Source organism: Coffea eugenioides, chromosome 4 (assembly GCF_003713205.1).
Source record: "Coffea eugenioides isolate CCC68of chromosome 4, Ceug_1.0, whole genome shotgun sequence".
Taxonomy (NCBI): domain Eukaryota; kingdom Viridiplantae; phylum Streptophyta; class Magnoliopsida; order Gentianales; family Rubiaceae; genus Coffea; species Coffea eugenioides.
In genome coordinates, this window is record NC_040038.1 from 42488427 (window position 1) to 42552595 (window position 64169).

Consider the following 64169-nt stretch of genomic DNA (forward strand, 5'->3'; position numbering starts at 1 on the left):
AAATTCAATCAGTAGACTGTTTTCCTCACTAATTTCAGGTGAAGAACTTTAGTCAAATGACCAAAAGTATAATATAATGGCTGGTTCTAGTCTCTTGGATACTCCTTAAGACATGAAATTTACCATTTGAATGGGCATCTTTATATTCATTACTTTCCTTACATTCAGATAATTTTCCAAAATAGTCACATTTTTTTTAAAAAAAAAAATTTAGTTCCTCGCCCTGTAAAGCACTTGCTAGACAAGCCTTTGGCCACCGAAAAAATTCAGTTAATAAATTAAAATCTGTTCTTAATTAAAGGTAAATTGTAGCACAATTTGCACATCCAAAGAAGCTTTGGGTTCGAATCTAACTATTTTTAATATTTTCTCATCATCTACTAACACCAAATCTTCCAATAAACTTTATTTATAATTTAGTAGAATAATAAATTTGGTAAGAAATGAATATCAGTTAAAGCCAAATATGGTAATTGAAAATATATATATATATATATATATATATATATATATATATATATATATATGGTAGCAGCTTAGCTCACAAGATCTTAAAGAAAGTTCAAGAATATTTTTTCAAAGGTTAGTGGAGCTTTTCAATGATGATTCCATCTTAGCTCTTGAATTATGTAAAGAACAATTTTTTTTTTTTTTTTTTTTTTTTTTTTTTTTTTTGCTCAGAGGCAAATATCTCAACACCTGTTACTCTTTCCCATTCTTGTCAATTTCATGAAGGAGCGTTCATATTTTGGTAGTTCTAATATATATTTCAAGAATTTGTACGCGATCATGGTATTTAGATGCCTTCATATGTGTTTTGTCTTACATAAGCTGCATTCATATGTGGGGTTCATGGAACATGATCCTAAATTGTCTTTTCAGTTTAAGGGAGAGCGTGATTGTTAGAAGAGGAAACTGAGGAAGGGGAAAGGTATGAAATTCAAATTAGAAATCTCACCTTCATCTAACTAATATCTGAGTACCTGAACCTTTCTACTTCAAAAAATGGCTGCATGATTTGGGCAATTGATTTCAATTTTAAAGTTTTTCTTGCTGAAGCACTTAGTTACATAGACGCATGCGAGAGACTTACTTATCCTGATTGGAAGGATAAGTGAAACTATATTTGTTATATAGTTTGGTTGAGATCCCAGAATCTAAAGATTTCGAGTTTAAATCTCTTGATGTTTCTTAAATCTCACTCCTTTCTTGTAAAAAAAAAAAAAATGAACGGAGATATATTTATTTTCTTTCATGTGCGAATCCTACTATGGACTTACCTCAGAATAAAGGCATGATACACTTGTAAGACCGAATTCTATTATGAGATACAGTATACTAGATGGTGGTCTATGATAGGAACTCTGAAGTAGGATTCACTTGTGGAGCCAGTTCTATTATGGGACGCTCTCCACACTGAATCATAGTCTGCAACAAAAAAAGGTCTTAAGGCGAAGCCAAATTTTTTATGAATGCGACCTAATATAGAAAGAAAATCTTTTGAAGCCTAAGCGTTACGAATATCATATTCATTGACCATTTTATTGTTTTCACTCCAAGTTTCTTTTAGATACAAATGGCATTTTGCTAATCTGTACCATATTCATTGGCAAAATTTAATGCCGTCTTAAATCATTTTTGATTGATATTTATTTTGGATTGCTGTTATCTGACTCTTACCATTATTTGTGTTAAAATTTGATAACTTTCAATATAGCTATAATCATATGGAAGCTTTATAAATTCAATAGATCATCCAAATACTTGTTTAAAATAATCTGATTTACTAACTTTATTTAATTTTCTTTATTACTAATAAACTACTAATAATTAACGTATTAAGTTTTTATACACCGTTAGTATAGAGGCTTCGTTTGGATTAGCTAGTTTTGGGGTATTTTTAAAATATTTTTATTGTAGCAGTGTATTTGAAACATTTTTACTGTAAATATGTTTTTGGAGGGGTTTTTAGAATATATTTTGGTGTAACTTTTAAAATTAAATTATCTTTATGGTACTTTTTAAAATTAATACTACCACCACCCACCATCACCATCACCCCCTCCCTTCTCCTTTCTTCTCCCCCTCCCTCTTCCTCCTCGCTCTTCTCTTTCTCTCTTTCTATTCTCCTTCCCTTCCCTTCCTCCCACTCCCCTCCCCTCCCTTCTCAATCAGGTCATGGCCAGATCATGACCAGAAAGTTGCAACCTTTTGGTCGCAATTTGGCCGCAACCAGAGGCCTCAATCTGGATCTAGTCTCAACTAGATTGAGGTGGAAGCGGAGGGCCTGAGTGGTGGGAGGAAGGGAGGGGAGGAGGAAGAGGGAAGGGGTGGTGTCGGTGGTGGGTGGTGGTGGTGGTGGGTGATAGTGATATGTGAAAAATGTTATAGAAATTTTTTTAAATTTTTTGTGTATATTTGTGAGTTGCTTTTTATATATTGTATAGATGATGTGTTTTTTGAATTAATTTTGTTTGTGTATTATTGTAATATTATATTTGCACAACTAGTCTTTGAAAAATAGGCCAATCCAAATGGAGCCAAAGTTTTTTATACTACCAGTTATAGATATATGTCATCTGTGTAAAATCTGAATTTCAAATTTGGAATTAGATGGTATGATATATATCCAATACCGCACATGCATGTTTACTTAATTGCCATAAACATGACGTAAAATATTTCTTCTTTCATTTTGTTTGACACTAGCATCCTAAGGCAAATGTCTAGTTTTTTGAGTTTGATTTCCAACTACGCTACTAAGCAAGAATACATTCCTTAGATATTTGATATAGAGATATATAACTTAATAATAATAATAATAATAATAACAATTTTTCAATAACAGAAAAATGCAATAGTTGAATACTAATTTAGCCAAATTAAAAATTGCATACATGTCAATTCTATGTCCCCTTGATTTGCTTCTATTCGGTCCTCAGAACTATTTGTAAACAAAAAGGTATAGTTGTGACTGGTAGTGTGTGTTTTCCTTTTTTTAAGAGTGCATATGAATATATTTTAGGACATTGTCACTTCTTTTGAGTGGACAAATATCATCACATAATCCAATTTTGTAAATAAAAAATATTAAAATTTTTAATTAAATATCTCATTTTAGATAGTAAAAAGAGGGGAAAATGTTATTAAGTAATAGAACTTGAATTATTTATGACTAAAATTCAGTAGATGTTGTTAACTCACAAATAACTTAACATTTGACACATATATAAAAGATAGAGATGCATAGAAGGGTAAACTTGACCCCTGTAATTTAGATGTTTCTTGGATGGAGTGGGAATAGGCTTTCTCTAGATTTTTGTGAGGAATGAGATTCCAAAAAACAGTTGGAATAGACTGTCTAGGAGGGTAAACTTGATGTTCTAGATTGCTTTATTTTTTTTTTCCCTGGATTTTGCATTTTTAAATCAAAAGCCACAAATGACTTGTTTTTTGAAGTTTCATTTTTACACAGTAGATGTAAGCACTATGGTAAATATAGACACTAAGATGCCAACGTGTGTAATACAATAAATTTTGTCACTCATTGAAGGTTGTGTTGCAATCAATTTCATTCGTCTCCAGCTTCAAATCAACTTTATCAATGTCATGATTGTATCTTGCCATTTATCTGTCAATTAGAAAGGGTCATTGTTTTCAAAATCGGACTAGATAGGCCAGTTCAATTGGTGGAACTGGGAATTCGCTCACCTAGACATGCTGTGCATATTTTGCCAAACCAACCCTAACTCGTTTTGCTCTCTCTGTGCTTCTTTACTGTTTACCTTAGCAACAAACCTTACTTAGCCCTTAATGGCCTTCAGAAAACAAGTTAGTTGCAGCTGAGCTGCCTTACTCTGAGAAGTAAAGAAGGGTCATAATCCTCTTTGTCAACCAGTGGGCTACTCAGACCACGATCTACGGGTAGTAACAAGAAAACTAGGGTGCTCATGGTACAGTCGGGCAACGCGCCATTCTTAATTTTTTTTTTTGGGGGTTTTTTAATGCTTTTTTTTTTAATTTTCTTTAATTTTTGTTGATGTGAATTTGATACTCATATATATTCTAGGATTCATTTTTTGCCTTCAAAATAATTTGGATAAGTGTACTTGTTCTTATGATTTTTTTTCTATTACAATCTTAGTTTTTATATTGTCATATAAGTCTTGTTGATTTATATAAACTCACTAAATTTTTATTTAAAATTCAGACATGCGTTAGGATATATAAAATTAAAAGATGGGTTAATCTTTTTCTTAACCTTCCCATCCCTTCCAACATCCTTCCTACCTTTAACTACCAGTTACAGGATTTGAGCTCTGAACTTGATAGTGGAGAAAATTCTAAAAACCATCCCTTGACCACTAAATATAAGTTAATCTTGTATACACTGGCTAGATATCTATATGCCACATATGCCAAAAAAACAATTGATGTTCAAATTTAGTTTAGAATTAGGTAGCACGCATTCATATCTATGAGAATATACATTATTGGTGTATGTAAGATTAATCTTTCATTTAGTTTTTTCAGACCACATCCACAAGTGGATCCAAAAATTTTGACTATACATTCATTAATCCAATTTCAAATCAACTCTATCTTGCCGTGAATTGTATCTTGAAATTGTTAGCTTAAATAAATGGAAAGAGTTTTATCCAATTTAGGACGCATGGTCCAAAGAGCTTTGACCATATTAGCATTTGGTCATTATTAAAATAAACTATTGAAAACAAGATACCATATATAAGCTTTTGGTCATTATTAAACTATTGAAAGTAAGATACCATATATTATACATGTATCACACAGACTAGCACACATTAAGTAAAAAAAAGTCACAAATATTATTTAATCACTTCTGCCATTCCTTATCTCTCCCTCCTTTCCTAGAAATTTCACATAAGAAATAGGAAACTATCCTTTATTTTCTTGTTTCAACTAATGCAAATCCATTTTTCATACAAGTAAAATTTATTAAAGAAATAAATCATAATTCACTGGGGTAAAAAATTTCCCAAACAAAAAGACAAAATTTTGTTTCGTAACAAAATGTTTCACTTATCCTTGGCATTCTTTTCTTTGCAGAAGGAATTCAAAAGCATTTACACCTCTGTCTGTGTGTAATGCCCACCTTCAAGTGCGTGTGATCTCAAGCAAAAGAAGCTGCCTCAAAACTATGACCCGTGTAAGCAAAAAAAGAGCTAAGTGAACACTGATACCGACGCAAAACAGTGACGTGTAAGGAAAAAGAGCTAAGTGAACACTGAAGAGTGAAGAAGCAAAGATAGCATGCAATGCTACTCTTTACTCTCGAGTGCTGATCCATTGATCAAGTGAGCTGATCACCGCCTTTGGTGCTATGAGACAAACTTGTTCAATAGTTGCTGCAACCTCCACCACTATGTAGCTTTGCAAAAACTTCTTCGTTGGCAAAAATACAATCTCACCATCTCTTCATTTTCTCACAATGCTGATGCTGCTTTAGCCCCTTTTCTCTCAAAGCAATTCCAAGAAATTCATTGTACAGTCCGTTTCGATTTCTGCATCTATTTCTGCATGCAAGGCATAAATGATACAATACAATACCGACCATATTTTTTTCCTTTGGTTTCAGGATAATCTGGTGGATCTTGGTTGAATCTGTTCAGGACATTTTGTTTTTCTAGGGAATTTTGTAAGTTTTGGTGCTAATATTTGGTGATCATCCTTAATTTTGGTGTTTTTTAGACTGATTGTTAAGCATTGTGTTTTGTTTTGAGACTACTTTTTAGGGTTGGGAAGCATTCTATGCCAAACTTGTACTAACTCTGTTTTGTACAGATTTTTTTTTTTTTTTGTTTCAGGAATCTGGGCGGCTCTTGATTGAATCTGTTCAGAATCCTTCTGTTTTTCTTGGGAATTTTGTAAGTGTTGGTGCTAATTTGTGGTGATGTTTCTATTTCTTTTGAGTGCATGTTAGGCATTATGGCTTTGTATTGGGACCATCTTTTGGGGGTTGAAGGACCATTCTGTGCTAAAATTGTGCCGTCTCTTTCTTTGTTTTGTTTTGATTCTAAGGTTACTTTGCGGGTCTCACTATTGTTGTCGATTTGGTTATTCATTGGTAAATATTTGTGCAATTTGGGATCCATTTTCAGTTGCTTGCTCTTGATTTTCATAGGTTCAGTGATTTTGGGATACTGATCCATTTCTGTAGTTGATCCAATAGATTAATTGATTGCTGTGTGGTTGGTCTATGATTTAGCATGAATAAGTTTTTGCAGTCTTCTTAGTGTTGGCAGATGTGTAACAGTCTTTTGAAGTTTTCGGATTTTTTGTTATTGTTTTTAATTTTTTCTTTAGGATGGGTAAGCAAGAATTTTAAAATCATCATTATGACGCCATGGCACAATGAAAGAGATTTAAATCTTTAGTATCGTCGAGTGGAGTACATCTTTTTTGGATTTCTTGTTTTTATTTTTACTTTTTTTTGAGATGCAAGTTTCTTTAAGGCACATAAATGAAAATTTCGAAATCGTAGTTATCTAGCCATAGCGCGCACATGAGGATTTTGAAATTTGCGTAATGCCACCATGGTGTGCAAACGAGGATTTCAAAATCACCATTATGGCGCCATGGCATGACAAGAGAAGTTTGGATCTTTACTATCATCGAGTTTGCAATTAGCTCCTTTGCGAGTGAATGGGGTCCACCTTTCTTTCTTTTTTTTTTTTGCCTTTATGACGATATATCTGCCTGTATCGTGAATTATAGGAACATGTTTTTGGAAATGACATGCTATATTGTAGCGGCCAATTTTTTTACTATTGCTTTTAATCCTTTGTCTATCTTTAGTCAATTTCATTGTGCGTGCTGCCTTTATTTATATATTCCCAAAAGTAATATTTTCACAAAAAAATGCATTTATGAATATATTTTTGAAGGAAATCTTTTCATGAAATTGCATTGAAGAGTACATTTTTTGAAGCAAATCTTTTCATGAATGTATCTTCAAAGTCATTGACTTTCCACTTTTGAACACAAAAATATTGTTGACAATGTTGTAATATGTAATTTACATTCCTTCTATTGGCTAATCAGTGTTTTGGTAGCAAAGACTTGCATATTCCCTAGAGCTGAAATTGCATATTGTTAGTTTTTTTTTTTTAAATGGGAGGTTTTCTTTAAGGCCGACAATATTGTTATGGTAGCATTTAATTTTTAATTAATACTAAAATTTGACTGTAGATGATCTCAATTGATGGCAGTTTCAAAAGCCTTCCTTCAATGTAAATATCAAAATAATATGGAACTCTACACTTAGGGTGCATTTAATAAAACTGAAGTCTGAAAACTTAAGTGTGAAATCTGAAGTCTGAATCCAATAAATTATTGAATTATTAAATATTAAATCTAATACATTTAAGTGCATATTACATTCAGTGATAAGTAAATAACTTATCACTTAATTTTGGGAGCAAGTTTTGCTTTGAAAATTCAGTGCCATTTAATTAATTCAGATGTTCAATTTTTGGTTATCAAAAGGTCTGAATATGTTAAGATCTAATTCCATTAAATTTAAGTGTTGAATTGGATTATCAAACAAGACTTTAGTCCTACTAGTAATAACTCATGTGCTTTGTACCTAAATATATTTTCGCAAGGTATAAAACTTTTAATATATTAAATTTCTATGCAAAACTTTGATTATTGGCATAATATAAATTAAGAAACTATATAATGAACAAAATTAAGTAATTGGTAATTGTACAAAATGTTTATTGAGTACAAAATAATTAAAAGTTTATTGTGCATTCTATAGTTAGAAAAACTCTGAAGATGGAATAGTCCATATTTTTACAACTAAGTTGTTGGTATAACAATGACTAAGAAACCATATAATAAACAACATTAAGCAATTGCTAGTTGTACAAAACATTTACTATATACAAAGCAATTAAAAGTTTATTGAACTCTGACCATGGAAGATTATCATATCTAAACTAAATTGTTGCATAGTTTGCTTGGATTGTGACACTAAGAAGAGAAAATTTTCTATGTGGTATCAAACCAGTGTATACAACAAAATCTAAGCTAAATACATACTGATACATTATGATTTGGATACAACAAATTTTTATCAATTTCAATAGTTGTACATCTTTTCTTTTATATTTTTACAATTATCAATATTTTTTTTGAAATTTTCTGAGTCAATATTACATAATATAGTGAATTTAATCATCAATTTAACCGTTTGTTTTCTCATTAACTGCTTATAACCTTTTGCCTTCTTATTTATCATAATTTTCTTCTAAACAATATGTATATAAAATATAGTTAGCTTTAATTATCATGCACAAGAATATAATAATTGGAGATAATTTTAACACATACAATAATAGGATATGAAGAAAATGATTAGTGAATATAGTTGTAAATGGGCAGTTCTTAATTTAATTATCAACATTTTTTAGATGTAATTTATTGGAACTTTTCATTTTTTTTAATTAGTGTCATGATTGAAATGCAATAGGTTTAATTAAAAGATATGAGAGTAATTTAGGTATAACAAAAAATAAGATCAAAATATTCTTACACGTGCCTACATTCTCTACCGCCAAGACTTATCATACTTCTTGTCAAAATTCATCATACTTTCTATGTAGTAATGATAACGAATAACAATAAAGGATTAGGAAAGAGATAAAGATGTTAGTGATGGACAAAAAATATTTTACTAACTGATTGACATAGTTAAGAGTAGTAAAAAGTTCTAACTATTTCGTTCTCTAGTTTTAAAGTTTGCAAAAGTCACTTTGTTGTGGTTATTTTTTTTTCTCAGCTTGACATCTATAATTTACCATTTTTCTCAAATCTGCATCTAAATTATAAAAATCCACCCAATTTGCCATCTGCCCTTCCATTTTTCTCAACTCAGCATCTAGAGTATGAATATCAAGCCATTTTGCAATCTTTATTCATGTTCTGAAACCAATTAATTAGATGACTCCTTCGATAATCCCTCAAGTTAGATTTTAAAGGAGGGCTACCTCTTAGCAGAAGAGTCCGTTGCACTTCCTTCTCTTCCTAGGAAGCAGTGTCGAGTTCCACCAAATCTTCAATTTATTGAATATAACAAATAGGGATTTAGTTAAGGTATGATTATATGGGTGGCTATTGACCAATTAATCAAACCTAGTCAGAACCGGTAGAAAATCGGAAAAAATTGGGCTTCCTTATTTTTTTAATCTATAATGGGTTTTTTTATTACCTTTTTAAGTTTCCTTTAATTTTTGTAGACTTGAATTTGATACTCAAAACTTTTCTAAGATTTATTTTTGACCTTCAAATAATTTGGACAAGTGTACATGTTCTCATGAATTTTTTTTCTAATTTAAATTACAACCTTAATCTTTTTTTTTTTACCCTCCCATCCCTCCCCACACCTTTGTTACCCAAGATTGTAAGGCACAGAATTCGAATATTGAATTTAGCGCTGGGGAAGACTCAATCTAGCAGTGCAGAAGACTCTAAGAGTTCTCTTTTGACTACTCAATATAGGTTAATGTTGTATACAATAATAGTATATACACCAGTTAGATATGTATGTGGCACATATGTTAAAAAAGCTAAGGAAGAGCCAAAAAATATTAAAAAAACTTTGGAATATGTCTGACCAGAAAATAAGCAAATTGTCAATTGTGTAGCGAGTAGTTACCTTATTTATATAAAGTGCTTTCTCAAAAAGATTTATGGCTTTAGAAGGAGAGTAGTTTGAGAAACCAAAATCAACAACTTTTGAATATATCTTAGTAGAAAATAAGCAAATTACCAATTGTGTAGCTAGTAGCTACCTTATTATATGAAGTGTTTTCTCAAAAAGATTTACGGCTTTAAAAAGAAAGTAGCTTGAGAAATTTAAATTTTAAAATTTAAAATTAAAACAAAAAGCAATGGAGATGCGGGGTATCGATCCCCGTACCTCTCGCATGCTAAGCGAGCGCTCTACCATCTGAGCTACATCCCCAAGTGATGGATATCATAATTTAGTAGTGTTTTTAGGCCATTTCTTTTTTATTTATTGTTAAGTTTAATACCAAAAAATAGAAAACAAAGATCACCAAAAAAATTGGATTACATATGAAATTAATTCGTCAAAATATCACTAGTTCGACATTTGGTTATAATAGAAATCTAGAGATATTAGTGGTAGTTTTACACTTTTATTGGTGAAAAATTTTTAAAAAGGAATAAGAAGGAAAAATAATGAAAAATAATTTTAAAACTCATTCTAAGTATAAGCATACCAAATAAGAAAATTTCATTAAAATATTTCAGGGTAAAATTGCCATTTTAAATGACAAGGGAGGTATGTGTAATTTTTCAAATTTCAGGGGAGCTCAGTGAAATTGTTAGAAATCTCAGGGGAGGTTTTTGAAATTATTCCTAAAAGGAAAGTAGTTTGGGAAATTTAAATTTTAAAATTAAAAAAAAAATGGAGCTGCAGGGTATAGAAGAAAAATAAGCAAATTGTCAATTGTGTATTTAGTAGCTGCCTTATTTAAATAAAGTACTTTCTCAAAAAGATTTATGGCTTTAGAAGGAGAGTAGTTTGAGAGACCAAAATCAACAACTTTTCAATATATCTTAGTAGAAAATAAACAAATTACCAATCGTGTAGCTAGTAGCTACCTTATTTATATAAAGTGTTTTCTCAAAAAGATTTACGGCTTTAAAAGGAAAGTAGTTTGAGAAATTTAAATTTTAAATTTTAAACAAAAAGAAATGGAGATGCGGGGTATCGATCCCCGTACCTCTCGCATGCTAAGCGAGCGCTCTACCATCTGAGCTAAATCCCCAAGTGATGGATATCATAATTTAGTAGTGTTTTTGGGCCATTTTTTTATTTAATGTTAATTTTAATACCAAAAATAGAAAACAAAGATCAGCAAAAATATTGGATTACATATAAAATTAACTCGTCAAAAAAATCACTAGTTCGACATTTGGTTATAATAGAAATCTAGAGATATTAGTGGTAGTTTTACACTTTTATTGGCGAAAAATTTAAAAAAAGGAATAAGAATGAAAAAGAATGAAAAAATAATTTTAAAACTCATTCTAAGTATAAAGCATGCCAAATAAGAGAATTTCATTAAAATATTTAAGGGTAAAATTGCCATTTTAAATGACAAGGGAGGTATGTGTAATTTTTCAAATTTCAGGGGAGCTCAGTGAAATTGTTAGAAATCTCAGGGGAGGTTTTTGAAATTATTCCTAAAAGGAAAGTATTTTGAGAAATTTAAATTTTAAAATTAAAAAAAAAAAGCAATGGAGATGCGGGGCATAGAAGAAAAATAAGCAAATTGTCAATTGTGTATTTAGTAGCTGCCTTATTTAAATAAAGTGCTTTCTCAAAAAGATTTATGGCTTTAGAAGGAAAGTAGTTTGAGCGACCAAAATCAACAATTTTTGAATATATCTTAGTAGAAAATGAGCAAATTACCAATCGTGTAGCTAGTAGCTACCTTATTTATATAAAGTGTTTTCTCAAAAAGATTTACGGCTTTAAAAGGAAAGCAGTTTGAGAAATTTAAATTTTAAAATTTAAAATTTAAACAAAAAGAAATGGAGATGCGGGGTATCAATCCCCGTACCTCTCACATGCTAAGCGAGCGCTCTACCATCTGAGCTACATCCCCGAGTGATGGATATCATAATTTAGTAGTGTTTTTAGGCCATTTTTTTATTTAATGTTAATTTTAATACCAAAAATAGAAAACAAAGATCAGCAAAAATATTGGATTACATATAAAATTAACTCGTCAAAAAAATCACTAGTTCGACATTTAGTTGTAATAGAAATCTAGAGATATTAGTGGTAGTTTTACAGTTTTATTTGCGAAAAATTTTAAAAAAGGAATAAGAATGAAAAAATAATTTTAAAACTCATTCTAAGTATAAGCATGCCAAATAAGAGAATTTCATTGAAATATTAAGGGTAAAATTGTCATTTTAAATGACAAGGGAGGTATGTGTAATTTTTCAAATTTCAGGGGAGCTCAGTGAAATTGTTAGAAATCTCAGGGGAGGTTTTTGAAATTATTCCTAAAAGGAAAGTAGTTTGAGAAATTTAAATTTAAAAATTTAAAAAAAAAAAAAGCAATGGAGATGCGGGGTATAGAAGAAAAATAAGCAAATTGTCAATTGTGTATTTAGTAGCTGCCTTATTTAAATAAAGTGCTTTCTCAAAAAGATTTATGACTTTAGAAGGAAAGTAGTTTGAGAGACCAAAATCAATAACTTTTGAATATATCTTAGTAGAAAATAAGCAAATTACTAATTGTGTAGCTAGTAGTTACCTTATTTATATGAAGTGTTTTCTCAAAAAGATTTACGGCTTTAAAAGGAAAGTAGTTTAAGAAATTAAAAATTAAAACAAAAAAAAAACAGTGGAGATGCGGGGTATCGATCCCCGTACCTCTCGCATGCTAAGCGAGCGCTCTACCATCTGAGCTACATCCCCGAATGGTTGCTTTGCAAAACAAATCTTTCATATTTGCTTCTATTTGGGTTTTACCCGTTAGCTCCATCTCAAATTCTCTGCTCCGATGCTTTTCACCTCAACCTCACCACCACCAATTCATGGCAGTTTTATCTCTCCCATGTATATTAAGGTACCAACCCTTCTACTGAATCCTTGTTCATGTCAGTACTAGAATTTTTCCTGCCAACATCATAAGATGATGATGATGAATTGCACTTTATAAGTTTAGACATTTGTTGCTTCCAAAAAGGAAAAAAAAAATCCAAAACTGGAGTGGGTATATCGAGCAAAATGAGAATAACGAAGCAAAAATGGCAAACAAAATGGATCCCAATTTACTGTTCAATATGACATTGGTCTTGACACTACAAAACAGTCCGAAAAATGAGTGTGTGTGTGTGTATATATATATGTGTGTGTGTGTGTGTGTGTTTGTTCTAGTTGAGGTAAAGACATTGATCTGGACAAACGAGAAGCTGGCTTCATATAAGATATAACATTTTAAAATACCATTGGTTGTGGTAATACTGAGTCAAGGAATAAGTTGTGCTTAATGAAACTCATACTAATTATGAGTACATTAGTTAAAGGGCTTATCCTATTGGGAAGTTTCAATGCAACAGAGTATGTTGGATTTCATTATGCAGGTATATGCTTTGATTGTGCTTGTAGCCGTTAGTTGTACAATCCTGTTTAAGTTATCGCCAGCCCTTATTGTTCCTTTTTTTTTTTTTACTGTTGTGGAATTGTTAGATGTGAATCTTGATTTTGATTTCTACAACATTGCTGAGATTTTGGTCTGGAATCTTGGCTTGGTATTGATCATCTTGTCAGTTTCTGGCGATGTAACCAAGTGGGATCAGTCTGTCATTGTTGCTGGCCCCTGTTGCTTTCTTATTGAATATTGGAACTGAAGTGCTGATATTGGGAAGGGGAAGAAGAAAAGAGTTGGCTTAATAACATACAAAAATAGTATCAGTGCCATCATGCGCTTTGTTCATTTTGGACAAGTTATAGTTTCATGTTTTTTGGATCTGTACATCAGCTAATTCAATTTAGATTGATGCATCAGATTAATTGTCCCTTGGTAAATTTTTGTGCACATGAAATGGAGTTATAGTTTTCGAATGAAATTGAATGATTCAAATGCATTTTCTGAGGCTCCGATTGAAAATGATATGCAAATTCACTAAGATTATTCTTACCAGAATGGGATGAATGATACAGTATTACTGAACTGATAACTCAAATCGCAATGATAAATTATACATTCAGCTAGTACTCTCTCTCTCTCTCTCGTACACACACATTCACATCGAGAGGCAGTGGAGAAGGTTCATCCTGAATAGCTTTCATGAGTGGGATACTTGCAGTTCAGATGAGTTAACTCTTATTTGAATCTCCTCTTGATCTCGAGGCCTAGTTGACTGATACTTGTAACGGCTGGCCCAAAAGAGATAATGCAGAAAATTTAACCCACTTAATATGCACATCAACCAGTAAAATCGTTCAAGGTGATAATGGTTCAAGTTACTTCCATAAAGCCATGGCGTGTGCCTAAAGCTGCTCGTAACTTTGTTGACAATTGATACAAGTACCGAGCTGAAATAATAACCTATGGCCAGTGAGGTCCAGGAGAGAGCTGTTGCTAATGACTTCATGCTAAATGGGGCCTCTGTGAAAAAGAAATCCATCATGCCAGCCAAGCTGAAAAGATCAGCTGATCCTAAAAACATATATTGCAATGCCACCCAAAGGAATGTGATTGGAAGAGGTTCTGTTGAATTTATCATGCCGGATTGCATTGCCACCTTCTTTCGCTTCATTTCCACTAATGCTGCAACAGCCATGGCCACAATTGAGAAAACTAAGCCAGTTCCAATTCGCTGTAAATGTGTGATTCCCATTTCTGTCCCAGTAGCCTTCCTAGCAAGTGGGATAATGATGTGATTGTAGATTGGTGCAAGTATCATGATGAAAATTACTGGGAAAACTGGAAGGGAAGCCGGTGGAACTGTGAACGAGCCAATCCTAGTGTCCATGGTTGCTGCTTGTTGGACTGAAAAGGTAGACAGCTGAGCAAGGCAGCAGTTCAGCATCATGGTGAATGCAAAAATCGGCAAAATCTTAAGGACAATCTTCACTTCTTCTACTTCTTTGATGGTGCATTGTAGCAGTTGATGGAAAGGCCTTCCAATTGCCGCTCTATTCAGGAACTTCAGGTCTGCTGATGTTGTGTGAGTCTCTGCTCCATTTTTGTCATTTTTCTCTTCCTGGCCGGTTTCAGTTGTGTAGGTTGAGGTTGTGCTCATGCTCATGATTGCATTCCTGGAAGTTGTTGAAGTGCAACATGTACAAACAGCTCCAGCCAAAACCTGGTGAAATATTAGTATGGATCTTCCTTGTTAGACATTGGCTAATAAATAGTACAGAAAGTGTAATTCTAGAGAAAAGCTATACCTTGAAAATGGTTGTAATAGGGCTTCCAGTTGGCATTTTGATCCTGTAAGTAGAAGAACCAAGTAGGAAGATTGGAATTGTAACAAGTATTATACCAGTTGAGATACCAAAGCCCCACTGCCAACCTTTATTGTCTTCAATCCACACCATAAATGTTACTGCAATTAATCCACCACAGGACAGGCAGAAGACGTAGTAATTGAAGAATGTCGACCTCTGCTTCCTTCCACGTGTGGTATCCTCATCAAACTGCTCAGCTCCATGTGGAGGAAGGGAACCTTTAATTCCTCCAACACCCAAGGCAACCAGATAGAGGCCTGCAAACAATATTGCTGCTTTCCCACCATCAACTTGGTGGCATGAAGTGTTTCTGTTAATTGCTGTGCAAGCGGATGGTGTCAGTGAAGGTATGTGAGCTTGCACTGTGAGCATTAGCAGGCCCTGTTTCCAGGGTTTGCAATCAGTCAAAGCAAGAATACAAGGCCATAACCATGACTCATAGTGTCTATCTATCCTATGGTAAAAGTCTCCCTTAGAAAGATTCCTTTAGTCAAAATGGACTCATGTTAACCCTTATAAAAGAACTGCTATGCAATGAATACCTCTGGGCCATAGTAGTTGTCCGTCGATGCAGTGATTTGAGAATTGAACTCAATGTTTCAAGCATCTTTTTTTTTATTACCCCCCACCCCCAACTCTCAGGCCCGAAATATGTTTCAAGCATCTTTATTTGTTGATACTGAAAGAAAAAAAAAACTTTTATTTTCTTCAAAACTGAAAACTATTATGACTATTGTATTTGTCAATTTACTGCTGAATCTGTCAAATCCATTGCCCCAAGTAGGAGTTTTATTCATAGTTCATACATTTTTCTGCATGGTACGTGCAATTGAGTAGTCATACATATCTTCATGTGTTATTATTGTTACAGAGAAGTGTTTATGTCTCCATTAAGTGAACTCCCTCTGTTTGAGTTCTGTATAACTTTTGTACTATGAGGGGCTTAAAGTTGCTTACATGGACATTTTGAGTTTGCTAGATCCACTCTCTTCAAAATCACTCATTCTTCTAAAGATCAAAAGATACTCCACCAATGAATCTTATTTGCATTTTGCCTATTTGATAACAGGTGCTTCAATGGTAAACCTCACCTCTGCAAGCTGTGAAATTAATGCTAAACCATAGTTCTATTGATTGATCACTATTGAAGTTATTGACCATGAGACGCAAGTCTGACATGCTTGTTTTGGACCATTTATTGGCTAAAGAGCAGTTCATTATTTGATAGATATTCAACTACATTGTGTGTCATGTAAGTCAGTTGACTAAACAAATTTGGAATCTAAGGATAGTTCTTACCAGGAACTCAATTGTTGCGCTTATGAGATAGATGCAATAGGTGGTGAAGAAGGCATCAGATAAAAAGCCTCCAAGAAGAGCAAGGAGAAATGCAGTGCCCATGAAGTTAGTTACCTTGTTCGCTGAATTAGATGGAGAGTAATGCATGAATTTTGACAAGTAAAGCACTAGGTTGCTTGCATTTGCCAGGTATGCGAGATTCTCCAGTATCTCGACAACTAAAATTGCAAGCAGAGAAAATCAAGTAAGTATTTGTTGTGGCATTTCTCTGGTTGTTAAAAGTGAACAAAGGTGCAGAGGGATTATCCTATCAAAAATTCTATCTTCAACTTTTGTGTTGAACTCTCTAGCAATCATCATAGCAGTATATTTACTACTGGTAAATATATACCTTGAAACATAGATATTCAAACTAACCTAAGACAAAGGATGCAGCAACCATGCCACCATGCTTGCCTCTCAGGGCTGGTCTGTTTCGCCAATCTACATAGCCTTCCCATTTGTCTGAATAGTGTCTTTCCTCCTGCATTTGTGGCATGAAAGGATCATGAAACGGGCTCTCAATTTGATGGAGAAGAATCTAAGTTATAATGAGAAACACAAATTAAAGTATCAGAAAAAGTGTGCACCATTGCTGTTGACAGTGTATGCTTATCTGATTGCAGGAGACCTGATCAAACACCTTTACTGTTTTGGTAGGAGTTACTCTGCAATTGCATTTATATACTGCAGGGATTTTGTCTTTTTTGTTTCTGTTGTGTGTGTGTGTGTGTGTGTTGGGGGGGGGGGGGGGTCCAGCCTAAGAAAATTCTGGATTCTTTGCTAGGAAGATTTATTCTTGGATGTTTTGACCAATGTTAGAGTTTGGACGTGGCATAATTAAACCAAACTTCTTAATAGTAGTTGTTTCCTATTTCTAAATTAAAAGAATAGTCAAATTTTAGTGGTTTACTTGTCTAAGGTATAGAATAATTATTTGGTACTTTTCTGTCTTAGTAGTTTCCTATTTACCAAGTACTGTGTGCTATATATGGGGTGTCTGGTTATTTGTTTCAGTTGAGAAGAGTGAGAGGAAAATTAAAGAGAGTTGTGGTTGTTGTAAAGGCAATTATGTTTAGAATTTTTGCCGATCTCTATATGAAAGTCGGATGTGCTTATTATATGTGTGATTGATTGATAATAAACTCCTTTTCTCCCACATATTTTAGTTTGTGTCAAGTATGGTTCCGCGTAACTACACATTTTTAGGTGCTGACATTGGATATCAAGTGGTGTTTGTGTTTTGAGAGTACAGAAGAAAGAGAGGGGTCTAGAGCCATTTTTACTTGTTTATTACAAGATAGGCATGACATTTAATAGGACTAGCAAAATTTAGTGGTTTATGTATCTTTTTTTCATAATTGGCAGATATTACCAGAAAGGGCAGTAGCCATTACTTATCAAAAACCTCACGTATTCTGGAGACTGAAGATCTGAAAAATAACTCTTATCAGGTTGGTGTTTAAACGGGTGGAATCGTATGATGAATGAGTTCACTCTTAGCTGGTTGTCTACATAAGTGCCATGATATGATGCTTGACTACCTGTATCAGCATCAGGTTGGTGTTTAAACAGGTGGAATCGTAGTATAAATGTGTTTACTCTTAGCTGGTTGCCTACATAAGCACCATGATATGATGCTTGACTTACTTGTATAAGCATTTGCTGGTGGACAACATGAGATGACATGAAACATTATGTGCAGCCTGATGATCAACTAAGTTCATGATGCTTATATTCTAGTGCTTCAGTGCTGTTGAATAGCTGCCTTTCCAGATGTAATTGGTTAGTTTTAAAAGCTATATGCATAATGGAGTTCTAAGAATGCTATAACTGCCTTGTTTTTATTTTGTTGAGATTTCTAGGATAATTGTTAGTTGGATATTTTGCTAGTTTGTTTCATGTAATCACTATAAATAGTGAGTTGATGAATGTAGAACAATAAGCTCATTTTCTACCTTCAATACAAGTCTCTTATAAGCTTTTTTTGCAACACTAAGGTGTTGTTTCTTAGTTTATGCCCCAAAAAACCAACAAAGTGGTATCAAGAGCCTATATCTTAAGGGCCTGAGTTTTTTTTAGAGTGATGCATTGGTGAGAATCTTTTATAAGTTCAAAGCCATGACAGGAAAGAACTTTTTGTCAAATATTTCAACTTTTGGTGGTGAAACTTACCAAATTTGGGTCATAAAATTTTGGACTTATTTGGTAGTCAATGATCTACGGGATATGGTGGAGACGAATTTTGTTTCATCAGCATTTGAAGAGCTGATGGATACACAAATTAGAGACCACAGAGTTGCAGTTAGACAGAGATCCAAGGCCAGCATTCACATATCAGTTTTTGATGCCGTTTTCACAAAGAAAATGGCTGATGATTTGATTGAGAATAAATTATTCTCAATTAAAATAGAAAGGAGAAGTTTCACTATGAATTGGTCAGATTTTGACAATTCTAAAGTGGAACATGATGATGAAATCAAGAATCCAGATCCTGAAAAAATTCAGGAGGAGATCATTGATAAGTCAGGAGATATCAGATTGATTCCTGATATTTATCAAGATTATAACATTTCTGTTTTTGGGTCTACAGATTTTGATGGTGATGGCAAAATGAAGAATCATGCAAAATTTCATATTTTCTATATAGGTTCAAACATCGTCAAAAGATGTTCCATTTTAAACCTATGAGAAGGTTATTTGGAAACATTAAAAAAAAATCATCTTTTATGTGGAGTTTGGCATGAGAAGACAAAAGAAGAAGTTCATTGCAAGGCTAATCATCAATTGCAGAATTTCTTACAAAAGTCTCGTCCAAAACAAGATTCAAAGATTTGAGAAGACAATTCAAAATCTGCAGCAAAAGTGGCAAGGAGGAGTGTTGAGATATGCAACTTTTCCTACATATTTTGCTAGATTATGTTTGATATCAAAATAATTTAGTTATTAGAAAAATAAGGATATTTGTTAACAAAAGATCATGTTGGTTTGTTAACAGATATTTTAGATAAGATTTGCTAGTAGAAGGAGATTATATTTTGTTGAGATTTCTAGGATAATTGTTAGTTGGATATTTTGCTAGTTTGTTTCATGTAATCACTATAAATAGTGAGTTGATGAATGTAGAACAATAAGCTCATTTTCTATCTTCAATACAAGTCTCTTATAAGCTTTTTTTGCAACACTAAGGTGTTGTTTCTTAGTTTATGCCCCAAAAAACCAACTTTTCCTACATATTTTGCTAGATTATGTTTGATATCAAAATAATTTAGTTATTAGAAAAATAAGGATATTTGTTAACAAAAGACCATGTTGGTTTGTTAACAGATATTTTAGATAAGATTTGCTAGTAGAAGGAGATTATATTTTGTTGAGATTTCTAGGATAATTGTTAGTTGGATATTTTGCTAGTTTGTTTCATGTAATCACTATAAATAGTGAGTTGATGAATGTAGAACAATAAGCTCATTTTCTACCTTCAATACAAGTCTCTTATAAGCTTTTTTTGCAACACTAAGGTGTTGTTTCTTAGTTTATGCCCCAAAAAACCAACATATTTTCTATGATTGAAAAAAAAATCAATTGTTCTTCAATATCTATCTTGTATATCCTGCTCGACACCCTATTGCTCATGAACACTATTTTCTTCTTTGTTATATAGATGGACCTAATTTTCTCGAATCATCAACTTCATTCATCAGAGGCCATTTTCTCGAATCATCGGAGGGTGATTACAAGTCATTGTCCAGTTCACATGGACTCTCTCCTTCAGCTGGTTACCATAGAGCTCTGAACTACATTCTAGTTGTTTCTTCTTGCTGCTGGAATCGTCTGGTTATGGCTTACTCATCAAGTGGTCTAATTGATTTTATCAGTTCCTATCTGGGCCATCCAGTGTTCTTGTTGCTTCGATAGGTCAGATGTGTGGATATGTTTGCAATAGAATTTTGAAGTGCATGATTTTAGGAAATAGTAATAACTACAACTACAGAAAATGGCTTTGGCATGAAGATTTACTTTCCTTAGGAAATTTGCCCCCACTATTCTACTATCGGGTTCGCGGCAATTCCCTCTAGGAATAACAAAGCCAACCAGAATTTCCACACAATAGTATGCAGAAATTCTCCCAATAACGGTTTAGAGAATATTGTTTTGAACAAAGTAGAAGAAAGTAAAACCAAAAGTAAAAGTGAGTTTTTTGATATCTGGACACTCTTATTTATAATGTTCAGATGCCCTAAAAGAAATGTCATGTCTTTTAGAAACGTATTTCTTCATGAATAGACACTTTTTTAAAATAAATGGATACTTAACTGGTGTATGAGTTGTATCATTAGATACAACACTAAAAGGAAACCGTTTAATTAAGAAGAAATATTAAAATGAAATTAATTTTAATTAAAATTAATTTTGGTTCTTAAGTGCCCAAGTGCCAATCTTTTGAATATTAAATTTATATTTTAATTCAATAGTCAACATGATAAATGTATGTGCAATTTTGAAGTTTTCTTCCAAAATTTCCCACCATCCAAATTGATTTGAATAGGTGTGCACTTGACTATAAACATCTTGTATTCTTCACGCACTTTCAATATGGAATTCATCACTAACTATTTCCAACACATGATCTAATAGATCCTCAAGCTGAGTGATCATGACCCTTCAAAGTATGAAATCATGTTTACAGATTTCTATAGTTTTATTTAAACTTTTGATGCATTTTTTCAAACATCTCTTGATTAGAACCATGGGACAGTTTTTTATTTGCTTTACTAGTGATGATCTGGGTGAGGACAGGGTAAAGTTACCTGTCTTTTTCATGTGATTCAGCAATTAGTAGCGGCTTCATTCGCTTTATGGATACACAAGTACACGTCTCCAAATCAATAGTGGTTTTTGTGCTTATGAAATACATGTTGTTATTGATAACAAGGTAGGTAAAAAGTTGCCTTGGGTCAAACCTTTCTCCTGGGAATGATGCCCAATGCTTTTACTGATGTTTCTGATTATATGACTCGTTTGTTCTTTAAGATTTCTGCACTTTTTATTCCATCTCTGATCAACTAAACTCTATTATTACCGTGGAAGGAGGAATAGAACATTCAATCATTATACTGTAAATATAGATACTCCCTCTAGATTTAAGTGCAATGGTTTTGTGCTGGTATAATCATCACCTTCAATCAAGCTTGTTATGCTGCTGCTTCTCGAACTTTCCGTTTTGGTGCTGTATGACTGCTAATTAAGTGGTACTTGGGAGCTTCCTAAAGTTAAGCAAGGACCTAATCTACTTGATGATCTTTCTTTTTATTTCTAAACCCTGACGTAACTGCTTCTATAAGAAACTTCATTTTTTTCACAGCCTTTGGACGGATGGCCACCATCAAGCCATTAAGGCTTAATGGGGTGGGAGGCGAGGGTTTAAACCTTGTTTCTCACCAATTATCACAGTATGTGGCTCTCCAAAAATCCAGATGGACGTGTAGTGCACCCATTTGATCTGATGGTGGTTCAATCCCCATTAGTCCCCTAAAGGCCCAGTTGGGTCCACCCCTAGAATAGGTTAGAGTAGGAGTAGGAGTAGGAGTAAGCGTAGAGTAGACTATTATCCACTGTCGAAAAAAAAAAAAGAGAAACTTCATTTTTTTTTGTGTCAGTATTACTATGTCATCTTCATAGAGATTATTTACTCCGTAGCTACCAAGTTTAAGCATTTTAATTGGATTTTATGCAGATGCTGATTGTGAAGTCTGATATTAATCTTGGTAACTGTTTTCTTTTCTTCTTCCAGTGCTTTATTTTTTAAAAAAAATTTCTTTGAACGAGACCTGCATATCCTGAAATTCAATTTTTCTTCCAGTACTGTATGTGAGTATATAAATAGATGATATCCTGAAGGCTTAGCATTCTGCTAACATCATGAAAAATTCATAGTTACTGATATAATTTATTCTTCTAATTCATATTGTAAAGACTTGCTCTACTTTGTTGTACTTCGAAGGGATTATCTGCAGAAGAAAGGGCCTCTAGCCTCAGAATATGGACTAAAGCTCTTCCTGTTCCTAAAAGTCATGCACTACTAACTTTACATTTCTGCTACTTCCGCATGCCCATTTCCTGAAGTAATGCATTTCTGGAACAATCAGACGTGTCTGCGTCTGCCAGGTTGGGGGGTTTTCTCCCATGTTTGGTGACCTGTGGATAAAAATCGCATTCCACTTTCACATTTCGGCCATATTCTTGAAGTTATGTAGGCTGGATGTGGATGTGACAGGGTGCAGTTCTTCAACCTTCTACCGACCTCTGGTAGTGGAAATTTCATCAAAGCACTATTTCCGACTCTCATGGTGACCAGTGTCAAGAAAGGCCGCCCTTTCCTGAGAGCACTTCAACCTTGAGATTTCCTGATCTATAGCATGTTTTTGTAAGAAACTCAACCTTGCTAATCATGATTTCTAAGTACTTTATATGTGGAGAGCAGTAGTAATCAGCTTAAATTCTTGCCTGCAAGTTTATAAACTGTACTGTGAACTTGGAAAGTTCTACAATTTTTGTGCTTGATTAGTTTAAAAAAGTACATAATTGCATATAACCATAGTCCACAGACGTAGGGGCATAGTGGATATGGACATAGCATATGCAATCAGGTGCTAGACAAAGGATCTTATACGTACACTCCTTTCACAAATCTGGGACCAGAGGTGACCCTTTACCTCAGGAAAGGGGTAGTAGCGGTGTTGACTGTTTTAACACCTTCGCCGGCCATTGCAACCCTTTTTTAGCCCTTTCTTTTTTCACTACTGTTTAAGAGCCATTGCTTGCCAGGACTTGGGACTGAGTACCCTTGTGAATTTGCTTATGCATTGGTCACTGATGGAATAAGGTCATAATCGACTAGCTAATTGTGTAACACACCAATTTTCTTACAAGATCTGTGGCTAATTTTTCCGACTTTCAAGTGGCCTCAATGATTTCCACATTATGAAAATCTAGTGTTAAAACTAGGGATGGCAACGGATTCGGGGCGGGAGATGTTGCCAAAACACTCGCCCTGTCCCCGACTCCGTTCCTCCTCCCCGCTGTGCCCCGCTTCTCCAGTGGGTGCTCGCGGGTGATAATTTAATTTTTTTTTCTAGAAGTTTTTATTCAATAGATCAAAACTAAATTCAAAGAATAAAATAAAATACGAAGCTGAAAAAAGTGAAAAATGAAAAAAATGAAACAAGAAAAGTGTTGAAACAAAATACCAAGAAATTAAGATACTCAATTGGATTTTATAGATAACATTTAGGAATACTCATAGAACACGTAACATATTTGTACCAAATATCAATTAGGAATTCGGATAGAAATGAGATAAAGGTTATGTTTAGTTGTCAAATATTCTAAATTTATTATTATTAGATTATATAATATATTACATTTACTTATATTAATAAATTGAAGCGGGAGACAGGACGGGGATATCGTCCCCTGCCCCATTTAAAACAGGCGGAGAAAATTTCCTCCCGCCCCCGCCCTGCCTCAGTACTCGTGTTTGCCCACTTTCGTTGCCATCCCTAGTTAAAACTCGTAAAATTGAAATTCTTGGTTGATTTTTGCTTGAGTATCCCCACCCCCCCTCCCGGCGGGCAAAACTTTTGCAATATGAATTGTCCATTAGTAAGGGTTTTTGACGCCATTAATTGGTTTGCACAGACTGTGTTGTCGCAGAAATGAAAGATAGCTAGTGATGCATAAGCCTGAAAGCGTGCTGCTCATTAATACAGATTCTTTATTTGTTGGGACTGAAATTTGATAACTAGCCGACCAAGAAAGCTGATTGGCTTACAATGTGAAGAATGTGTAAAACGGCTGGCACCACAGCCGATGTTCAGCGTGAAAGCTTTGATGAGAAACCAAACCATATCTGATATGTCACAAGCATCATAAATTCTTGAAAATGATTAAATCCCACTCATTGGTCCTATCCAAGAGATATATTATTTGCTCCTTCATTACTCTCGATTCCTTCACACCACGCAATGGTCAAAAAGATCCAATCTAAGTTTAACAACATAATTGTAAGGCAAAAAAAAAAAAGAGTAATTAAAAATTTCAGAGCCAGGATCTTGTAGATGCTTCGGCTTCACTCTGATTCTCTTCAGTTTCTTCTAGTAAATCATTAGATATACTGACAATGCAACTGAGTTTGGCATGTACTGTCAAATATATCTGAAGCACTTGTCAAATAGGCTCTGCCAAAATTTGAACTATCTGGAGAACTTCTGATCTTATTAGAATGAGAACAAACAAACAAGAATAATAATGTTTTCGTTTTGACTGAGACAACTTTCAGCCATGCGAAGGCACATATGGAAGAGTAGAATGGACAGCCACACATCCAATTTAATGGGCGTTTGCCTCAAATCCTTTGATGTTTGCCCACTGAGTAATTCTGCACATGAATGAACGTGTCAATAACCATGCAGAATACTTTGATCTTTGCGGCATTGAGTTTTTCTAGTTATGGGACAAATTATTTACACAAATTTATCTGCTTGCATCATAAGCACATATTTTTCAACCACTTTTTTATTTCTTATACATCATACAAAAAAAGTGATACAGTAATTTTTTTCAAGTTCTTATTCCAAATAATCTCCTATCCAAACACGGCCATATTACTCATTTCATCATATGTGACTTAGTTCAATAGAATGTTAAAGATATCTGGTAGTGTACTGCTACTCCAATGGTTATTCATTCCTTGTAATATTATGATAAAAAAAAAAGTACATATTTTGCATTGTAAATGAATTTTGGAGATTTAATTGGTAATTTTTATCCATCCGCGATAGATATTTTTCTCGACTAGCTATCAAGTTTGCATGTTTTTACCTTGTTATCTCCTTTGCAATTGCTTGCTCTTGTTTGGTCTAGAGGTTCACCCCCAACTCATGTACAAGTCTAGTTGGACTCTCCCTTCCCCATATTATAAAAGTAGAGTAAATTGTTGCCGTTAGACGAAAAAAAAAAATCAAAATACTAGCCAATAAACTAACTCCTTACACCATGAGGGTTATATTTGTAATCATCAATTACAGCGATATATTACACATATATATATATTTTTTAGTAAGAATTGTTATAACTTTACTGATGCATACTTACACATATTGGTTTTCAACAAATTATCTAGGCAAAAAATTCTCTATAACTCAAAATGTAAAAAGAACAATTTTATTTGGTCAGTAGGGGGACAATTATAAATTAATAGGGTACAAATAAAATCTTTTTCAAAAAATTATACGTAAAATTGGAGTACTGACCTGTTAGAAAACTAGAAATTTGGGAAAATTGTGATCTATTTCTCTTCGTCAAAATACAATAAGATGTGCCTATATAGAGGCTTATACACAAAAATACATTGAATCTAGACTAATGAACCTAGACCTAGACTAATGATCCGAGACTAACTTTTACATAAGGAAAGATATATATAATTAATCCTAACTAGGCTTAATTGATACAATAGAATCATATAATTGATACAAGAAACTCGTATGTCGTATTGACATTTTCACTTTAACATGGCCAAAGTTAGCTCCGCCGCTGGCTGGTAGCAATTCTGGTTCAGCTCACGAGGATGCAAATGCAACTTCTTGTGATGCAACAACTATGGTGGCACACAAATATGTGGCAATGTGTGTATATTCATGGTTATTATAAACAGAGAGGATGAAATTTTGACCATGTAGACTAGGCTTTGTTAATTTTCTTCACTTGAATGCGTTTGTGGTGTGCTAGACTACACTGAATTTGTGATCAAGTATTTTTGTGGCTCATGTACTATTCGAGAATGGCAGTATTTGGTTAAGATAGTCATTGCTTTGCAGCTCCCTAGTTTGTTAAACATGTCATTGATCTTTTTGCAATATTTGTTGTAGCACTTTTGTGATATAACATGTGTGGTACAAAATCATGATTAATCTTTTATACACTGATATTGTATATACTATCTCATTATTAGATGAATGATAACTAATCAGATTTTGAATTTAAAATGTAAATTTTGCATATGTATCATGCATCCAATCTAATCGTGATAATTTATATATTATCAGTGCACGTAAGACTAACTATTAACTCATACAACAAAAACATGTTAAAAATTATTCCTCAATTGCCCATATTTTTTTTCCCAAAAACTAATCTTTTCATGAGTATTAATAAAAAAAAGAAGAAAAGAAAATTAGGGGATCCAATGCTTCTCCCCTCCTACTCTAGCAAAGCTAAATTAGTGATTACCAATCACAAGAGACTGAAATGCTGAAAGCTGTGCAAATTAGCAAGGCTAGGCCCTAAGAAAGTTGCTTCCGAACTGGGCCACCTCTATATTCTTTCATGGACCTCGATGTTTAGACAAAGACAAAAATTTCGTCTTTTGTCCACGAAAAGCAAAACCTGGAGTTCAGCGGCCTCGTTGAAAAACCCAACCAAATGAATGAATGATAGAGTACTGGAGCCCAGGGAAATCTTTTATGCCCAAATGCGAAGTCTTCTTTAATTTTTCTTCTTTTTGGTCATCAATTTACAATGGGAAATTTGTCAAATTGGTCCCTAACATTTATCAAAAACACTTTTTTAGTCCCTAACATATAAAATCAGCCAAAATTATCCCTCACATTTAAATTGTGATCCAATTTGGTCCTAATGCTCGTTTTTGCTCATTTCTCCGGCTAAAAATACCACGCCTCTCTCATGTGATCATATTTTTAGGGGCAAAACCGGAAAACATATTTCATTACCGGTTGAAAGTAAAAGGATAGGGGACTACTTGACTTTGTCAGCAGGCAAAGCATCTCCAGCTGCAATACCACCTTCCCGAACACCCACCACCTCCTCCTTCTCCTCCCCCTTGACTAGTTGTTGTTGTTGTTGTTGTTCCAGTTCAGCAGCAGTGGAAAACGGAGGAGGAAGAGGAGGAGCACGAGCACGAGCACGAGCAAGAGCAGCAGCAGCCTGTGATCCTATTAACCTGGCCAGTACGACAAAAGACATCCCTCCAAGGACATTGTTTAAGCACCTCAAAACGACGACGGAGCTTTTGAAAAGAAAAGAGGGAAGGCCCTTGGCAAGCAGAAACTCGATGTCGTTGAGAGCTTGGTATCTAAAGTGCTGCTGACGCCCATGTGGACGGCCCAGGTAAAAGCGTTCAAAGGCGTCGGAGGAGGCTTGTTGGGGGTCTGGAAATTGGGATCCATCTTCTTCCTCATCTTGATCAGGGCATTGGAGATGGCAGTTCCCACGAGTCCGGTGGCGAAGCCCACGGCTACAAAGAGGGTGCCTTTGTACACAAAAGTCCCCATCCGACTGAATACGCCATAAACCCCCGGCTCGAACATGTGGCTGGGACGACAGGCAGCGAAGATGGAGGGAAGGCAGCCAGAAGAAGAAACGCCCCCAGCCCCGGCAGTGCGTGCCAGGAGATACATGAGCAAGAAATTGAGAATGGAGCCGACGACGAGAGTGGAGAAAACGAAATCCAGTTCATTAAGGCCGAAATTAGGACGAGATGCCATGTCCCCAAGCACGCGGGCCGTCACACTCTACAGCTTTGTCTTCGTCATCATTATCACTAACATTTCCAAGTTATGCTTGTTAATTAAGGGATGCAATTTAGGGTTTCTTGAAACTGTAATTTGAGGGGCAAAGGTGAAAAGGGAGTGGTGGACCTCTATCCTTTTACTTTCAACCGGTAATGAAATGTGTTTTTCGGTTTTGCCCCTAAAAATATGATCAAGTGAGAGAGGCGTGCTATTTTTAGCCGGAGAAATGAGCAAAAACGAGCATTAGGACCAAATTGGATCACAATTTAAATGTGAGGGATAATTTTGGCTGATTTTATATGTTAGGGACTAAAAAAGTGTTTTTGGTAAATATTAGGGACCAATTTGACAAATTTTCCATTTAGAATCATGCTCTATACATGTGGATTGGAAAGATGAATTAACATACTCGATACCAGAATTGAGTTTGGCTTGATAAGAGTCTGTTCCGAGTATGAGTTCATCGGTTAATTAATTCAAAGATGAAGAATACAAAACATTAGTTAAATTTTCAAACCCGCACATTCAACAAAAGCATAAAATGTAAAACTTACATGCAACATAAATAAGAAACCGTTTGAACTCGATAGGGGTGTACATCGAATTCGAATTCGGTAATTCGGAAGTTTGAATTCGGAGTTTTTCCGAATTTTGGCATAGGAATTACCGATCGATTTCAATTTCGAATTCACCAATTTCGATTTCGATTTTGATTTCGAATTCAGTAAATTCCAAATTCGGAAACCTTTTTTTTCTTTTTTGTTAGGTGTATTGTTATATAATATAAATTTTATATTGCATATATTATAAGAAATATTATTATATATAAATATATTATAAAAAATATTATTATATATAAATATATATATTAATATACATATTATAAAATGAAATTGAAATAAAAAATATTATAATATATATAAATAAATAAATATTAATATATATATATTATAAAACGAAATTGAAATCGAAAATTCTGATTTCAAAAACTTCATTACCGAATTCGAACCAAATTCACATAATTCGAAATCAAAAATTCCGATTTCAGTGCCAAATTCCGAATTACCGATTTCGAAAATTCCGAATTCAATTCGAATTCGGTCGGTAAATCAAAATTTTTCGATTTTACACACCCCTAGAACTCGACTAACAAATTAAATTAGTAAAATTTGAATACAATTTTATAATCATCGAAACCAACGAATACTTGCATTGCAAAGTATTTGATTCACTTAAACTCATTTAGAATCTTATTTGCGTACATGTCCAAATACATACATTGAAAAATTATGTTTTTCCTTGCTAAAAAAAAGACCAAAAAGAAAGAAAAAAAGATCTACATGCTAATTTAAGCATGCAGACAGATTTCATTGACTATCAATACAATTGTTATGGTTTCGAGAAAAAAAAAGTAGGATTGAAAAGAAAATGTGTGCTTATAACCATCAAGTATACAACCTTTGACTATCAATACAAATCTTATCGTTTCGATGAAAAAAGGTAGGATTGAAAAGAAGCCAATACGTGGCCAAGTCACAATTTTTTGCACGTCCTTTGCTCCACTAATCTCTTCAGTAATCTACCATCATGGAGGAAGCCTGGTTTTACCAATCCAATTTGCTGTCAGAAAAACAATTGAACAGATTTTGCTGTCAAATTTTGAAAGAATCCTCACTGCTAAATGTTTTGATTGCTTTTTCTCGAATAGTGCATCAGCCTTGTTCTCGCTTGCTGTAGACATTGCAAAATTTGACTATGCAAAGTAATTACAAAAAAATAATAATAATTAGCATCAGCAAAAACTAATTTTTAGTTAATTATAAATTTTAATTTTTTAAGTTATTAAAAATCTATAATTTAAACACAGTAATAAAAAAGAACATGATACAAAAATAATTATTCAAAATCAGAATATATAATCAGTTACAATAATCAATCAATCAATCAAGAACAAGTACTACGACTCGTCAATCCTTCTTCTTTTGTTTTTTGGGTGCTGGTCCAAAAATCACAATCATTAAAACTACTACAGTTTCCGAGAAGCTAGCCAAGAAAACAAAATAAACCGCAGCTCAATGCAAATACACAATAGAATTATAGCAAGTATTTCAAGAAATACTACTGAGTCTCTCCTCTTTTTTTTTCTTCTTTTGTTCCTGATTCGCGAATAGAATATTGTATTTTTTTTTTTTGGGGATATTAGCAAATGCAGTGCAGTATAATATCTAAAACTAATCGAATCCTTAGAAATTCCCTCTAAAGAGCCTTCGCGACCAAAACATTCCCATGGCTAATTATCAAAAACCTGACCAAACCACGTAATGGATTTTCTTTCTGCGTGAAGAACAAAGAATAAGATAAGGAGCATTAGTCTTTTGAGACTTTGATCGACTGTACTTTAGCTCCAAAGTAGCTTTTCCGACCAATCTTTTTCGATATGGAACAATTTGCAAGGATGTATTAGATGTATCCAGATCAGTATTAAGTCAGATTCTAGCAATGATTCGGGAACTTGTTCAACTTGATTTTTGCTTACACTTGGAGCTCTAATGTCCTTTTTAAGGAGATAACGATAAAATCGGAACGTACACCTGGAGCTTTTAATGAGCACCATATATTCTGCCTATTAATCATTCATGCACCAACCCAATCCACAATACGACTTTATACGATTAAAAACTTTTTAGGAATTTTACCCTTGAAAAACCATTCACAAGACAATTTGACAAGGACTTCTTTCATATTTCCTTTTCTTTTTCTTTATCTTTTTTGGTAGAATTCTATTTGCCTTTTTTGTTGCATACATCTCGAATATATCTAGCACGGAAATATATATATGTGTGTGTGTGTAAATTCAACGGTTGTGTTGGCTTTATTTAATTTAAGGGTTAATTCCATTTTGCACCCTTCAATAATATCTAAATTCTCACTTTGATTTCTAAACTTTAATAAGGGATGCTTTAATCCTTAAACTATAAAATTTCCCTCACTTAAGTAACACCATTAAGGAAGTGGGCAAAATTTATGCCTAAGTGGCATACTTCAGGGGCTGAATTGGAACAATTTTTATATATTAGGGATTAAAACAGACAAGTTCTATACATTAGAGTTTAAAGTATAACAAATTTTATAATTTAGGAATTAAAGTGTCTTATTTTAAAGTTTAAAAATCAAAGTGAGAATTCGGGTATAATTAAAGGGTACAAAGTAAAATTAACCCTTAATTTAATTTGGCCTAGAAATTTTGTATGAGAGATTGACCAAGGATGAGTGGCGAGTAGGGCTGCAAACGAGCCGAATCGAGTTGAATTTTGAACTTATCGAGGCGAGCTCGACTTAATAACAGGTGGGCTCGAGTTCGAGCTCGAGCTCGACGAGTCAAGAAAAATGAGCTCGAGCTCGACTTGACCAAGGAAAAGGTAGGCTCGAACTCTACTCGACAAGGCTTGCGAGCTGTAGCTCGATTTCTGGCTCGCGAGCAGCTCGAATTGTCAGCTCGTAACGTGGCTCAAATTTCTGACTCGTGAGCAGCTCGTGAGCTCGAGTTTCTGGAAATTAATCTAATAAAAATAACAAATAATTATTTTTCTTAATAAATAATAAAATATTAGGGATATATATGTAATTTTATTATTAAAATAAAAAATAAAAAAATATATATATACTCGAACTCGCGAGCCACCTTAATATTTTGAGCTCGAACTCGAGTGCGAGTTCGATTTCGCCAACTCGAGCTCGACTCGAGTTCAATATTAATCGAACTTAAGTCAAGTTTTGACACAAGCGACTCGCGAGCGGTTCGATTTGTTTGCAGCCCTGGTGGCGGCGAGAAATGGGGGTGGTGTGAGGAGCATCGAGGAGCCATGGTGGGAAGGACAAGGCAAACAGGTGTCGAGTGGCGATAGGCTAATATCACCTAACAGCTGACTTCAATTCATTGATGCACCCAAACCTCGCATTGTTGACCCTTTAATAGTGGAATGGTCATTAGTGGAATCCACCGATTTTGATGATTACACTTGGCTTATTTCTTAATGAATTTAAAACTGTATTCAGACCTCATTTGCGATTGCAGTACTTTTGATAAAAAAAACACTTTTAAGTCTTAAAAGTGTTTTTAAGGTGTTTCGTGAATATCATTCCATATAATTAGAAATAGAACATTTGGTGTGAAAAGTACTTTTAGTAAAAACTCAAATTTGATGCTTTTATAGTAGTTTTTGTGATTTAAAAAATAAAATATTAAATTTAATTATTTTATCCTATATTATAAACTAAATAAAAAGATAAATATTTTTAAAATTTTTAAATTACACAATATCTAATACAATAAACATTTATTGAACTATGTTTCCAAACAGTAAATTTAAAAGCACTTAAAAACTTACTAAGTATTTTTATTAAAAATTCTATTAGATAAGCGCTTTTCAACAAATTACCGCAATCCCGAACGAGCCCTCAGTTTAGTATTTTTCTTTTTTTTTTTACCCTCAAGTCGAGATTAAAAATGTTCATTTCTCATATGTATTTCTTGAAACTTAATAAATGCGTATAAAATCACTTTTTTGTTGAATAAAACACAAAAAAGTTGCTTCACTTTGGTTTGGTTAATTTACAAAATGATCTACTATTTTTATCCTAGCTCCAGCCAAGTTAAGATCGAAGCCTCATCAAGATTTACTCGCATTTTCCTATCACTATAACCTTTGAACTCAATTTCCTAATCCTCTTTGCAAGTAAACGTCGTATCGATTAAAAAAGGGGGCAAAAAGAAAAAGTGTGATCTGAAGTTTTAAGTCGCGGCCTATGAATTTAGACAAACCCTATTGGTTTCTCTCTTTTTTTTAATGGCAGAAATAAAAGAAAATTTCTGATGCTCTCTCATTCCCCACTCTTAGACAGCGATAGATTGGACAAAATGATTTGTTTTATACTTGCTTTCTCTACTGCCTCGTTGTCATGTACACCTACGTTGCATCGGTTGCCATTTACAACATTGTCCTTGCATTTGCCATTTTAGACTTTGTTTTGTGAGTTTATTATAAATGGGTTGAAAAACGAACTAAACTACTCGATACTTGAATCGAACTCGCCTTGATAAGAGCTTGTTCAAGTTTGATTCGCCAATTAGTCAAACCAATTTTGAACAGGATTTTATGTTTAATACCACTAGGGGAAAAAGCCTGCGCCACGCGCGGGAGTTTAGTACCTGTAATTAAAAATAGTTAATAATTATTATTTGGTATTTTGTAGTATAAGAATTGAAGTATGACATTTTTATTATGTGGTATTAAACAAAAAAATCATAAATTACATATTGAGTCAAAAAATATAATATACAATGAAATATAATTATAAGATACGATCAACCATTTTGCGTTTAATGTAATAGAATAAAAGATATACTTATATCTGCTCATGCACTTTAGGGATATTAAAATTTGTTATTTAATTTGAATTTGATCTTGATATGAGGGCAATCCACCACATTATCTTGTTATATAAGTGAGATTTGAACAATTAGCATATTTGAAGAAATCATTGCCAGTGGAATTTCAGTTCTTGCAAGCCAAATTCTTGAATTTATATTGATTCTAAGGACATATCATCATGAAACCTCCACATTGATCAATCAATCAATTATGATTTATTGTGTGATTTAGAACATATAGCAAAGCATCTCCTTCTCGATAGGGGTTACAATCACAAAACATCAATTTTTGACCTAGTTGCAAAAATATACAATAACTAACACACTAATCTACATAAATAATTACCACAAAAAAATCTTAATCCACTCAATTCAAGAAAGCAATTAAAAGTAATGAAGTACATACTTTTAAGCAGATAGTTAAACATATTGGCAAATCAAATGAAGTGAAAAATTGCCTAAATGGAATCATCAATAAAGTAGCAAACAATTTGAAAATTACCATAACTAATAGTTAAAACAACAAAAGAAGTAGATGCAATCTATAAATGAAAAAATTTATGTTGATAAACTTATTTTAAACCAAAAATAACAATTAACAAATGTGATCTCCTCCCTATCAAGTCTATCTAACATGGACAATTGGATTAAAACACTAAAAAAAGTATTGCACATACAACTTGCAAGATCACATATTTCTTACAACCAAAAAAGTAGATTAGCTAAAGAAAACATACCTATTGAGAAAGATGTTGCAAAATGGGAAAGAGGAGTAGCTAATATAGCAACATCCAAATTCAATAGACTACATGATTGTAATGGAACAAAGTTACAAGTAAATGAAATGAATTTAAATAGATGGGGGTTACTATGGTAACGGCCAAGAAACCAAACTTCTCTACTAATCGGCATTAATTGTGTCTTAACATCTATATATCATAAGTTTGCAAATAACTGATGAGAAAGGCTTTAAAAAATTAAGAGATTTGGATGTTAATACAATTAAATGATTAAAAGGGTTTTTATGTAATTCCACTAAAACACAAGTTGAATTCAATTGTATCCAATGTTCAATCAGATATCGAACACTGTCACATGTTAAACTTACCCCTAACTTTAAATGTCTAAGAGGACATTTAAGTAATTATAAAAAAAACCAAATTAGCTATAATGATTCATATTCAATACTCCAATTGCACTTTAAATACTCTCACATTCCCAAAATAGCCCCACCCTTGCGGTTGAAATCTTTACCCTAAACTCATTCTTATATAATATAAGGATTCAAGTTCGATAAAAGAACTCGTTTAAACTCGATTCGACAAATAAACAGATCAAACTTGAACATAATTTCAAACTCATTAAAATAATCAAACAAATTTGAACATTAGGGTGTTCAGGTTGATTGGACTTGTCTAAACCCCTAATTACTAAGAACATTATGCCAGGAATGGATACTTTTGTAGTTTTAATTTATTAGATTTTTTGTTTCATTATTTAAAGTTTAGGGTTCAGGTTGAATCCTATACACCAAGGTTTTTACTTGAAGAATCTATACAACTCTTGATGTTCTTGTTATCATCCAAGCATAAGAAGAGGTAAAAAGAGAAAATGTGAAAAAGGTTTGTTTAACCTATTCTTTTGATGTCTAGAAAGCCTTAATTCTACAAAGGTTAGAAATAATTATCATAAAACTTTTGTAATTTAACCGTGCGATACGAATTTCTTATAGTTTTAAAATTATTAAGTTCATAGGCTAATCAATTCCACATGAGATTAGGTTCACATTATATGAGTGCCTAATGTATAGACAAAAACTTGCTAAGTAAACTTAAGGATGAAAGTTGGGTTCTGAGATCTTTTATGTCTGCTCACTTAATTAATTGTTTTTTTTTATTATTTTTTAGAGCAACTTCTTAACACTTTTATTGATAGGAGCAAATTTTACACACTGAGAAAGACCAATTCGAAGTTCAGCAATCAACTAAAAAGGTAATAAATCGAACACAAAACCTCCATGTCCCATTCAACCGCAAACTAGCTCCAATTGTCCTTTGTTCTCAGCCCTTCATACGCCTACTTTTTCGAATTGAAGGCATCCCTAATCTATCAAGGCGAATTGCCCCACGAGCCATAGTTGGGAACGAATTAAAGGACTCGTAAAGCTTGACTTGATGCTCTAGATGAGATACGCCTACATTGGACAGCGTATCAGCAACTTTGTTAGCTTCCCTGTAGCAATGCGAAAAACGATCAGGATCTTTCACAAACTGCCAAATCTACCTAATCTCTCGTCGAATCTTCCAGGGGCACTGAATGCGATTCTGAAGAATTCCAACTAATATCAATTGATTTCTTAACAAAAATTATATATTACTTATCCATAGTTTCATGTAATTATCTAAATTTAAAGACTTAAACTTAGTATTAAATACGAAATAAGTAGGTTTTATCAAGTATCGTGACTTAAAGCATGTTGCATACCGCCAATGAGCATATATGTGGCTATTTCTCTAGTCAAGCAAATTTTTGAAGGATTACGGTGATGTGTGTTGATTTTACACTTAATTTTGACAGATGGTAATATCATTAGACATTAGTCTTTTGATGCTCAAAATATGGATAAATAGCTATTGTTTTCTCTTTTTTTTTGCTTCTGTAAATATACTAACATCACTAGAGTAGCTATTTTTAAGGCACTACTAAATGTTGTCATTTTCCGTATGCTATAAGAAACTGACATAGGGGTGCACTAATTTTGTATGTTTATTTTTTGAAGGAAATTGATTAAAATACTAATGTACTCCATCCAAAACCATAGCAATGTGAAAACCACTAAATAGTTAAAAGATAGTATCTCTTTGAATATTAGTCTGCTTTGGATATCAACTCCACTGAGCTTACAAGTTACTTAAGCAACTCGATAGCCATTTCTCCATTTTAGTGAACAAGAAATTCACAAATTCCTCTGTAGACGCTTAGGATGCATTTGATAAAATTGAAATTTAAAGTCTAAATCTGTTAAGTTGCGGAATTATTAAGTACTAAATTTGATACATTTAAGTGTATATCATATTAAGTGATAAATGAATAATTTATCACTTATTCTTTAAAATAAGTTTTCTCCAGAAAATTCAGTACTATTTAATTAATTTAGATACTCTATTTTTTATTATAAAATACGTTTGAACATGTTAAGACGTGAATATATTAAATTTAAGTCCTCAAACAGCATCTTACTTAATAAGAGATCAAATTTGTTGGAGCGGGGTATTATGGTCATTAAACTCAGTTGACAATAGCAAGCAGATCTAAGAATTCCCAAAAATGTTAGCCGCACAGCTGCTAGGGCCTACTCATGTCTTCTTAGTTCGAACCCACTATCAATATCATATCATTTTATTTGCCATCAAAGTCTTTCATCCATTTCACAAAGCCCCCAACGGGCAAATTGTTCGATTTTAGTCCCTAACCTCTTCTTGAATTTCATCTTAGCCTTTAACGTTTCAAATGAAGCAGTTTGGTCTCCAAAATTTCAAAGTACATCATAATGGTCCTTGGCCTCAATACTTATGAATTTTCCCACGAAAAAAGTAAGTAAAAAGAATAGATATTCCCAATGTTATTAACTTATATTGCTTAAAGTTTCAATGGGAAAGATATACACTCAATCTTAGCCAAAAGGTCAAGAAAGTTATGGAGATACGGATACCTTATCTAAACTATTATTCAAAGTGTAACGAGTCATTGGACTTATTTACTATTGATTATTTTAAATGATTATATATTATGATTTTGGATAATCATTTTTTTATATATATATTTATTTTTATATTTAGATTATAAATTTTGCAAAAACCAAAGAAGTTAAAATTTATAACCTATTAAAGAGTAACATTTACGGAATCTGATTATTCTCTATGATCAATTTTCCTAATCAAATTTTGCAGAATCTGAAACCAACTAGAACAAGGCCACATGTTTTCTCATTTTGGTCACTTGTGCTACTCACAACCTATTACACGAATTATTTCGAGGCCAAGGACAAAAATTCAAATTGATTTACCCGATATGTTAAGGACATAGATAAAACTTTACCAATACGTTAGGGACTCTTTTCCATAATTTGCCCAATGCGCAAAATTGGCTCTCGCAACCCATTTTATAGGGAATTGATATTCGCACCCCTATTTTAATCTCTCTCAATTCACTCACCGAATAATATGACTCCTTGAAGTTCAAAAGGCTAATTTTCGAGCACAATTCCACAAATATCACTTCCCCCTTTATAATCTCGAGACTTTACACTACTCTGACAAGAAAGTTCCAAACAACAATCGAACAGGCATTTTACCGGAAATCATTCTCCTCTCCTCTCCTCTCCTCTCCTCTCATCCACTTCAACTTCAAGTCTTCAACTCTCCTTTGTCCATCTGTTTTGCCCCTTTCTCCACTCCTCTTTGTTTATATCTCTTTTTAATCGAGACTTGTGAAACAACGGGTGCAAAATCGATGATGGATGTTGTTACAGGCAGCAGGTGTTCTCACACTTCTCACATCACAGAGATCATCATCACTAGCTTCTTTCGCCACAAATATTAAGCCTTTTTTTTTCACATATTGATATAATTGCAAAACTAGACAAATCCCAAGAAGATATTTAAACGGTTGGTGAGGAATTAGCTGTTCAATACTATGGCAGCAGCTCCTTGAGATTGAAAAGAAAAATCTAATCTTTGTGCTTTAAGAAATATATCCCTGTAAGAAAAGATAAAGGGATTATTGAGGTGGTGGTGAAGGGTGATGGCAGCTTGAGGAGAGTGAAAAAGGGTATAAAAATCCCATCTTTGGACTCCCAAGAACTAGCAGCTATGGCAGGTAGGACTCTGGTTTATGGCCAGGGTGGTGCTGGTGGTGCTTCGAATATGAGTAGTTTTTTGCTTCAGAATCAAAGAGTTGGTTGCTCTTCATCGTCTCAGCCTCATCATGATTCCCTCTTCATCTCCAGCTCTTCGCCTTCTTTTCTTGGTAAAAAATTGCTTCAGATTCTATCTCTCAATTGGCGTTGACTTTTTGATGATTGTTGATTCATTTGTGCTGCTTGGTGGTTGTTTTCTTCTATTTTCTTTTTCTGGTATTGGATATGTGGAATTTTGATTTTACTGTCTTCTTTGTCTTATTTTGATAATCAATGCCTTAATATTGCGTTATTGGATCATTCTGCTAGATGTTGGACTAAAGATCTTATCATGTGGACTTGAGTCTTTTATCTTTTGCTGTCCATTCCATAAATGGAAGTTTTTTCTACCCATGAGTCAACTCCTGTTTCACTGCTAGTAGTAGCCTATATACTGATCGGCAATTTGGAATTAGATTGCTAAAGTCAATGTTTTTGTCTCTCTCGTGTTTGTCCAAGGATCCAGGGTTTTATCCTTGTATATTTAAGCAATTAGTAGGCTTAATTAACACGATTGAATAGATGTGTTCTGCATGCTCCATTTACTGTATATACGACTGCATCTAATCTAAATTCATCTGAAAAAATTCATTTTTGATTGCTCTTTCGTTGAATCTGTCAAGTATCTTTTAACTCAAGGTGTTGGAAGAAGATTGAAAAGTTCTTCACCTGTCACAAAGATTAATTCCTTTGTGTAAGCAACCTGTGGTTAATTTATGTCCATGAACAATAAATGATTGAAGAAAAATGTAGGATGTTCTGCTTTTAGAGATTGGTGAAATGGTTTAGCAATTTTCATGATCATGTGCAAAGTAGTCTTACAGTTTTATCTTGATTTTAGGTTCCCGATCAATGGTAAGCTTTGAAGATGTTAATGGGCGGAAGAGATCAAACAACTCATTCTATCACTCGTATGATCAAGAGGAGAGAGTGGATGAGGAATTGGAGGAGTACTTTCGACAACCAGAGAAGAAGAGGCGGCTTACTGCAGACCAAGTTCTGTTTCTGGAGAAGAGCTTTGAGGACGAGAACAAACTTGAACCAGAAAGGAAGGCTGAACTTGCTAAGGAGCTTGGCTTGCAACCCCGGCAGATTGCAGTATGGTTTCAAAACCGTCGTGCACGATGGAAGACAAAGCAGCTGGAGAAAGACTATGAGACATTGCAAGCTAGCTATGATAACCTGAAAGCAGATTATGACAATCTACTGAAGGAGAAAGAGCAGCTAAAAGCTGAGGTAATAGCCCTCTGTTGCTCAAATATTAGTCTTGCACTTTAATTTAGAGCTTTCAACTGTGCTAATATAATTTATCAAATTTACTCAGGTTGTTCACATGACAGAGAAGCTCCTCCTCAAAGAAAAAGAGAATGAGAATTCAAAATTGTCTCATAGCAGCAGCCTCTCTGCTGCACCGGCAAAAGGATCCACTGCTGATTCAGCTTGCGAGGATGAAGTATCAAAAGTATCAGCTGTGGCTCTGAAGCAGGAAGATCTAAGCTCTGCTAAAAGTGATGTATTGGATTCAGACAGCCCTCATTACACTGATGGAGTTCACTCTTCTCTCCTGGAACCAGGTGATTCTTCATATGCCTTGGAACAGGATCAGTCTGATCTCTCGCAGGATGAAGAAGATGACATAACTAAGACTCTAATGCATCCAGCATATCTTTTCCTGAAGATGGAAGATTCTGATTATCACGACCCTCAAAGCTCATGTTACTATGGATTTCCCGTTGAAGATCAGGCATTCGGTTTCTGGTCATACTGAATCACGAATAGCTCCATATCTTGCTTTTTGTTCACTTTTCTTGCGTCAAGAAGAATGTAGTAGTTTTGTCTATAAGCAATAAGTTGGAATCTATGGCTCCAATCCAGAGTGGTGGAGGTAGGTTCTGGTCAGTGTTTTAGAATATTGATTTCTGCTTTTTCTGTAATCTGGAAATGAAAGACACTTTCTGTTACTGTATTTGTATATTTCCCACTAAAACTTGCATGAAATGCAGCATCTAAGCATTATGAAATCTCGTATGAGTTTCCAGTCTAAGTTCTCAAGTCCTAAAGATGCAAAAATGGATAACTTATTCCTTGCATTATTCCATGCACATGTAGCATGGGCCTGAGAGAGCCCTGATCTAAAGCTGGAAAGATCTGATAGGGCTTCTCCTCTCTGAATTCTCAATATTCCTGAGAACTATTCCATTGTTTGCAGTGAATGAGCAGTTCCTTGGGCAATCTGTTCATTTTAACATGGCTAAGGATTTATGCAAAATGATCTGATAAAACTTAAATGGAATCCATCATGTTTATTGCCATGTTCATGGAGGCATCTAACATGCTTTTGCACCCCCCATTCTTGGCCTGTCTGACAACTTGCTTGCCATAGCACTTCAGGTATCAAAACGCTAGATTGATTAGTAGCCAAACTTATCTTCTCTGTATTGGTGTCAACAAGCATAATTTGTCAGCAATAGATCTTCTTTCAAGAATCCCATCTGACAAAAATTTGCCTAAGCTTTTGTGACCAAACATTTGATTAGATTAGGAACCTAATCTAATACCCCCATCCCATGTACCAAATTTACCCAAAAAAGAGTTACTTGCACCTCTTTACTTTTGAGCTTGGCTTCAAGACTAAAGCTTCTCTGGGTGGTGGTGTCGTGGTAAGGGGTTGAACCCTTATCTCTCACCTTATCACTTAATTGTAGCTTTTTTCGACGGAAAAATTCCGTCGACTCCTTCTCCTTTTAGACTGAATTAGAGTAAGTTATACAAATATTATGTTGCGACAAAAAAAAAAAATCAAGACCAAAGCTTTTCTACGCTACAATAATAAAATTTTTGAGTTTTCTTATTTCTAGTCCCCTTGACATGAATTTGTTGTTATCTTTAACATGATCACTTTCATCTTTCCATTTGTCCTTTTCAGTCTACTATTGAGGCTCCCAGCCTTCTTTAGAACCTTTGCTTGACGGCATCAAACACTGAATGCAAAGTGTCACCTGTTGTATTGTATCTTACCGGCCAAGTGCTTATCGTGTATGATGATAGCCTTTCAAGAAAATGAAAGGCTCATTTGAAAAAACATCAAAGAACCAAAAAAAAGAAAAAAAGAAAAAGATTGTATGAGCCCTACCCTACTGGAAATGAAATATTCCCTCCATCGTATGCATGTCTATGTAGTAAGCATGACATACTTTCTACATTGAAATATCCTAATATACTTGCTACCTTCCTTTAAAAGCAATTAATATTCGACTCTATCGCATTTGACAACTACAGTTTTCTTGAACGTTGAGCAAAATCAAATAATCAGGATAGGCAGAGAGAGTAATTGATCTTATGAAAGATAGCCACATCTAAAGGTGTAAATAAATCGAACGTACTCAGGGTCTCATGAATTTGCTCGATCAAAATTCGAGCACGAGTTCATTGATTGAACTCGAGCCAAGTTTGAGCATCTCAAATAGTTTGATGAATTCAACATCCAAGTGAGGCTCGAAAGGTTGTCATGTTTAATGAAACTCAATCAATCTTTAAAAAAAAAATACATACATACATATACATATACATATATATGTATATATATATGTATGTATGTATGTATATCTTTAATTTTTTGGATATTTATTATATATATGTATATCATAGTGTAAGACATTCATTTATACTAGTTAAGGTTGATTGAGTTCAACTCGATTTCGAGTAAGCAAAAATTAAACCAAATTCGAACTCAATTTTAATAACTCAGACAAATTTGAACCTCAGCTAGAACTCAGTTCGTTTACGCCTTTGTCCACGTCCAACTAAGCTAAATCTTGTGGACAAAAAATTAACGTAACTGCATATTTTTTTTTGGGTCTAAATGTAATACTAACTAAGATCTAGTCTAGGTACAAATGATCAACGATCCAGATCAGTTATCAATATTAAATCCTGTTTTACCCAACAAGACTTGGTCAGCCACCTGATCACCTCACCTCACCTCACCTCACAAGTAGCCAAATAACCTTGCCATGGTGGGCAATACTATTGTACAGCAGTTGCCTTCAAAGACCATAGATCATGACCCATCACAATCAAGGACACCGTCCACCTAGCAAAAACTCACTAGTGTACTTTGGAATCTTCCTTAGTTACGTTTTGCAGGACCACACCTGATGTGGACTTTGCTTCATTGACGTGGCAATTCTTGCAGACTTGTCCTTTCTCCTATTGGTTGTTTGGTTTTGCGGTCCACAAGAGCTTGGGCCCTCCCGACTTTCAACTATCTTCCATGTACTCGTTTGTCTGTTGATTCTTCGATAGTACAAGTACTAGTATTTTATTCTTTTCATTGATTTTCTTTTTCTTTGAATTCTTTTGATGGCAAATGGCACCCATTCCTTTCGCAATCCAATGTCTTGCTTTTGTTATCCCTTCCACTATAAACATGTATTTTTTTTCTGCAGAAGAACTTGATTTTTGTAGATCATTCATTTCTTTTCGGAATTGTTCTCAATTGGATTCTATTTGTTTTTTTGTAAAGATTAATTTTTTAAAAGTCAGAATCAAAATCCAAACAGAAAAAGTATTTTGTAATTTTGATTTTTTATGAGTAATTTTTTTATATACTGTTGATGTACAATTTTTTTTTTTTATACTAGCAGATTTTGATCATGTCATACTAAATGCAGGGAGCCCTTCATAAATGAGACCCAAACCCTCAGTCCTCTTTTTTTTTTTTTGGTTAAATTAAATTTTATGTTTATAATTCTTTTTAGGATTAAACTTATATGCACTGTCATTATATATACTATCACCATTAAATATATGACATATGTGCAAAATTTAAAATTTAAAATTTGCTTATGTGTTATTCATCCAACCGTAATAGTATATACACTGATAGTGTATATAAAATTTACTCTTCTTTTCAAGGCAGAATATTTCCTATTGATTTGTTTAATTATTAAAAAACGATTGAAACTTGGTGATAGATTTCCAAATTCCAGCACTAGCCTTGACTTTCTTATTTCTAAATTGAAGACGAAAGAGATCATTCTTATACAAAAATTGAATATTGCTAATATAAATATGGAATAAATTCTTCTACATGAAAACCCAAAATACCATTGAATTCAAATATTTTAGCACTATATGTTATTAAAATGAAGGCAAATGGTATTTTTTCATTCCAAAATAATTCTCTGGCACTTCACTTTCTTTTAATAAATAAAGTGTGAGACTGAATGTGGTCAGAAAACTATTTTTAGAGTGTAAATATCATTTACCTTAAAAAAGGTGAAAAAGATACATATCACTCTATCATCCATTTATAGATCATATGGCAACTTTAGCAATAAATAAATAAACAAATGTCAACTTTAGCCACAGTATCTATTTTATTCTTTCTTTGTGATCAATCAGTCACTTGTCAATGATACGATTCAATCTCAATCCCAAATTTGTGGATAATTAGCAAAACCATGTCTACCTAAGAAATTCTTGGATGGAAAAATTAACCATGAAAATGAATCAAAGGTTGATGTTTCCTTGATATATTATAGCTGATTATATTCTTCCTAAATTTTTATTTATTTTTTTTAAAAAATTCCCACATTCTTCCCTGACTGAGAATATTTTCGTTGAGGACAGTTTCTTGTATAGGTAATTAGTTATGTTCATCATTCATTTTAAATTTCTTCATGATTGTATTGTTTGATCTTTTCTACATATTGTTGCACATGATCATATTTCTTGATGTCCCTTTTCTAATTGTTATGTGTTTTTCTGAAGGTGATTAACTCCAGACAAGGGGTAATTCAGCTATCTTAGTCAATATATATATATATATATATATATAATATAAAATCTTCTAATGTAATTTGTTTTTAATGGTTAAACAAATTGCTGTAGCTAGGCATCTCCGTTTAGAGATTTGTTACAGTATGCTGATCCTTTTGTTTGAACATTGTGGAGTACAATTTCATGCACAGAATCATAAAAATCAAGTCAACTGTGGGAGCAGAAAAGGAAACATTCTCCTCATTGTTGATTCATTCCCTGATCAGCTGACTATATACAAGAAATAGAAGTCATGAAAACTTTGCCCATCTCTTCCTCTTGATTATTGAATGGAGTGCAAAATTTTTAGGACTTCTGGATTGAGGACTTTCCCATATCAAAATTTGAAATTATCCTTCAGGTAACAAACCATCTCTTGCTGCATCAGTGTCAAAATAAAGTAACATGAGAAGTTTTTTGTGTCACTTGTGAATGCAAGACTACATGTTTCTGGATGCATGATGAACATAGGCTTTGGACAAATATTCATATGTGCCAGATGAGTAAAACCCTACCTGATCCTCCTTCAAGCAACAGTTACACATGAATACAAAAGCATCTGAGAGAAGGTTCTGTTTGAAGTAAAAAGAGGTAAAGAGAGAAGCAGGAAGAAACAGAGCTATGCCATTACTGGAATGCAGAAGCTCAAGCTATTTGTAGCAAAATGGAGCTATCGATTTCTATATGAAATGCACATTGGCTACTAAGAGAAACCGTTAATGTACTTTGAACACCACAGAAAAGAAAATCATTTGGATGATGGAAAGGAAGAAACTTACAATTAAACATAAGAGAAGGCATGCAGCAGCCCCGGGGAACAGAGCATACCAAAAGTTGAGGCGATGCAGTTTAGGAGCATCAATGAACAACAGAGGTAAGCCGGCAGCTGCCATTAGTACATATGATCTCCCATTTTAGTACAAGAACAAGATTTGGCAGGCAAAGGCTACTGAGATTCGTGAGTGTTTAGTTAGATACCAGGTGGATGTACGGCACGAGTGCAGATCATGAATGCTATGGCTGCGGCTAGGCCACTGCTCCTAGCCAACCATCCTGGACCAAAAACTGTAAAGGCTATAACACCAATAGCTGCACAACCAATTTGAGCCATGAACAGATTGTACTTCTGCACAGTTGAACTTGAAACTCAGATATCTCGCATAGTATAGGGGAACTAGACATTTAGAAAACATAGCATACTCAATCAAAATATCCTAAAAACTTGAGATAGCAGCAAATTTAATTTCCAACTGATTCTTTACAAGCTGTCTGTTTATCAAATAGTCAAATTAAAACAAAATATAAAAGTAAACACATGTTAGGTGATCATATTTCGCTTTCCATATTAACTGAGGAGCATACGTAAGTATTTAGCTGTTGCCCAGATACTAAAACTCCCCTATAGAGGATAGCAGAATACAGATTGTAGCAAATGAACCAAATAATAATCACAGAAGGTCTTACGTTTCATGAGGCTAGGCATTTCTTAACCGTTTCATTTATTGGGGTGGATATTTATTGTTGGCAAGCACCTGGTTGTTCATTTATTCTAGGTCTCAGTACACCTACAATCCATATTTAAAGTAATTACTTAAGATGGTCCTGTTCTGAGTTTCTCACTTTGTATGCATGTCATAAAAATGACAGGAAAATGGAGCAAATTTTTTGGAATAAACTTGTACAAGGAAAAGATGACATTGCAGCTTAATCTTTTCACAGATGCACTCCATCGAACAACGGTCAGTTTGGATAACTTAAATAGCCCACGACTGAATTCAGTTTTGAGATTTCACCAGTGTTCACCAGGATAGATATAGGCTTATACATATATTTAAAGACAAATCAAAAATCAGCAATGATTTTTTGACATACAGAGATACAGAGTAATAAGGCATCAAATTACATGTATGACATTGGTCCACATCCTCAAGAATGGGACTATGTTTCTCACTGTTTACTTCATCCTTTTTTTCCTTTGGGAGCAAAAAGAGCATCTTACATAACATTAGGCTTACTTCTTACAAGAAAGCCAACCATTAATATCTTTAAACAAGTGTAAACAGGTAACATTCTCCATCTTCCATGCCAAAAAATCTTTTTTTTTTTTTGTTTTCCCACGCTTATATGTTTCAATGACTTGCTTTTTGTTTGTTCTGAAGTCTGAACCTCAGTGCTGATAGCAGTTAGATGCATGCATAGATCATATAAAGGCCACTAAAGCCACCAGTAAATACTGCATATAGGGGACATGTGCGGAGATGCTATCGAACCATACAGTTGAGTCTAATTTCTCCAAACAACTTTCAATTTCCTTTACTGCTACTAGAGCCATATATAGCACTTCCCTTTCAAAGAACTAGTACTTCAGGTTTTTTGTGGAAGTTATCCAGTAAGTCAACTTCAAAAGTAATGCTGCTATCAAGTTCCAATTGCACAGATTATGATAGGAAGGCTCTGTAGTACTTTCTATGTGCTCTATCTAGTCAATGTTACACTGCCAAACATTATACTGATAAGAAATGCTCTCAGTGCTTGTTGGATTCCTTTTAAGGTGAAAATGACTTCCACCATCATTTTAGATGGCAATCAACAGGACAAGTCCTCATTACCTTTTCTACTATCCACATTTAAGCACCTAAAAATCTCTGAGTTGAAAGTTAGATTAAGCACGGTCAATACAAAGAAAAGAAATCTTGGACATTTTACGATGACCTCTTATTGTTGATGCACGATTGCACATGTATCATCTTACTGCAAAATGCATTATACATCTTCATCTCTTTGATTTAGTCTACAAGTAAAACAGAGCAAAAGCATCCAATCCATATTCTGTTGTGTAAGTTGTGGCATTTTGTCATGTTACAGTTTTTGTATTTCCTCTGCCTGGCGAACTCAAAGAGAGGAGGTAACCTCTTATTTCAAATACTACTAGCACAATCAGAACCTCAAACATTGAAATAACAGACCTCTCAAACCTGTGATGTCACTAGATCCAGAATGTGCCCGAAACAAGCATCAAATTTTGTAAATGAGCATTTGGAAATATGTTTCTTTAAATTTTGAATAACTTGCTTCAACTAGCATTATTTTCACTCGTCAAGGTTCAGAGTACTTAAACAGCATTCAATGTATCTTGCATTTGCTGGCATACCAAAAAGCACAAAGTTTAATAACTAACATACATAAAATCACGTATGCAGCAATATGTCACACAATCCGCATTAACCGATAAAGGAAGTTGCAACTTTCAAGTAAACAATCCAATGTGGGAACATAGACACAACATCCTAGTAAACAGTAATTTGTCTAAACTAATCTAATAATCAATGATAAGCTTCTTTAATCAGCTACCACGGTTAACATGCAAAATGATTCAAATAAAAAGACTGACGAAGAATTCATTCGAAAGTCGCTCTTTAGATATAACTTTTGACAAATGATTTTCAGAAGTGCTTGGTTCTAGTTTTGAACTTGTTGATGTCATGTTACCAGATTCTGTAAGTACCTGATTACTGGTTATCACAAATAAGGCCACCCTTCTTCAAGTCATGACTAAATAAATAAATGTGGGATTAAATTGAATCCTTTGTCCACCCAGCCAAGGACATTTTGTTAGTCTGACTTTAATCTATACATGAAAGTCCATGACTTACAATACAACATACAAAGTTAGTGAAGATATTAACAGAGCGGGAAGAAGACAGTACCCTAGCACCTGGAGCAGAGGGGGTGGCAAATAGGACTGCACAAACAGCTCCTAGTGGGGCAATAGTCATTGAAATTCCTTTTGGTGCCAATATTTGGTCAATCTTTCCTAGTATTGCCATTGCAGCAAACGCCCCTGATTTGTACATAAAACTTCAACCATTAGTCCTTTACCAACATATTACCATCACTAGCTAATCAATGTACATCAATATCAGAAAAAGACAACAAAAAGAAGATCATATCCTAGAACATCCAAAATACGCATCATACTTTCTAGCTACAAAAGCAGTCACAATTGAACTTTCTTGATAGATAAAAACAATAACTCATTACACTACCAGGCCTTTTAAAGAACAAGAGAAAAAGTCTACTATAATAATGCTTTTGTCTTGCAGGTGATAGTAAAATTGAACAATTGATTCTGTCAATTTTTTTGTAGTGTGTAACCTGCAGAAGGCCAGAAAATGTCGCTGAGGGAAGGAGCTTGAGAGCCCTTTTGAGGTGCCCAACTATCCCAGAATGGTGCAGGTACATTGCTTGATGATGATGATGATGATGCTACAATTCTGAGCTCCCCTTTTCTTCTTACACTTGTGAATCTCTTTCCATCATGAGAATGCAATCCAAGAGAACCTACAAGATTGCAGAGTTTCGTTTGCTTCTTATTGCTCTTGCAGCTATAGATGTTACTGCAAGAATGTACTATTAATTGTGAATTCAATGGAGGTGCTGATGATGAAACTGGTGCTGGTGGCTTCAGAAGATAATTCTGCAACCCCATTTCGTTGAGTTTCTCTGCTGATGTGATGATGTTGGCTGGCTGTTTCGAGGGAAGACTCTTCTGTTGCAGAAATGGTCGGAGAAAGAAAGAGACCGTTTGGGATGTTGAAACTCGAAAAGGGCCCCTTGGGATGATCGAAAGGCCATCGTTGGATAAGATGGGGTCCTGAAATCCCCCCAAAAAAAAATTCCAAAATATTGTGTGTATAAAAGGATAATTTCAGAAACCACCCTTAAGGTTTCTCACGATATCATATAGCGCTCCTAAAGTTTTAATATCACTTGTCTTCCTTGTTTTTAAACTTTTGTGACATTGTCAACCCGATTCAAAATATAATACTATAACATTCATATTTGGAGTATATAGATAATTTTATTTCAAAATTTTCCTTTTGTTATGTTCTTTTAACTTTTATGACAAACTAATTTGAAATTCCTCAACATTTAAAAATTTACCAATTTACTTCTTTAATGGAAAATTATAAGTTTTTTTTATTAGGGTTGGGAGATCCTTTAAGAAAATTTATTTTATAATTTGGACAAAGGATGTTAAAGCTTTACAACTTATGAATAATTGACAAAACACATAAAAATCATCTGTTATACTATATAAATGAAATAAATTTTTTTTTTTGCATCTTGAGTGCATTTCAAATTAATGTTTTTTAGCCATTTCAAATAAGTTATAAATACAATTTTAAACAAATTTTTTTTAAAATTTCCAGGCCATCGTTATAGATAAAAAATGATAATGCTAAATAATTTATAAAATTTCTTAATTTCACTCAAAAATAGTTTATATAAAAGGAAAGATTTCTTTATTTGGTAACCTAAAAGACACCTAATTAGCATATCAAAAAAATAAAGGTGGAACCAACGTTAAAGTTTTAAAATCATAATTAGTCCCCTAAATTGCAACACTTTAGTAGAATAAATCTACCCTTCTGCTAAAATGATCGACCCCCTATTGTAGCACCAAATAATTGAACCCTAAAGAAGACAAAAATAATTTTCTTTTCCTGGTTTGAAAACATTTTAAATGAATGTTTCGGAGAACAAAACACATAGTAGAGATTTAACAAGGGAAGGGGAGACGACTGATGAGAGGGACGACGAGTGGGTAGGATAAAATCCGATGCATATGATATATGTATACCCTTGTCTAAACATATAGTTTATTTCACACTATTAGCTAGTGTGGCCTTATAGGTGGCATGTTATAGAGTATTACAGATCTGAAAAATTAACAAAAATTTTCACTATGAAGATCCAAATATATTCAAATATTAAGTCGAACATTGCATCTCCAAGAACATCAGTGAATATCTCCAATAAACGTTCCAAATACTTGACCCTTTTTCAGGAATGAAATCAGATCTTATGTGGTGCCTCCAATCCTCATTCTTGACAGCCTATGGTTCACGGAGCTGCTTACTGGCGCATCTCATCAGCCCCAACACCGCATGCTTAGACATGCAATAGTCAGTCCAATTTTCAGCACCACGGGTTGCTGCAACGCTAGCCATGCATACTATGCTGCCCTTGATGCTCTGATCTATCATCGCACGGGCTGCATGTTTCAAGCAACTAGCCATGCCACCAACATTGACGGAGAAGAGATTGTAGTACATCCCGGATAGATCAAGGTCAAGAACTTTCTGAGCTGATTGGCTGAATATCCCTCCATTGCTGAACATGATGTCAAGGTGGCCACGAGTCTTTAAAGTCCATTCAACCATGGCTTGAACTTGGTCTTCGATGGAAACATCACAATGGATATAGCTGCATAGGTTTGAACCAATTGATTCTGCAACTTTTTGGCCCTTCTCATCCTCGATATCGCCAATCACGATTTTTGCCCCATGGGTGCAAAGAAGTCGTGTCGTTGCCTCCCCTATACCGCTTGCACCACCGGTGATTATGGCTACTTTGCCTTCTAATTTTTTCTTTTGTAGAGAGGGCTCTGCCATTTTTGTTTTTCGGTGGAGGTTGGAATTTATTCTTGATCTTCTAGACCTTGAGAAGATGGAGCAAGAAAGATGCAACTAGCATGACAGTGACTGCCTTTATTTGCTAGCAGAACAAGTAGCCAAATGGTAAATGATATGCAAAAAATGTAATTGGTCTTGATCATTGCGGTTGCAACCAGCTTTTAATATGCGCAGTGCCAACTTGTGGGATAACTCTTTAAGGTATAGTGGCATATTTTGTAAACTCCAAGAGGATGAATTATATGGCAGACCGTTAGTAATGGTTCTTTCCAGAAACGGCAAGAAACGAAAGTCAAGTGGCCCTACGAGCTATCCAAAATAAGCTAAACAATATCACAAAGTACAAAAACAAGAACATGCTTTTGATCAGGATCCCATCCTATCCTATCTTATCCCATCCATCCTTCCAAGAATCCAATCATTGATTCACTTCCTAAAGGAATCTTTCAACCATTTTTAGCGTTTTTAAACTCGAATTGAGAAGCGAAGCAGTCTGATTAACGGGTAAAGAGCAAAACCATGTAATAGTGAACCAATTATTGGAAAATCAAATGACTCAGATGAATCGGCAGGTAGTCATAAATTTCGGCATAGATAAAGGGAAACACTGAGACACATGCAAGTATATACGAGTATCTAACGCTACCCAGATAGCATATACCGTGCATAACAATGACTCATGAATGCAAATAACCCTTAGTAAGCTCTGGTTTCGTTTGAATTAGTTGTTTTTGGGATATTTTTGAAATAATTTATTATAACAATATATATGAAAAACTTTTACTGTAGATATTTTTGATGATGTTTTTGGGATATATTTTGAAGTATTTTTAAAATTTAAAAATTTTAGAATGACTTTTTAAAAATTAATACTACCATCTATCACCACCACTGATCACTGCCACCATCCCCTCCGTCTCTTTCTTCCTCCCTCTCTTTCTTCCTTCTCCTCTCTCTTTGCCCTCCTTCCCTTCTCTTACCTTTCTTTTCTCCCCTTCCCTCCCTTTTTCCACCACACTCCACCTCTCCCCTCCTCTAATACATGGCCTCGATGGGTGTGGTAGGAAAGGGGAGGGGAAGGGGAAGAAAGGAGGGAAGGAGGAAAGGGGAGGAGGAAGAAGGAGGGAGAGGAAAGAGGGGGAAGAAGGGGATGGTGGATGGTGATGATAGATGAAAAAAGAAGATGGTGTAAATTTTGTGTATACTTTTTAATTTTTTTGTATATGTTGCACCCCCTTTTTGAAAATAAAATAAATGATGTTAAAAAATGAGGGGGCGTTTGGTTCAAGCTTAGGAATTGAAATTGTAATTGGAATCATACAAAAAAACTTAGTATGGGTTTTGGACAAAGGTATGATTACAAATGGGGGTGCTTGATAAATATTGGTAAGGAATGGGTATCAAATTTAATAATCAATTTTTTACCTTTAATTTCTTTTTTCTTTTCATATCTTTCTTCTTCCTCGTTCAAATGCTTATCCCACATACTCATCCACCATATATATATTCATATATAAATATTAATTATCTGTTTAAAATATATTTATAAATATTTATAAATATAAATATAAATATATTTATATAAATAAATAAATATATTTATATAAATAAATAAATATATTTATTTATATAAATTTATAAATATATTTATTTCAATTTTGTTTTGTAATATGTATATTAATATCTATATTTCAAATATGTATATAATATATATAAATTATAGTAATATTAATATGTATATTTCAATTATGTATATAATATATATAAATTATAGTAATATTAATATGTATATTTCAAATATGTATATTATATAGATTATATCAATTGAAATAAATAATATATATATTTATATATAAATATTTTTGTTTAAAATATATTTATAAATTTATTTATATTTATATTTATATAAATATATGTGTTTATATATATTTATATAAATATATTTATTTCAATTTGTATATTTCAATTAATATTTATATTTTATTATATATAAATTATATTAATATTAATATGTATATTTCAATTATGTATATTAGATATATTATATCAATTGAAATAAATATATATATTTATAAATATATTTATATAAATATATAAATATATATTTCAATTTTTTATAATATTTATATTAATATATATTTATATATGTATATTAAATATATATTAATATACATATAAATATATATTAATATACATATTATAAAATAAAATTGAAATAAAAAATATTATATATATAAATAAATAAATATTAATATATAGAAACAGAGCCAGTATATATTTAAAAAAAATCCCAAAAATAATTTTTTTTTAAGATTTGGGAATCAAATGTGGGATTCATCAAAACCCTCCAATCTATTTGGGTATTGAGAGTGGCTGATTTTTCATGAATCATTCCAAGATTTCAAAACCTATACCCATTAGCCAAGCAACAATTTTGGGGTTCAATCCAATTCTTGATTCCTATACCCTCCAACCAAGCACCCCTTGAGAGTTTTTAATTTTAGAAAATAAAGAAAAAGAGTCGAAAATGGGATTTAAAATATCTGACGGTTTGGGACCAAAATAATAGTCTAAAAGGGGTTTTTAAGAAAAAATAGGAGTCGCCACTTATTGAGTTTAGGTGTACCAAATCACCTAAAATATTTTTAAATAAATAAATAATAAATAAAACCCTTTTTAGACGACTCCAAATCTTTGAAAATAAGAGAAAAGAGTTTGGGAGTCACAGTTGAAGAAAGGAAAGACAAAAATTTGATAAGTTCGAACCTAAGGCAACCTAACCAAGGTTAGTTGCGGGATTTAGTCGAAAATTTTCCTAATCTAACTTATAAATTTTATCACATTAGAATTCTTCTATATGGATGCGTATCTAGACTTAGAGGTCACGAATATGCAAAAGATGAGACTCAAAAGAGGAAATTATAAGATAGATATATATACATGACTTAAAAGAGGGAAATGCAACATAACGGGTGCGAAAAACTAAGATTCATGATTCAAATTTTCTTTTATAAAGAAGATGAGAGCGTGCTAAGGCTAAGAAACCATACTCGTTCATTTCCCATATTTGAAGGATGACTTTTTTAACTTATGCAAACAAATGGATTAACCTACTTCTAGTTTCCTAAAATGAGATGCAATTCTAAATGATATGGTCCAATCACATAGAGGGTAAGAGAATAATAGTAGGGGAAATATCATGCAAATGAAATTAATCTAAAAATAAAAATGCATGAAATGTAATAAATGTCACACAAGGTATGAATCTAGCGCAAAAAACGGTCTAAAGAGTCTAGTATTGGACTAACTCATTTCTACAAGTCCTCTCTAGTATTGGAATATTGAGAAATCGGGAAGAAAGAACACAATTAGCATTGGATTAGTGTGGTGACATCATGTATTTATTATAAGTAAATAAAGCATGTAAAGTATAATTAAAGCAAATAAACACATAAAGCACATATATCACATAACACATAGGCATAATGTCTAAATGCAAAATCCTAAAGAAAGCAAAAAAAAAAAAAAACACATTAGTACACAAGCACACAAGCATACAAACAAATAAGCAAATGAAACCTAACTATTACATTGGGGGCCCTAACCACAATTTAGAAGGGGAATTTTTGGAAATAATAAACTTATCTATTACATTTATCTAACTAATTACATTTTTGATAAAATAAAATCTACCTATTACATAGCCTAACTAAATACATTTTTTGGGCAACTATCTATTACAATTTGACATTTAAATGCTTCCCAAATAATCATCAAAATTAAATAGAACAAATAAAAATTTAAAATGAATAAAATGAGTAAATAAAAGAAAAAGCACTCAAAACATGCAATCACACATAAAAAAACACATAGGAGCACATAAAAGAACTTAAAATAATAATAGAAGGTACCTCCCTTGAAGCAGTAGTTAAATAAGGTGGAACTTGTCCTATTTATATTTCAAAATCAACAAAATAATCAAGACACCAATTTAATTAACAATTAAAAGGAAAAATGTAAACATGTATCAAATTCACTTTTACTATAATAAGAAAATACGAACAAACATAGAATCCCTAAAATTTACAAATTAAATGCATTTAAATGAAACATGATTAACAATTAAAGGAGATAAACAAATTATACTTAAAAAATCAAAGCTATTAGGGACCTAATTATAATAATTAAAAAGTTTTAAGGATCAAATTAAAATTATTATAAAGATTACAGGTCAAAATTAATCAAAAGATAAAATTTAGGGACCAAATTGAAATTAAATTAAAAACCTAATTGAAAGAAATCAAAATTTTCAGGGTCACAATAGAATTACTCAAAAGATCAGGGACCTAATTGTAAATTACGTTTCTGGTTTCTTAAGAAACAAGGTCACTGGGCCATTTCTGATTATTTTCGTGAGCCAAACTTGCCTTTGGCCCAATGAAGAACCCATAAAAAGAACGGGCTAGCCCGTTTCTGATTAAGCAAAATCAACAAAAAAGGGTTGGGCTTTAACTACCAAAGCCCATGTCTTTACCCAAAGAAAATGAAGGCAGATCCACTCTCCAAAACCCAACAAATAACCCTAGCCCAACAATTAAATTGTTTTCCTAAACCCAAAGAAGAAAAGAACATGTCCTTTTAGGAAAATAAATTCAACAAAATTATTTAGGCCTTAATCCCACCCTAAAACCCAGAAATAATTTACTCAAAACATACATAAAATGTGCAAAAAAGATCAAGGCTTGAAAAAGGAAAATTTAATCCATTTTTCACAAACCTTTAGGCCTTAGTATAATTATGTAAAAGTCAGGGGGTAAAAGTTCAATTTCCAATTTTCTCCATGCAAGCTGTTCGAAGCTTTTCTGCAAATCTGGAAGCTTATCAAACCCAGAAACCCTACCAAAATAATTTCCAAATTTCGGATCTAAACACGTGAGGCTATGCAATCTCAAACATTAACACAAGATTTCTAGTTCCAAACACAAGCACAAGATCATGCATCATGAACCAAAGAGAGCAAGATTTCTGAAATTTTACTTGCAAATGAGTTGGAGCAAAGAGAGAAAAGTGAATGAGGGTTACCTCTGAGGCTTATAGAAGTCGAAAACAGCAGTGTAAATTTCCAAGAAACGTGCAAACTTCACCCAAAGAGCAAAAACCAGGTTGCCACAGTTGTGCTAAGAGCTGTAAGGCGAGGACATTGGAGCTCGAATTCAAGGAATTTAGGGATGTTTTTTTGGGACGGTTTCAAGACAAAAGTTTCTCCTCTAACACTGTATATATTTCAGAAAAAATAATATCCTCAAAATGAGGTGGGGGTTTGTGGAAATAGGGTGACGATCAGGATTGGTTCGTCAACCCTGGCTCAATTTTCTGCCCAAAAAAAATTTGAGGAGCCCAGTTCGGGCTTCGATTTGAGGGGATTATGGTGATTATCTGGGAAAATTTTCACAAAAATTCTCTCTCTATCCCTAGAAGGTGCAGAAAAAATAAATACTCTAAAAAGAGGTAAAATGAAAGAGAAAGTCAGGTTGGAATGGAGCTGGTTCACCAGCTCATTTTTCCAGATTTTTGCAGAACTCTTCCTTTTTCTCCTCTGTTTTCCTTTCTTTCTTTTCTCTTCTTCCGCCGTTTTTCCCATAACCGTCCTTGCCCTAAAGCTGTGTTTTGTTCCTATTTAAATGAAACAAAAGCTCCTAAAATCCTCCTCTCAATGGTTGAGATGAGGTGGGTTTTGTTGGCTCATTTTGAGCCATTTGATGATCCATCTTCCAGAAATTTCTTGATACTTCTTGATGAGTGAGGTGCATTGTACTGATAATGCTTAGGAAATAAAGAAAAGGCAGAAAATCGAACCAAAATTTGTTCCAAAAATGCCAGCTGCATCTTCGTACACTACAACAAAAATGGCCTTTCCTGACATGTTTATAAGGACATTTGCTGGTTTGTGCCATTATAGCACTCTTATCATGACACTTATTATCAACTCAATAATATATACCCTAATTTTTTTTATTTTATCAGATATAAAAATAATAATGTGCCTTTAGACTACTTAACATGACACTTGAGAAAATGTGAGGTGTACCAAAAAAAAAGAAAGACACAAAACGGCATCGTTTGATTTTGGCGGGCCAAAACACCCTTTTCAACTTCATGGATTTGTAAGGGTTTTTTGGCTGCCAATCTTTTGCACTTCTCCGAAAAAGAAGAAGAGGCGGAATTACTGTGAGCGATGGTCCAAGATGAAGACAATTCTAGCATTGGAGACTATGGATATTCCTGGCGGTGTTAAGATTAAGATGAAAGCCAAGCAGATCGAGGTGGAGGGACCACGCAGGAAGCTTACTCGCAACTTCAAGCATCTCAACCTCGACTTCCAACTCATCACCGATGAGGTCACCGGAAAGAGGAAGCTCAAGGTCGACACTTGGTTCGGCTCCTGCAAGACCACTGCCGCAATTCGAACTGCCCTCAGCCACGTCGAGAACCTCATCACCGACGTTACCAAGGGCTACTGCTACAAGATGAGATTCGTCTATGCACATTTCCCAATCAACGCCTCCATCACCAACTCCAACCGTTCTATTGAGATCCGCAACTTCCTTGGTGAGAAGAAGGTATCTACTATTCTACTAGCATGATGAATATTTGGGTCTTTTCTTATCTCTTTAGATTTGTTATTTCTGATTTCTTTTATATTTTCACACATGTGAATTTTGTTGATTTGATTAGAATTTCTTGATACTGTAAGAGGACTTAGACTTGTGCGGAGGAGCTCTTCCTCTTTCCCTCTGGTTTGAGTGTGTATTTGAGCAGAGTTTATGGGCCAGACTACCAGTGCTTTGTGTCTGTTCATTTCTAGGCTTATTGTTAGATGCTTTTGACCCTTCAATTTGAGAATTAAGCCAACTAAGGCCAGAATGATCCCCAACTTGGGCATTTCGTGGTTGGGTTGTGTGAGGTTGCTAGATAATTCATCTGGGTTTGCTCGGTAATTGTTTATCTGGTTTGCTTACCTGTTGATTACATTGTCAATTTTAGTATCCTGTTTGGTTGTTATGTGATTGTACTGCGTTTGGAATCATTTTGTTTGTCTCACTAGTCATTGGAGATCCGTGGTAATAGTTTTAGTGCTAGTAATACTATATGCGTCTTTAATTCATAGAAATGGGTAGTAGATGCTATTGGCATTATGGTTTGACTTTAAATGAAGTAATTACTTTCCTTTACCAAACATACTATATTTTGGTTTTTTTTTTCTTTTTTTTTCTGCCTTGTTCTTTCTTCGAGGATTTCTGCTGCAACATCTGTAGACCAGTGTTATTGAGGCTAATTAATATTGACTGGGTCATGGTTGAACCTTTCTACTAGACCAATATTGTTAGACTCTGAGAGGTATTGTGGAATTGCTTCCATTGGGTTGCCCCCATTATGCATGTTGAGATTGCTTGAAATTTCTGATAGGGAACATTTTGTAATGTGTGATGTTTTCTGCATCGGGTGAGTAAGGTGGATATGCTTGAAGAAGTCACTGTTATCCGGTCTGAGAAGGTTAAGGATGAATTGGTGTTGGATAGCAATGACATTGAGCTTGTTTCCCGATCTGCTGCCCTGATAAACCAAGTAAGAGTCACTCTGTGCCATATTTATGACATTTGAATCTACAAGTTTTGTTCCTTGTCACTTGTCTTTAAAATGTAGTTCATCTGGCTGGATAGCTAATATACAACGTTTTCTTATTGTGGACAAAAATGCCATGTGAAGAACAAAGATATCCGGAAGTTCCTTGATGGTATCTATGTCAGTGAGAAGGGGCAAATAGCTGAGGAGGAGTGAGAGTTAGTGGCCTACATTTCTTGTTCGTTTGATTGATTTCCTTTTATCATATCAAGCTGGTTGTGGGGATTTCTTAGAGATGACTTCTATTTTGAACTTAAAATAGAAGTCATGTTTTTTGGAGTATATATGCTTGCTTTTAGTGGTCAACTTTAATGTTTGATATCTGTGAGCGCATTTGATGTGTTTCTGTTGCTTTGACATATGCTTGTTTATTGCTGATCTCTTTCTTCAGTCTGTAATTAAGAAGAAGTATGGCCAAGATGCAACAAATGTTGGTGATGAGGGTGACATTGCTCTAATATCCAGGTTAGTTCATGGCATTTTGCTAATATGCTTCCTGTTCATTGTTCAATTCGGTTGTCATATTTTTACAACTTTGTGACTTTGACATTTCAGGAGAACAAGGAAGGTCTTGAATTGCTTAAAACAGCTATTGCTAAAGCTGGTTACACTGGTAAAGTAAGTATTGGAATGGATGTTTATACTGGTTACACTGTTCTTGAATGCTATGGGTATATGTTTTGCTGGTGAAAATGGAGCAGATGTCAAAGGCGGATGTTTGTATGGAAGCAGGCTACATCCAAGCTTAGGGGTGTACAAGTTTTTACTTACACAGAGCTTGAGATTGCTACAAACAAATTTAGTGCAGCAAATGTGATAGGAAATGGAGGGTATGGGGTAGTGTATAGAGGGATTTTGAGTGATGGCACTGTGGCTGCAATTAAGATGTTGCACAGAGAAGGGAAACAATGAGGAACGTGCCTTTCGGTTAGAGGTTAGTGGACTTCATTTATTGCTAGTTTTCATATTATCCAATTTTTTAAGCTACATAAGCTTGTCAATTAAACTCATCTGTACACTCAATTGAAGATTTTTTTTTGTTTTTTGGTATTTTCCCCTCTTTGGCTAAATACATTGGGGAATAAAGGGAAGTGGTGAGTGAGAACGGAAGTGAGATATTTGCCTAAAAAATTAATGGTACTTCTGGCATTGGTCCAGCCATTGCTTTCTTGAACATCCTAATTGAACTTATTTGATGGGTGCTTGTCTGTGGTATGGTTTATTTCAACAAGTCTGTATTGAAATCAGTTTGAAGAGTTTGAAATTGCTGCAGGTTGTGATTGGGATGGATATGGCTGCTTCTGAGTTTTATGGTAAAGACAAGACTTATGATCTAAACTTCAAAGAAGAGGTATTGCTTTTTCACATTTTCTCCCCAGATTGTTATGTCAAACGTTCGAATTCATTGCTAAGCCAAAGGATAAAATTACATCTAGATTCATAAATTCTAGTCTTCTAAAGGGGGGTAATTTCAATCATGACATCTATCTTTTTGGTCATTCTTCTTCTTTATTTAGTATGTTTGCTGCTTTAGTAGTATGTTTGGTGATAGCAAGTAGAAATTTCAGTGCAATGATGGCAACTGGATCAGTGTGTTATTCCAAAACCTTTTGATATACAAGAAAATATAACTTGCGTTATCACCTTTGCTTTTGCCAGTTAAGTTTTGCAAACCTGCTTGGTACCAAAATTTGGCTATTCAGCAATCAACTTTATTTCGAATGAAATGAATCCTGTTTGGTATCGTTACTTTACATTAGAACGTAATTGCTAGGTGCTGATATCTTTAATTTATTTTTTTATTTCTGGTCTTTCTTTGCAGAATAATGATGGCTCACAAAAGATATCAGGTTATGACTGAAGGCTCTCATTTCATTGGAAAGTTTGGAAGCTACTGCAAGTTCTTTCTACTTGCTAGGGATGAGAATATTTTAGTTTGTGCACAAGAGAATCTTTTAAGTTTGTGCACATGAGAATCTTTCAAGTTTGTATTTGTTAGGGATTTGTTATGTTAGTACTTGTTACTGACTTTTAGTTCAACAAATTATATTTGAGTATTGACTTTTGCTTTTAGATTACTATATGGATTCTGTTCTTTAGGATAAATTTACAAGTCCTTTGGGTTTCTGATTGACGGAATGTATAGCAGGGAGCACTACCTGCAGGCTGCTTCTATATCAAAAAAAAAAAGAAAAAAAAAACTCCTGACAGTTAAAAGTGTCAGCATAGAATTCGATATTCTAATGTTGTACTATACCTATCCTGACACTTTCAATTATCAAGAAAAGGGATTTTTGTTGGCAGATGGGATGTTATAACAGCATAGTTTTCCTGACATGTTGAATAGTATGAGTCTATCCCCACATTGGAAGGGACAACACTCGCTCTAGGTGTGAGGATAGATAAAGTGTCAGGTTAGATTATCTATACTGACACTTTTAAATGCCGTTAAAGGCCATTTTTGTTGTAGTGGTACTTGCATGCTGGTTTTGTTGGCTTGAAGAAAATTGTGCGCGCCTGTAGCAAAAAAAAAATTTTTTTTTAATAGAAAAACTGCCTTTTCTTCTTTCTTTTTCTTTTTTCTTCTATTTTTTTTGTTGTTTTTCTTGATCCCCTTTATCTTCTTTCTTTGATTTTCCTACAAAATCAATCAAATAAAAATCAAATGAGATAATAATGATTTTTCTTAGAAAAATAAAAATAGAGATAAATAAAAATTAAAATAAAAATGATTTATAAAAATTTTGGTGTCTACAATATATTTGGAGTTTCTTTTGATATATTGTATGAGTGTGGTGTTTTTGTAGTTATTTTTGTTTATGTATTACTGTAGTATTGTATATGAAAAACTTATTTTTCAAAAAATAAAGAATCCAAACAGAGCATTTTTTCTTTGTTTAGACATTTCTACAAACACTTGATAGGGAAATAAACCATGAATTACAAAAGAAAATTTTTCTTTTTTTTTTTCTTTGCTTCACAAACTCGTGTAAAGGTGAACCCCGAAATTTTTGAATCGCAGTAAGAAGGCCTCTATAGATCCCATTAATTTTAGATTCAATCCAGTAATTCAAAATTCAAAAACCAATCCAGACAAACCAATAATGTTATTTCAGTTGAAGACAAAACAATGCCAAAAAGCAATCAATCTAGAATCGATGCTGCTGCGCCCTTGAGATGTTGATATTCTTGTGTCGATTGGAGAGATTTTGCCAAAAAAAAAAAAAAAGATAAGCTAAGATTGAGTAGCCTTTCCATAATCTACACTAAAGGTTGATGCTAATGGCCTTTAAATACTTTGCAGTTTGCAGAAGTGTTCTCTATTCAAACAGGAGAACTGCCCAGTGCCCATCATCAATTAGCGGTATATTTCATCATAATACTGAAGTTCGTCTGCTAAAAGCTTTTATTCTTTTGGGTTGGGCGATTTAAAATAAGTCTTACATATAGCCTACCAATGCACTCTAATCGCAAATGGGATTCGAATACAATTGCTCCCAATAAAAAAAATTTCATTAAATCTTGCGTGTAAAAAGTGCAATGCTTAATTTTACCGCATGGATGATTCAAAATAGAGTAAATTACTTTTTACTTCCTGCGATTTCACGCTCGATCACATAACCCTTTATAGTTTCAATATGACCACATAACCCTCCTATGGTTACGTGGAATGTGGAAAGTAGACGGAAACATCCCTTCGTCACGTGAAGTGGCAGACGCACACACAAAAAAGTATTACGAAAATAATGAATATACTTGAAAAATTCCCATATTTTGGCCAGAATTACCCTCAACCCTCACTATCATTAGTATATAGAGAATGCAAGCCCTACAATTTCCAATTTGCCACCGTTCTTCCATCTTATCAAAATTTTCTTTGTCTAATACATCTTCTAACACATTAATTGAAGGCCGGTGAAGAACTGGCTTCTGCAAGCACTGGCAATGGAGGCAACAAGGATTTAAGGTACCAATATCAAAATGTGAATGTGGCAATAAGGCTGTGCTAAAGATTGTTGATTCGGAAAAAGCATGTAGAGCATTGTTATATTTTGTTTGTGAAAGCAATCAGTATGGGTTCTTTGGATTGTATCATAAAGGAAAAAATGCAACAAAGTAGTAGAACCTATCCCACAAGTAGAGAAATAGTGAGCAAAGACAGTTCCATGGACAGTCCAATTATTGAGAGGCAAAAAATGGAAGATGGTTATTATTTGGCACATATGCATGTTTTGGAAGCAAATCTGAATATGTTAAAGATGTTTATGATTACCTCTATCGTCATTGCAATGGTTTCATTGCTAATCTCAATGAAAACAAAAAGCAGCCAAAATTAGTGAAACACTCTCATCAAAATTAACACAGTCCAAGTTCATACATTTGTGGCCATCTTGGCATTGTTAGCTCGTATATTTGCCAACACAGATGACACAGTTGGGGTAGGCTTTGGTATCCTTGATGTCCTCCTAGACTCCAAATGTGTTTCACCAATTCGTCCAGTAGCTTGAAAAGTGGTTTGATTCACTTCACTTGCAACAGGTTGCATCACCAAAAAAACATTCAAACAAGTTTCAGGTTAGTGAACTTTTTGGTTTCTTCCAATGTGATACAAATTTCATCAAGTTAATACCTGGGAGATGGATACAAATTTTTTAGGATTTAGAGATTGCAACCTTGGAAGCTCATGCTATCAGAACTGCCTTGCTCAAAGCATTGAAGGAAAATTGGACGTCCATCTTGCTACTTTCTGACTGCAAAGTTCTGGTTGACAAATTAAACCACTGGAGTGAAGACCTATCTGAATCAACATTATCCTGAGAGATATCAGGACATTAAGTAACTCCTTTTGGCGTTGTACTTTCTCCTTTGTTAAGCGAGAAATCAACACATGTAGTCATGGTTTGGCGAAATTCGCCACTAACCTTATCAACGAAACTAGGTGGAAGAATAGCTTCCCTGTGTGGACCTCTACGGCTGCACAAACTGATTATCTGGCAGTTGCCAGCTAGTATGTACATGTCTTTGTATGTATCAAAGATTTTGATGATATAAATGAATGACTTTTGACAAAAAAAAAAGTAAAGTAAGCCCTTGACTATAAATGTGGAGGCACCCTTTTCAACCATTCTGCTGCATTAAGTACATTTCCTGGTTTCGCCATTGGGCCTTTGGTCCAGTGGTCATCCCAAGCCTTCTTAGGCTTGGTGGTGCGGGAGGTCAAGGGTTCGAACCTTGCCTCCCACAAAATTTATCACAATATATGACGGTTTTCATTGACCAGTTTCGATGGAGTTTCTACTCACATCGAGTCCCCTCCCCTTCCCCTCTAGAATAGGCTAGTTTAGGTTATAGGAATTCTATCGTGTCAACAAAAAAAAAAAAAAATACATTTCCTGGTTTCGGATCAGCCCTCTCCAATGCAACCATTGCCCTCTTGAAGTTATGTATGTTACCTGTAGATGCTACTACCCAAAAGTGGTCTCTTAACTCCATTCCTTTGAACCTCAACTTAAAGTGTTGATAGAGATGTCTAACACAATAGCTTTTGGCAGAATCTGAAAAAACATTATCGCCTTCTTCTTGTCCTTCGTCTTTTGTTATCTTTGTCTTGTCCCCTACTTCTTCCTTTGAGTTCTGAAAGACTAAGTCTTGTGAGACATCACTTTGTCTTGACTTCTCAGCAATAATCTTCAAATTAGGTAGTCCATCATCATTGTTTTGAAAATCCGATCGGACCAATCGGTACGACCAGTCAGATCGCAAACCGTTCATAGCTCTGGTTCAGTTCATACTTTAGTTTGATTAGACTTAAAAA

The 64169-nt window shown here is 33.9% G+C and overlaps 5 protein-coding genes, 1 long non-coding RNA gene, 4 other non-coding genes and 1 pseudogene across 16 annotated transcripts; 3 read left to right on the forward strand and 8 right to left on the reverse strand.

Moving 5' to 3' along the window:
• Positions 1-9939: 9939 nt before the first annotated feature.
• On the reverse strand, positions 9940-10012 carry TRNAA-AGC. Its single transcript has one exon. It is a non-coding gene; the product is annotated as a tRNA-Ala (tRNA).
• A 759-nt stretch (positions 10013-10771) lies between these two features.
• On the reverse strand, positions 10772-10844 carry TRNAA-AGC. The gene has a single exon. It is a non-coding gene; the product is annotated as a tRNA-Ala (tRNA).
• A 770-nt stretch (positions 10845-11614) lies between these two features.
• On the reverse strand, positions 11615-11687 carry TRNAA-AGC. Its single transcript has one exon. It is a non-coding gene; the product is annotated as a tRNA-Ala (tRNA).
• A 751-nt stretch (positions 11688-12438) lies between these two features.
• TRNAA-AGC lies at positions 12439-12511 on the reverse strand. The gene has a single exon. It is a non-coding gene; the product is annotated as a tRNA-Ala (tRNA).
• A 1188-nt stretch (positions 12512-13699) lies between these two features.
• Positions 13700-17033, reverse strand: LOC113767327 (protein NRT1/ PTR FAMILY 4.6-like). 4 transcript variants are annotated; one of them, XM_027311378.1, is made up of 5 exons: positions 16981-17033; positions 16769-16874; positions 16352-16569; positions 14993-15433; positions 13700-14907 (listed from the first exon to the last, which is right to left on the reverse strand). In XM_027311378.1, exons 1-5 carry the CDS (start codon positions 16981-16983, stop codon positions 13885-13887), a joined length of 1791 nt encoding a protein of 596 aa, XP_027167179.1. In that variant the 5' UTR covers positions 16984-17033; the 3' UTR covers positions 13700-13884. The 4 variants fall into 4 exon arrangements, with proteins under 4 accessions (XP_027167179.1, XP_027167180.1, XP_027167178.1 ...); XM_027311379.1 differs by lacking the exon at positions 16352-16569 and having other exon boundaries at positions 14993-15372; XM_027311377.1 differs by lacking the exon at positions 16981-17033 and having other exon boundaries at positions 16769-16880.
• Positions 17034-27205: 10172 nt separating this feature from the next.
• LOC113769418 lies at positions 27206-28445 on the reverse strand (annotated as a pseudogene).
• Positions 28446-37714: 9269 nt separating this feature from the next.
• Positions 37715-40390, forward strand: LOC113767477 (homeobox-leucine zipper protein HAT5-like). Its single transcript, XM_027311585.1, has 3 exons — positions 37715-38440; positions 39211-39605; positions 39694-40390. Exons 1-3 carry the CDS (start codon positions 38284-38286, stop codon positions 40135-40137), a joined length of 996 nt encoding a protein of 331 aa, XP_027167386.1. The 5' UTR covers positions 37715-38283; the 3' UTR covers positions 40138-40390.
• A 3856-nt stretch (positions 40391-44246) lies between these two features.
• On the reverse strand, positions 44247-48777 carry LOC113768817. The gene is made up of 5 exons (XM_027313314.1): positions 48348-48777; positions 47900-48033; positions 45171-45318; positions 44972-45078; positions 44247-44571 (listed from the first exon to the last, which is right to left on the reverse strand). The coding sequence occupies exons 1-5, from the start codon at positions 48679-48681 to the stop codon at positions 44530-44532; spliced, it is 765 nt and encodes a 254-aa protein (XP_027169115.1). The 5' UTR covers positions 48682-48777; the 3' UTR covers positions 44247-44529.
• Positions 48778-50092: 1315 nt separating this feature from the next.
• LOC113769419 ((-)-isopiperitenol/(-)-carveol dehydrogenase, mitochondrial-like) lies at positions 50093-50820 on the reverse strand. The gene has a single exon (XM_027313865.1). It carries the CDS (start codon positions 50648-50650, stop codon positions 50093-50095), a length of 558 nt encoding a protein of 185 aa, XP_027169666.1. The 5' UTR covers positions 50651-50820.
• A 6019-nt stretch (positions 50821-56839) lies between these two features.
• Positions 56840-59644, forward strand: LOC113768432 (60S ribosomal protein L9-2-like). 4 transcript variants are annotated; one of them, XR_003468073.1, is made up of 6 exons: positions 56840-57291; positions 58184-58297; positions 58424-58512; positions 58746-58819; positions 58910-58972; positions 59628-59644. XR_003468073.1 is itself a non-coding variant. In XM_027312782.1 (3 exons), exons 1-3 carry the CDS (start codon positions 56917-56919, stop codon positions 58508-58510), a joined length of 576 nt encoding a protein of 191 aa, XP_027168583.1. In that variant the 5' UTR covers positions 56845-56916; the 3' UTR covers positions 58511-58734. The 4 variants fall into 4 exon arrangements, 1 of the variants encoding a protein (XP_027168583.1); XR_003468072.1 differs by lacking the exon at positions 59628-59644 and adding an exon at positions 59056-59088; XR_003468071.1 differs by lacking the exon at positions 59628-59644 and having other exon boundaries at positions 58910-59082.
• A 2-nt stretch (positions 59645-59646) lies between these two features.
• LOC113768434 lies at positions 59647-60420 on the forward strand. Its single transcript, XR_003468074.1, has 2 exons — positions 59647-59705; positions 60177-60420. It is a non-coding gene; the product is annotated as an uncharacterized LOC113768434 (long non-coding RNA).
• Positions 60421-64169: the final 3749 nt, after the last annotated feature.

What these genes read in the sequence shown, in the direction of transcription:
- LOC113767327 (XM_027311377.1), bottom strand. Translation starts at nt 16,880, where the DNA reads ATGCAGGAGGAAAGACACTATTCAGACAAATGGGAAGGCTATGTAGAT. An exon ending in TGCTGCATCCTTTGTCTTAG is followed by an intron (nt 16,570 to 16,768) that starts GTTAGTTTGAAT and finishes TTGCAATTTTAG; the next exon opens with TTGTCGAGATACTGGAGAAT. An exon ending in GCGCAACAATTGAGTTCCTG is followed by an intron (nt 15,434 to 16,351) that starts GTAAGAACTATC and finishes CCCTGGAAACAG; the next exon opens with GGCCTGCTAATGCTCACAGT.
- LOC113767477 (XM_027311585.1), top strand. Translation starts at nt 38,284, where the DNA reads ATGGCAGGTAGGACTCTGGTTTATGGCCAGGGTGGTGCTGGTGGTGCT. An exon ending in CTCTTCGCCTTCTTTTCTTG is followed by an intron (nt 38,441 to 39,210) that starts GTAAAAAATTGC and finishes TCTTGATTTTAG; the next exon opens with GTTCCCGATCAATGGTAAGC. An exon ending in AAGAGCAGCTAAAAGCTGAG is followed by an intron (nt 39,606 to 39,693) that starts GTAATAGCCCTC and finishes AAATTTACTCAG; the next exon opens with GTTGTTCACATGACAGAGAA.
- LOC113768817 (XM_027313314.1), bottom strand. Translation starts at nt 48,681, where the DNA reads ATGGGGTTGCAGAATTATCTTCTGAAGCCACCAGCACCAGTTTCATCA. An exon ending in CATTTTCTGGCCTTCTGCAG is followed by an intron (nt 48,034 to 48,347) that starts GTTACACACTAC and finishes TGTACAAATCAG; the next exon opens with GGGCGTTTGCTGCAATGGCA. An exon ending in TCGTGCCGTACATCCACCTG is followed by an intron (nt 45,079 to 45,170) that starts GTATCTAACTAA and finishes TACTAATGGCAG; the next exon opens with CTGCCGGCTTACCTCTGTTG.
- LOC113769419 (XM_027313865.1), bottom strand. Translation starts at nt 50,650, where the DNA reads ATGGCAGAGCCCTCTCTACAAAAGAAAAAATTAGAAGGCAAAGTAGCC.
- LOC113768432 (XM_027312782.1), top strand. Translation starts at nt 56,917, where the DNA reads ATGAAGACAATTCTAGCATTGGAGACTATGGATATTCCTGGCGGTGTT. An exon ending in ACTTCCTTGGTGAGAAGAAG is followed by an intron (nt 57,292 to 58,183) that starts GTATCTACTATT and finishes CGGGTGAGTAAG; the next exon opens with GTGGATATGCTTGAAGAAGT. An exon ending in CTGCTGCCCTGATAAACCAA is followed by an intron (nt 58,298 to 58,423) that starts GTAAGAGTCACT and finishes TATTGTGGACAA; the next exon opens with AAATGCCATGTGAAGAACAA.